Raw genomic sequence first — 72,089 nt, 5'->3', positions numbered from 1 at the left:
AGCTGATTGTTTATAGTTTTAGTAAAGACAGGGTTTCACCATGTTGGCCAGGCTGGTCTCGATCTCCTAACCTCAGGTGATCCACTTTCCTCAGCCTCCCAAAGTACTGGGATTACAGGCATGAGCCACTATGCCTGGATGAGTTAATATTTAAAAAGTGGCCAGGTGCAGTGGCTCACACCTGTAATCCCAGCATTTTTGGAGGCCGGGGTGGACAAATCACAAGGTCAGGATATCAAGACCATCCTGGCCATAGTGAAACCCCATCTCAAAAAGTATATCTTTCAAAAGCATTTAGAACAGTGTCCTGGCTTATATTGGTGCTCTATAAATAATAGCTATTATTACTTGTCCTATGTCCTAGTTTCCTCATCTGTAAAATGGGGATAATAATAGTGCCTCTTTCATATACTTGTAAAGGATTGACTGAGAAGCACTTAGATCAGTTCCTATCACAAAGTAAATACTCTATAAGGGTTGACCATTATTTTTAGGAAGGTCACTATTGTGTCCTCTCTATTGCAAGTTTCCTGGGGACAGTGGCATTATTTTATACAACTTTGTGTCCAACAGTGACTCAAATAATGTATGGTACATAGGAGTAACTCAAAAATTTGTTGTAGGCCACATGGATAACCTGGCACTGGGCTGGTGGTGACAGTGGAGGCTGGAAGAGCTGCAGGTACCTAGGGACATAGAACAGGCATGCAGGAGATTAGAAGCCAGTAGGCACCAGCGTGGCTGCCACCAAGTGAACACCTGTGCCCTGGCATCCTGAGCTCAGAGGACCAGGAGATTCCCCTCCCTCCCTGCCCTTTACACCGAGGCCAGAGAGGGGTATGGGGAAGACAAGTAGACAAGTACAAGGTTTCCTCAGAAAGGTGGAAGGAGCTTGGCCCAGCCTTGTCCAAGATGTTTTTCAGGGGAATCTGGGCATTTTTACCATACTGAGACTCGTTAGAAGATGCAAGCTAGAAAAAGGAAGATTCCAATTTGTGTTTTGAACTCTTGCTAGTACAGCAAATGTAAATCTCTTACAGATGGACCTGGGTACCCACCTGTTCAAATGGCTGCCCGGTGTTCCCTGCTACAGGTTTGCTTGCTCGCTCATTCAGGTAATCCCACCATCCTCTGTGAGACAGCCAGGAGAATCCACCTTACTTCAAAAGAGTCTCCAAATCACTGCCACTTCAGCCTCCTTTCAAATGTATCTTGCGTGAGAGAGGATCTACTGCATTATTTAAAAGTTAAAAAATGTTTGTTGTCAGGTGTGATGGTTCACACCTGTAGTCCCAGCTACTCGGGAGGCTGAGGTGGGAGAATAGTCGATCCCTGGAATTTGAGGCTGCAGTGAGTTATGATCATGCCACTGTACTCTAGCCAAGTAACAAAGCAAGACCCTGTCTCAAAAAAAAATTAAAAAAATTAAAAATTAGTAGCCAGCCTATGAGGCTTGGGAACCTGTGGCTTATAGAATTATATCTAAATGCAGTCCCACTATTATACTTTTTTATTGTTTTGTGAATGTGTCCAGGCTGCTTATGATTTTATTTGCTTTTTTCATTTTAATCTTTTTATTTTTCTCAGAAGGCAAGCTTACTGTTGGAAACAGTTTTATAACAAGAAAAATCCACACTGAGACAATGAATTACTCAGCAAGGCTAATTTACTTCCTCCAGGAAGGGTGCAACTCACCAGCAATCTTGCCACGAGAGCACACTTGAACAAGGGAGACAGGGACATTTATAACTTTCATAACCTGATGCAATTGCCCTACTGCTGTGTCCAGTTTTCATTGGCCAGAATGGGACCTCACATTCTATGCTTAACCTGATTGGCTAAAAATTTGGAAATTTTCTAAAGAAGTAAAGGCAGACGTATCCGAGTCACTGCACCAAAACAAAAAAGTAAAAAAAGAAAAAAGAAAAAAAAGAAGTAAAGGGAGAGGAGAAAAAAGGAAAAGAGGAAGTAACTTGAGGAATGCTTAGAGAAGCGATAATATTTCCAAATAAGGAGGAGGAATAAGCTATGACCTAAGACATTCCTGGGCTTGTCCAGGCATTTCAGGGCAAATATCTAAGTTAAAATATAAGAACTAAGAACAGAGGATGCACTTATTTCTTTATTATGACTAACAGCTACTTTAAGATTATTAGCAAAAGCTTTAAAGTAAATTAACCTTTGAAGAAACTATTAAAGAGGAAAGCTTTAAAGAGGAAACTTTTATTTATTCTTATTTCCTAAACTTACATACTTTTTTTTTAGATGGACTCTTGCTGTGTCACCCAGGCTGGAGTGCAGTGGTACAATCTCAGCTCACTGCAACCTCCACCTCCCATGTTCCAGCTAGTCTTCTGCCTCAACCTCCTGAGTAGCTGGGATTACAGGCCCATGCCACCTCGCCTGACAAATTTTTGTATTTTTAGTAGAGACAGGGTTTCACCATGTTGGCCAGGCTGGCCTTGAACTCCTGAACTCAAGTGATCCACCCACTTCAGCCTCCCGAAATGCTGAGATTACAGGTGTGAGGCACTGTGCCCAGCCCATATTCTTTTAAATTAAAAGACTTCTTTTTATATTTAAGAAAAATTATTGTAAAATCACCTTTCTTCCCCCCAAATATTGAATTGCATTGATTTTAACTTTTACAAGTTCATAAAGAAATGAAATGTATAAGCTGAGCATGGTGACTCACATGGCTTGTAATTACATGGTGGTCTTTAATCCCAGCACTTTGGGAGGCCAAGGCAGGCAGATCACCTGAGGTCGGGAGTTCGAGACCAACCTGACCAACATGGAAAAACCTCATCTCTGCTGAAAATACAAAATTAGCCAGGTGTGGTGGTGCATGCCTGTAATACCAGCTACTTGGGTGGCTGAGGCAGGAGGATCACTTGAACTCAGGAGGTTGGAGGTTGCAGTGAGCCTAGGTCTCACTATTACACTCCAGCTTGGGCAGCAAGAGTTAAACTCTGTCTTGGAAAAGAAAAAGAAAGAAATAAAATGTGTATTCATGAATACCTGAGTGACTTTTCTATCAATTTTTTTTTTTTGAGACAGGATCTCCCTCTGTTGCCCAGGTTGGAGTATAGTGGTGCAATCAGGCCCACTGCAGCCTTGATCTCCCAGGCCCAAGTGATCTTCCCACCTAAGCCTCCTGAGTGGCTGGGACTACAGGTGTATGCTGTTACACCTGGCTAATTTTTTTTTTTTTTTTTTGAGACAGAGTCTCGCTCTGTTGCCAGGCACCAGGCTGGAGTGCAGTGGCATGATCCAGGCTCACTGCAACCTCCACTTCCCAGGTTCAAGCAATTCTCCTGCCTCAGCCTCCCAAGTAGCTGGGACCACAGGTGCGTGCCACCACGCCCAGCTAATTTTTGTATTTTTTAGTAGAGATGGGTTTACCATGGTCTCGATCTCTTGACCTCATGATCTGCCCACCTCAGCCTCCCAAAGTGCTGGGATTACAGGCTTTAGCTACCGTGCCTGGCAATTTTTGTATTTTTTGTAGAAACCACCACTGTACTCCAGCCTGGGCAACAGAAAAAGATCCTGTCACTATGTTGCCCAGGCTGGTCTCAAACTCCTGGGCTCAAGCAATCATCTTACCTTGGCCTTTCAAAGTGCTGAGATTCTAGGGGTGAGCCACCATGACAGGCCCCTTGTATCCTAATGTAAACCAAAAACTGTCTGAGACGGATCTCAATTGATTTTGAGGTGTATTTTGCTGAGATTGAGGATGTGCCTGGGAAGAAGAAATACAAGTTCAGTAGTATTCGTGGCCTGTGCTTTTTCCAGAGGGTTTTGAGAACTTCATTATTTAATGGGGAAAGAGTGAGCAGGAGGGGAAGACGGGGAAAAAAATGGGAAAGGGCAGATAATGAGGTGAATCTTCATTTTTGTAAGGCTTTGAATAGCACTCACTGAATCCATGTTTTACATGTGAAAGAAGGGAATAGAGGAACAGTCAATTATGCATTTGTCTCTGCTCAGTAAATCTGCATTTTACATAACATAAAGCAAACAGTAGAGGAAGAAGTCAAATATGCATTTGTCTCAGGGTAGGCAACAGGGTGATTTCTAGTCTTGTGTTTGTCTTGCACCTGCGAAGATAAGCTGTTAATTTACATTGTCAGGGTAAGACTCAAACAGAACTCTGTTTTTTGTTTTCAGATGGAGTCTTTCTCTGTCATCCAGGCTGGAGTGCAGTGGTGTGGTCTCAGCTCACTGCAACCTCCACCTCCAGGATTCAAGCGGTTCTCCTGTCTCAGCCTCCTAAGTAGCTGGGACTACAGGTGCACATCACCACACTTGGCTAAGTTTTTTGTATTTTTAATTGAGATAGGGTTTCTCTATGTTGGCCAGACTGGTCTTGACCTCCTGACCTAGTGATCTGCCTGCCTCAGCCTCCCAAAGTGCTGGGATTACAGGTGTGAGCCACTGCACCCACAAATTTTTTGTTTTTGTGTGTGTGTTTTTGAGACAGTCTCACTCTGTCACACGGGCTGGAGTGCAGTGGTGCAATCTCAGCTCACTGAAACCTCTGTCTCCAGCTGGGTTCAAGTGATTCTCCTGCCTTGGCCTCCCAAGTAGCTGGGATACAGGCACATGCCACCATGCCTGGCTAGACTAGTCTTAAAGCTTGTTGTCATTTTGAGATGGAGTCTTGCTCTTGTTGCCCAGGCTGGAGTGCAGTGGAATGATCTCGGCTCACTGCAAGCTCCCCCTCACAGGTTCAAGTGATTCTCCTGCCTCAGCCTCCCAAGTAGCTGTGATTACAGGCATGCACCACCATGCCTGGCCAATTTTTCTATTTTTAATAGAGACAGGGTTTCTCTATGTTGATCAGGTTGGTCTTAAACTCTTGACCTCAGGTGATCCACCTGCCTCAGCCTCCCAAAGTGCTGGGATTACAGGTGTGAGCCACTGTGCCCAGCCTAGTCTTAAAGTTTAAAAGGAGATATTACATTCCTCAGACCCACATCCTCACAGTGTCCATGGACCTTGTGTATAGAGTGAGAGTGGATCAATTCTCACCAAAAACAGAAGTGCTATTTCTAGAAAAAAATGAAAATTGGGCCAGGTGCGGTGGCTCACACCTGTAATCCCAGCACTTTGGGAGGCCGAGGTGGGTGGATCACGAGGTCAAGAGATCGAGACCATCCTGGTCAACATGGTGAAACCCTATCTCTACTAAAAATACAAAAAATTAGCTGGGTATGGTGGTGTGTGCCCGTAATCCCAGCTACTCAGGAGGCTGAGGCAAGAGAATTGCCTGAACCCAGGAGGTGGAGGTTGTGGTGAGCTGAGATTGTGCCATTGCACTCCAGCCTGGGTAACAAGAGTGAAACTCTGTCTCAAAAAAAAAAGAAAAGGAAAAAAGGAAAATGTTGAGAGGGGAAAAAAATGTTCGGTAAAGTTTGTTCCTTGGTTGCACACCCCCCTGCCTTCACCCATACTCATAAGCATACCCTTTATCCCATACATGCAGTTTCAAAAATGTCCTTGTCTAGTCACCATGTGGACACCCATATTCTTGTCCCAGCTCCAGAATCTTTATGTCATGTCAATTCATGGTGAGGATGGATGAATTTCCTTACTTCCTTACAACCTACAAAGAAACAATAAATCTGAATATCCTCAATGCACAAACATATACAATGGTGGAGAAAAAAATAAGCATTACTTAAAAAGGCATGTCCAAAAGGGAAAAATGGAAAGCTACACTGAGAGTGTAGACCACTTCTTTCTGGAGAGGGATAGTATGTATTTTGTAGACTCACTCAGAGCATTCAACCTTCGAGAGAATTTTGTAGAGGGTATGATTAAGGTTCTAAATGTCTACAAATATCCCAGTTGAATGGGAAGAATCACAAATTTATAAATAGGTTCCAGCTGCTGCAGTTTCCATGTGGTGACTTTTTGAGCTCCAAATTTTTCAGAGGCTGCTTGGACATTTGAGAGTAACACAGGATGCAGGTCGGCATGTCTTATTATAATGGCTATCCTGAGTTGTGGTCTACCTGGAGCCATCTCCACGTGGCAAGGCTGTAGATTGCCCATCTTGTGAGGCAGTCATTTTTTTTTTTTTCCACCTTCACTCCTCTCCGTGAAGCAGTCTTTAAGTGGGAACAAATTCCGCAGCTGGGCCTCCATGCCAGGTTCATTGAAAAATTTTTTAAATTTCTTAACAAGCATACAGTGAGATAAGTATACACAGTACAAGGGAATGTATGCGGGCAAAGGGAAGGATGTGGAGCTTCAAAGTACACTTTATCTATCTATAAGTCTATGTATCTATTTATCTATCTATCTATATATCTATCTATGTATATGTTTAAACAGAGTCTTGCTCTGTTGCCCAGGTTGAAACGCAGTGGAGTGATCGCTGCTCAATACAACCTCCACCTCCAGGTTCAAGCAATTCTCCTGCCTCAGCCTCCTGAGTAACTGGGATTACAGGAGTGCACCAACATGCCCTGCTAATTTTTGTATTTTTAGTAGAGATGGGGTTTCACCATGTTGGCCATGCTGGTCTCAAACTCCTGACCTCAAATGATCTTCCTGCCTTGGACTCCCAAAGTGCTGGGATTACAGGCATGAGCCACTGTGCCTGGCTTTTTTCTTTTCTTTTCTTTTCTTTTCTTTTTTTTTTTTTTTTTTTTTTTTTGAGATAGAGTCTCACTGTGTCACCCAGGCTGGAGTGCGGTGGCACAATCTTGGCTCACTGCAACCTCAGCCTCCTAGTCTCAAGCAATTCTCATGCCTTAGCCTCCAGAGTAGATGGGATTACAGGCAGGTACTACCATGCCCGGCTAATTTTTGTATTTTTAGTAGAGATGGGGTTTCACCATGTTGGCCATGCTGGTCTCAAACTCCTGACCTCAAATGATCTTCCTGCCTTGGCCTCCCAAAGTGCTGGGATTACAGGCATGAGCCACTGTGCCTGGCTTTTTTCTTTTCTTTTCTTTTCTTTTTTTTTTGAGATAGAGTCTCACTCTGTCACCCAGGCTGGAGTGCAGTGGTGCAATCTTGGCTCACTGCAACCTCAGCCTCCTAGTCTCAAGCAATTCTCGTGCCTCAGCCTCCAGAGTAGCTGGGATTACAGGCAGGTACTACCATGCCTGGCTGATTTTTGTATTTTTAGTAGAGATGGGGTTTCCCCATGTTGGCCAGGCTGGTCTGAAAGTCCTGGCCTCAAATGATCCACCCACCTCAGCCTCCCAAAGTACTGGGATTACAGGCATGAGCTACTGCACCCGGCCTTCATGGCTATATTTTCAGACTAAGGAAACAAAGTTTCCAAAGTTTGCTTCAAGCTTACATCTTGAGACTAAAGAGAAAGGAAAAATAATTTTAAATGGATTTTTGAAGCTATGCTACTAGGTTACTAGAATAGAGAAAATTGTAGCAGATAAAAGAAAATTTGCAGCATTATGTTGATCTTTATGGAGAAATGTGCATTATAGCATTGTCACTATAAAATGTAAGTTCAATATTTATAAAATTAATGTAAATCACTTAGAATTTTTTTCCTGTACTTCTGTTTTTGGTCTATAAAACAACTGCTATTCCTCAGACACCAACCAGCCTCTCAGATTTTTACTCTTAGAGCTTTTGAATATTGTGTCTATTGCAATTCTTAAAGACATTGTACAAATGACTTCCCTGATCCCCAAATATACATATCAAAAGTAGTTTAATGATTTTGTTGAAAATGAAAATAAAATTACTTTCACGTTGAAACTTTCCTTTCTTATTCCTATATTCAAGGGCTGGTAGGGGTGGGGGAATCTGTAAAAATTCAGAGTGGAAAGGATATTCAATAATTTTAGTAACTGTTAAATTATTTTAAAAGTTAACATAAAATTGGGCTTATTTAAATTAGATGGCTGTGCAGCTTAGACATATGATTAAATTTGCCACTTAACTGATTGGTTTCATATTTTTCCATGACCAAAAAATAATACATTCTGGACCTGTGATGTCCACTGGCAACTTAGCCATATGTGGCTTTTGAGCACTTTCAAAGTAGCTTGTTCAAGTTGAGATGTGCTGTAAGAGTAAAATACTCTATATTTCAGACTTAGTACTAAAAAAGAAGGTAAAATAACTTAATAATAACTGTTCATTGATAACTTGATATCAGGTAATTTTTTTTCTTTTGAGGCAGAGTCTCACTCTATCACCTAGGTTAGAGTGCAGTGGTGCAATCTTGGCTCGCTACTATCTCTGCCTTCTGGGTGCAAGGGATTTTCCTGCCTCAGCCTCCCGAGTAGCTGGGACTACAGGTGAACGCCACCACACCCAGCTAATTTTCATATTTTTAGTAGAGACAGGGTTTCACCATGTTGGCCAGGCTGGTCTGGAACTCCTGACCTTGTGATCTGCCCACCTCAGCCTCCCAAAGTGCTGGGATTACAGGCATGAGCCACTGCGCCCGGCCAATAACAGGATATGTCTTGAATTACTGAGTAAAGTAAAATATATTTTAAAAATTAATTTCATCTCTTTCTTTTTACAAATGCAAAAAATGTTTTAAAAAATGTAGGCCAGGTGCAGTGGCTCACGCCTGTAATCTCAACACTTTGGGAAGCCGAGGCAGGCAGATCATGGAGTCAGGAGTTCAAAACCAGCCTGGCCAACATAGTGAAACCCCGTCTCTACTAAAAATACAAGAAATTAGCTGTTCATAGTGGTGCACACCTATAATCCCAGCTACTTGAGAGGCTGAGGCAGCAGAACCACTGGAACCCAGGAGGTGGAGGTTGCAGTTAGCCAAGATCACACCATTGCACTCCAGCCCAGGTGACAGTGCAAGACTCCATCTCAAAAAAATAAAAAATAAAACATGTGATGACTAAAACATTGAAAATTACACACAGAGTTGGCACTCTATTTCTGCTGGAGAGTGCTGCTCTGAGCAGGCTTTCTTATAGCAGGAAGAGCTTAGCCTTTGTTCAAATGTCCTGCAATGGGGAACAGTGTGGGCAGTTCACTCAAAGAAGGAAAATCTCAGGTGTAAAAATAAAATTATTTTTACAAAGGGATATTGAAATATTTGTTTTGAACTGTATGACCCTCAAATTTGTTCCATCATTTTATGAAGTTTTACTTGATAGATTTAACCAGAAAAACTAAATTCCCTGACCCTCCTTCCAATAATTTACCTACAATATTTGAAAAGTAATTTTCCAATGTACAAAAATAAGTAAACTATGATATTTTTCCTTATAGAATTTTATAAAATTTATTGAAAGACTTTCATGTTAAAAAATAATTGGAAAAATTATTTTTTAAAAAATGGAAGGAAGTGTCAGTAAAACCAAAACTATTTGCTTCCTCATAGTCCAGCCTTTTTGTCTATTTATTTAGAAAATGAAACACAGAGCTGGGGGCAGTGGCTCACACCTGTAATCCCAGCACTTTGGGAGGCCGAGGCAGGTGGATCACTTGAGGTCAGGAGTTCGAGACCAGCCTGGCCAACATGGCAAAAACCCATCTCTATTAAAAATACAAAAAAAATTAGCTGGATGTAGTGGCAGGCACCTGTAATCCCAGCTACTTGGGAGACTGAGGCAGGAATTACTTGAACCTGGGAGGTGAAGGCTGCAGTGAGCCGAGATTGTGCCATTGCACTCTGCCTAAGACTCCTTCAAAAAACAAACAAACAAACAAACCACAACAACAAAAAACCCTTCAGAAGACAATGCTTTCACTCAAAAGACTGGCTACACAATTTATAGTCCTAAGGCAAAATGAAATGCAGGGCCCCTTGTGTACCAACTCAAAAATTAAGTATGTTAAGAAGGCAACCGCAGAACACTAAACAAAGTACCGGGCCCTTCTAAGCGTTGGGACATGAGCATCCACACAAGTTGCACATCCATGAGGCCAGTTCTGCTGAGGATCGATGTCAAGTTGGAATGCCATGCAATATGGCAGGTTATTACAAAAGATGGTTTGGATGGGTAGTTCTTTTGCCATCTCTTAAATTATATCACATAGGCAAGTTTCTGTTTAGACAACTTACAAAACTGTTTATCGCCAGGCATGGTGGCTCACACCTGTAATCCCAGCACTTTGGGAGGTTTAGGCAGGCAGATCACATGAGGTCAGGAGTTTGAGAACAGCCTTGCCAACTTGGTGAAACCCTGTCTCTCTCTCTCTCTCTTTTTTTTTAATGGCCCAGCCCTCATGCATGCCACCACCAGGAGAGCAGCACACCAGGAGCCAGCAGCCCGTCTCTACTAAAAATACAAAAATTAGCCGGGTGTGGTGGTGGGCACCTGTAGTTACAGCTACTCGGGAGGCTGAGGCAGGAGAATCCTTTGAACCCAGGAGGTAGAGGTTGCAGTGAGCTGAGACCGTGCTATTCACTGTACTCTGGCCTGTGTGACAGAGTGAGACTCTATCTCATGAAAAAAACAACAACCCTGTGTTTACGAGGGTAGAGAAAAGAGTATAACTCTCTGGAGATGACTACAATGTAGGATGAAAGAAGAATGAAACAATAATAGAACACAGAGAGGTTAACTTGCCCAAAGTTACATATTCAATATGTATTTGAGCTAAGACTACAGAACCCCTGTTCACTTTTCTCCACCTTCTGCCTGCCGCCAGCACTATAGTGTCCACACGGCTTGAAAATACAAGGAAAATAGTACATTTATTTTGGTTTGTTCAGATTAATGTTTGGACCCATTGCTTTAAATGTAGAGGTCTTTTACCTGAAATGCTATCTGGAGGTTGAGAAAAATATATTGAGTCCAGGCGCGGTGGCTAACGCCTGTAATCCCAACACTTTGGGAAGCCGAGGCGGGTGGATCACAAGGTCAGGAGATTGAGATCATCCTGGCCAACATGGTGAAACCCTGTCTCTACTGAAAACACAAAAATTAGCTGGGTGTGGTGGTGCTCATCTCTAATCCCAGCTACTTGGGAGGCTGAGGCAGGAGAATCCTTTGTATCCAGGAAGGGGAGGTTGCAGTGAGCCAAGATCTTGCCACTGCACTCCAGCCTGGTGACAGAGTGACTCCGTCTCAGGGAAAAAAAATGAAAAAAGTATATTGAGAATAGTATTTGAAAATGTAAATTACCTGCTGGTCATTACAAAAGATGGTTTGGATGGGTAGTTCTTTTGCCATCTGTTAAATTGTATCACATAGGCAAGTCTCTGTTAAAACAACTTATAAAACTGTTTACCATCAGGTGTGGTGGCTTATTTAAAAATAAGTTTATCTTAGTGGTGAGGGTTGCACAATGTTATGAATGTACTGAATGAACTGTTTACCTAAAAAGACTAAAATGATAAACTTTATGAAGAACCATATTATTCCAAACTGTGGATAGAATGTATCTTTTTTTTGAGATGGAGTTTTACTCTGTTGCCCAGGCTGGAGTGCAGTTGCAAGATCTTGGCTCACTGCAATCATTGTGCCCCAGGTTCAAGTGATTTGCCTGCCTCAGCCTCCTGAGTAGCTGGGATTACAGGCACCCACCACCACGCCTGGCTAATTTTTGTGTTTTTAGTAGAGAAAAGATTTCACCATGTTGGCTGGGCTGGTCTTGAGCTCCTGACCTCAAGTGATGCACCAGCCTCAGGCTTCCAAAGCTCTGGGATTACAGGCGTGAGCCACTGCACCCAGCCAGAATGTATCATTTTTATGTAAGAATACTAAAACAGAGAGTAGAAAGGAGCAGACCATCTCTTTAGTTCACATACTTTTGCACTATTTTAATTCTTTACAGGGAGCATATATACTACTTTAAAAATCATTTTTGAAAATATATTTCTATTTTGGAGGGGGAAAAAATGAATAAACAAATACATTAGAAACAGGTCTCATAGTTAGGAGACAGCCTGGATCAGCGGGTGTCAGGCTGCCGCACTGGCCACTGTTGGCTACTCTGAGATCCGCTTCATTATTGTGAACAGAGACCAATGCCCTGCATTCAAAGGCATGCTCTATCCAAAAAGTCAGGTTCTGGTGAAGGCTCTCTTCCTGGCTTATAGATGTCTGCCTGCTTGGTGTGTCCTCATATGGCCGTGCCTCTGGGTGCAAGGGAAGAAGCAGAGCTCAGGTTTCTCTTCCTCTTTTCATAAGGACACCAGTCCCATCAGATTAGGGCCCCACCTTCCGACCTCATCTAACCTTATTTACTTCTTTAAAGGCCCTGTTTCCAAATATAGTCACACTGGGGGTTAGGGCTGCAACAAATGAATTTGTGAGGGGTGGTAGGGGGACGCAATTCCGTTCACAGCAATACCTTTTATCAAATTGTCTCTCAGAAAGATTATACAAATTTATACTTCCTTTAACAGTGTTTGAGAGTGGCTATCCTGCACTCTCAACAAAGATTTTAACATTTTAAAATTCAGATTATTTTGAAAATGGATTTTGAGGACCTCCAAAATTGGACAAATGCTCATAGCTGTACAAATAGGAGGCTTGGCTAAGTGACTTGGGTCAGAATAAACATTTCAATATTAAACACTTCAGAGACTCTCAGATTCATTTCCCTGCCTGTGGGTTACACAACACTAAGAACCTTGGTTCATCTTTGAGCCTAGGAGGTACCCATGCCTTATAACTTGGAGAAAGCTTACCTGTGCACCTACATACTTTGCTAAAACCTGTTGGAAGCAGTGCCCTAGTGCAAGGTTTAGAGAAAATGGAAATGAGTTACTGAGAAAGGAACTAAAAGGTATTCTGGTAAATTAATTGGGTGGAATGTTGAAAAAATGTGAAGGGAGAAGTCATCTTGAGTACTGGGATCAAGAGGAATTCTTTGATATTGAGTTCCATAGCCTTTGGGTTATTTATTTGATCACAGCTGCTTTTCTAATCCCTAGTGGTAGCTGAGCCCTAGGGAAACATTATTTTACTCAAATCAACCAGGGAAATGATGACCCCTTTCTCTGTGTATCTCCCTGTCAGGCAGGAATAGGCCACATCTTCCAAGCTTCCAATCAAGAAGAAAACATTCGTTTTTTTTTATGTGTGTGTATACTAAAGTCCTACTACAGACTGCAGAAGCTCAACTGCTTGCAAAGAGGAAGACACAACCATGCTCTGGTCTTGCCTTGCTTGCCAGGTGCGATGATTTCATAAACTTCTTTGCTAATGGAGTCCAGGGGGAAGTAAAGAGAACAAAAAAGAGCTTGATTTTTTTTTAACATTTATGCTGAAGCACAGCTTTAGTTTTGTTTGTTTGGTTGGTTTTTAATGATACATGCCCATTTAAACCAATCTAAATACAGAAACGTATAAAGTGCAAAGCAAAAATCACCTAGAGTATTATTACCCAGAGACAGCCATGGTCATAACCACAGATATAGTAAAATGATTTTACATAAATGAGCTCATATATACATTCTGTAACCAATTTTACTCAACCACAAGCATGACATTTTTCTGTCAATAAATATGAAGGAATACCATTATTCATGATTTCATAGAATAACTCTAAATATATGTATCACAATTCACTTAGCCAGTCCTCAATTAGGTCATTTGCAATTTGTGAAGCTACTATAAGCAATGCTGAGATAAACATCTTTCTGAATATATTTTTTACCACTTTTAGAAATATTTGTATAAGCACGTCTAATGTCTTTGGGACTAACAAGACATTGAAAATCATGAAGTCACACTTAGAAATTGAAAATATCTCAGATGAAAGCATGAAATCTTAAAAAAGGAAATGTGTATAGCTTCTTTATTTGTACCTCTAAAAAGTAGTTATCACTACCCCTCTTGTAGAATATAGGGCCTTGAAATTCACTAATGTGACCCTCCTTCTTCCTCTCTCCTGTCTTATAAGATATTGTGTTCAGAATTTGAGGTTTATATTGTTGTCATTTTTGTTGCTGTTTTACTTTGATTTTATTTGAAAATTTTCAAGCCCACAGGAAAGTGAAAGACTAGTTTAAAGAACACCTGTTTACACCTCGTTTAATTTTAACAATATTGAATTTGTCAAAAATTTTTTTTTGGGACAGGGTTTCGCTCTTGTTACTCAAGCTGGAGTGCAATGGTGCAATCTTGGCTCACCGCAGCCTCCGCCTCCTGGGTTCAAGCCATTCTTCCACCTCAGCCTCCTGAGTAGCTGGGACTACAGGCACACGCCACCATGCCTAGCTAATTTTTGTATTTTTAGTAGAGACGGGGTTTCACCTTGTTGACCAGGATGGTCTCAATCTCTTGACCTCATGATCCACCTGCCTCAGCCTCCCAAAGTGATTTGATTATAGGCTTGAGCCACCTCACCTGGCCGTTTTTTTTTTTTTTTTTCTTTTTTTTGAGACGGAGTTTCACTCTTGCTGCCCAGGCTGGAGTGCAATGGCACAATCTAGGCTCACTGCAACTTCCACCTTCTGGTTTAAGTGATTCTTCTGTGTCAGCCTCTGGAGTAGCTGGGATTACAAGCATGCACTGCCATGCCTGGTTGTTTGTATTTTTTCAGTAGAGACAGGGTTTCTCCATGTTGGTGAGGCTGGTCTCAAACTCAACCTCAGGTGATCCCTCTGCCTTGGCCTCCCAAAGTGCTGGGATTACAGGCATGAGCCACCGCACCTGGCCAATAATAATAATTTTCAATTGTTAATATTCTCTCTTCTTTCTCTTGCACTTCCTTTCCCTTACAGATATTTCTTTCTTTTGCAAAAGTTCAGCTATATATTTCTTAAAAAGTTGGCTGAATGCAGTGGCTCACGTCTGCAGTCCCAACACTTTTGGAGGTTAAGGAGGGAAGAATGCTTGAGCCCAGGAGTTCAAGACCAGCCTGGGCAACATGGCAAAACTCCACCTCTACAACAATTTAAAAATATTAGCCAGGCATGGTGGCACATGTCTGTGGTCCCAGCTACTCAGAAGATTGAGGAAGGAGGATCACTTGAACCCAGTAGATTGAGGCTGCAGTCAGCTGTGTTCATTCACACCACTGCACTCCAGCCTGGATGACAGAGCAAGACCTTGTCTCAAAAAACAAACAAGCAAACAAACAAACAAACAAAAGAAACTCCACCACATGTATTATATTTTCTAGATTTTTTTTTAATTTTAATGTTTTTAATTTTTTGAGACAGTCTCACTCTATCACCCAGGCTGGAGTGCAGTGGCATGATCTTGGCTCACTGCAACTTCTGTTGCCCAGGTTCAAGTGATTCTCCTGTTTCAGCCTCTGGAGTATCTGGGATTACAGGCATCTGCCACCATGCTTGGCTAATTTTTGTATTTGTAGTAGAGACGGGGTTTCACCATCTTGGCCAGGCTGGTCTTGAACTCCTGACCTTGTGATCCACCCACCTCAGCCTCCCAAAGTGCTGGGATTACAGACGTGAGTTACTGCACCCGGCCTCTAGATGTTTTATAGTGAAAAGTTTTTCAGGATATCCAGTCAGCTGTGCTGCCAGAAATTAGAGTCTAATTTTATCAATTTGTATTCTGCTTTTTTTCACAGAATGTTGTGTATTAATGATTTTTTCATGGTTCCTGCTATGAAGTGACTTGTGTCTCCTCCCAAATTCATATGTTGAAGCCTTAATCTTCATGGGACTGTATCAGGAAATAGGATTTTTAAGAGATAATTATGGGTAAATGAGATCATAACTGTAGGTTCCTAATCTGAAAAGACTGGCCTTACACAAAGAGGGAGAGATTTCTCTCTCTCTCACTCTGTGCTATGTGAAGACATAGTAAGAAGGTAGCCAACTGCAGGCTAGAAGGAAGCGCTCACCAGAGCCTGACCGTCATGCTGGCATCTTGGTCTCAGACTTCCAGGCTCTAAAATAGTGAGGAAATAATTTAAAAAAAAAAAAACTTTTCATAAAACCAGCTCAGAAGGTAAATTTCTATTTTATTTTTATTTTATTTTTTTTATTCAAGGCCAGCTTATCCAACACTGTGAAACCCTGTCTCTACCAAAAATACAAAAATTAGCCAGGCCTGGTGGTGGATGCATGTAATCCCAGCTACTCCAGAGGCTGAGGCAGGAGAATCACTTGAACCTGCAGAGATTGCAGTGAACTGAGATTGTGCCAGTCCATCTCAAAAAAGAAAAAAAAAGAACTATAGGGCCAGAATTCACACTTATATATGGCAATGAATTTTTCTCTGAAAGAAAACTATGTTCCCATGGTCACTCAATTTGGAAAGAAGTCAGTTCCAGGACAATAATTGAGGATCTGGAGAGGTGAGCTGTGGCTCAGAGCAGAGAAGGTCTTCTTCCTCTCCATGGCACTCAGCATGGTCTGGCTGGTTGACAGGGTCTAGATTCTGAGGCAGAGATGCTAGAGATTGCAATGGTGAAGTACATTTGCGGGGACAGTGCGAGCTGCCTCAGACCAATTACAATGGTGCTAGAGCCAGGCAGAGAGCTAACTTGGCCAGAGACTCCGAGGGAATAGCTGGGCTTGAGCCATAGTTGGAAGTTATTTTCTGTTTTGCACTCCCTCACTGAGCCTCCAGTGAAACCATGTTTTAAACTGTATTATGGAGAATCAGTTAAAGGTTGTGCCCAAACATGGCCACATCTATGAAAGTACAGTATTCAAACCACATGCCCTTGTGAACCTCATCCATCATGCCCTTGTGAACCTCATCCATCATGTATGCTAGGATTTAGAGGGCCCAGTGAATGATATCCCTGTTTCACATCCATATGTGGAACCAACTGAGAGAGAAGTGAAAGAGTAAGGCAGCAGGAGAGCAAAAAATATCACCTGTACTGCCATGAAAAGCAGTCGAAGAATGTCAATTAGGGTGGTTAGCCAGGTGGGCTACCTATTATTTCATCCATGAATTGAACTTACCTGCCTCATCGCAGGCAGTAGTGGACAACTCCATGGAAAAGCAGAGCAGATTGTGTACCCCGCAGACAGGCAATACTCAAAGAGAAAAGGAGGAAGAACCTGAGCATGCTCAGCTCCTTCTCCCAAACTCTCCATTCAAATCCTTTAGGGACCAGTAAGTGAAGGAGGTGGAGAAAGACCAGGAATATTAGACATGGAGGCAGGGGAAAGGAGATTTCTCTGTTCCCCAAATGGTATGCAACAATCAGTGTCAAGGCTAATAATTGCTACTCAGGATATATGAAAACATCTATTTCCTCAATACAGCCAACCCTGTTTATCTTCTTCACTCTATCATTCCTTTTTTCACAGAACCCGGACAATGCATCCACTTGCAGTATCAGCTTTAGGCCCAGGTAATTGGTGGCCTCTGCCTTGGGCCCTGCACTTTAGACAGCCACATATATCACATAGCACAGACATGTGTATTTGTTAAAGAACCCAATAGTACCTCTGGCACTTGGGATCCAGTGTTCACTGCACTAGAACCCAGGCCCTAACTATCCATTCTTCTGACCAACAACGTTCAGGCCACAGGACTCATTCTGGCCCCATTCTGCATCTCTTGTCCCATGTACTTGAAACAAGACAACTGCCTCTAAATGCTGACAGATTGGCTGGCTGTGGTGGCTCATGCCTGTAATCCCAGCACTTTGGGAGGCTGAGGCAGGAAGATCACAAGGTCAAAAGATCGAGACCATCTTGGCCAACATGGTGAAATCCTGTCTCTATTAAAAATACAAAAATTAGCTGGGAGTGGTGGCGAGCACCTGCAGTGTCAGCTACTCGGGAGGCTGAGGCAGGAGAATCGCTTGAACTTGGGAGTTAGAGGTTGCAGTGAGCTGAGATCATGCCACTACACTCCAGCCTGGTGACAGAGCAAGACTCTATCTCAAAAAAAAAAAAAAAAAAAAAATGCTGACAGATTTATGTGGTTCTGCTGCTGACATTGGAGAGAGATGATGCTCTGAGGTGTGGGGAGGACTTGAGTGACAAAGTTTTTAAGTAGAAGAAAAGAAAAATTATTTTACTTTTCAGATCTTTTTTCTCAACAGCATGAATGCAGTAAATTCTTTCACTAAAAAAGCATTGGTTCACAATAGAATAAAAATGTATTTTTCCTTTTACTCATGTTTCAATGTGTGGCTCTGGAGCTATTCATGAATTGGTGTTTTTTTGCAGTAGTTGCAATGGCAGCTGAGAAACATTTTGCAATGAAAAGAAATTCATTTTACTCTTATATATGAATATGTGTGAGTTATGTTCACTATCTAATGTTGTATGACAAAATCATCCTGCAACCCAGTGTCTTAAAACATCAATAATCATTTATTATCTCTCACTGTTTCTGATCATCAGAAATTCAGGAGTCATTTGGCTGCACTATTCTGGTTTTAAATGTCTCATGAGGTTGTAATCAGATGTCAACTAAGTCTACAGTTATCTGAAAGTTTGACTGAGGCTGGAAAATCTACTTCCAAAATGACTCACTGACATATCTGGCAAGTTGGTGCTGGGCGTTGGCAGGAAGCCTCATTTCCTCTCCATGTGGGCCTCTCTTCCTGAACTATTGGAATGTTTCATGTCATGCTTGCCAGCTTCCTCCAAAGCAGGCAATCTCAGATTAAGAGAGAAGCTTCAATGAATTCTATGATCTTGATCTGGAAGTCATGCAGCATCTTTTCCACCATATTCTTATTGGTCATACAGAACAGCCCTGATTCAATATGGCAGTAGACTACACAATGGTAGGAATACCAGGAGGTAAGGACAATTAGAAGCCATCTTAGAAGCTGGTGTATTAGTCAGAGTTCTCTAGAGGGACAGAACTAATAGGATAGATGTATATATGAAGGGGAGCTTATTAAGGAGTTATTATTGACTCATGATCACAAGATGAAGTCTCACAATAGGCTGCCTGCAAACTGAGCAGAAAGGAAGCCAGTCGGAGTCCCAAAACATCAAAGGTAAGGAAGCCAACAGTGCAGCCTTCAGTCTTTGGCTAAAGGCCCGAGAGCCCCTGGAAAACCACTGTTGTCAGTCCGAGAGTCCAAGAGCTGAAGAACTTGGACTCTGAGGGCAGGAAGCATCCAGCACGGGAGAAAGATGGAGGCCAGAAGGCTCAGCAAGTCAAGTCCTTCCAGCTTCTGCCTGCTTTATCCTAACTGCACTGGCAGCTGATTAGATGGTGCCCACCCAGATTGAGGGTGGGTCTGCCTATCCCAGTCCACTGACTCAATGTTAGTCTCCTTTGGCAACACCCTCACAGACACACCCAGAAACAATACTCTTCATCCTTCAATCCAATCAAGTTGATACGCAGTGTTAACCATCATAGCTGGCTACTGCATAGGTTTAGATACAATGCATATTAACCATGATGATTTTTAAAAAATCTTTTAGAGATGGGGTCTTGCCATATTGCCCAGGCTGGAATGCAGTGGCTATTCACAAGTGCAATCATAATGCACTACAGCCTCAAATTCCTAGCTTTAAGAGATCCTCCATCTTCAGCCTACCAAGTAGCTAAGACTATAGGTGCATGCCACTATGCCTGGCCGGACATCAATTTTTTATATGGGGAAAATAGATATTGAATACAATAATGCAAAATATTAGCTGAGCCTGGTGCATGCACCTGTAGTCTCTGTTACTCTAGAGGCTGAGGTAGGAGGATTGCTTAAGCCCTGGATTTTGAGGCTGCATGAGCTGTGATTGTGCCACTGAACTCCAGCCTGGGTGACAGAGCAAGACTCTGACTCTAAAACAACAACAATAATAATAAATAATTGATGATTTGCTGAAATGAACACCAGAAAATAAATATATAAAATATATGAATTATTATTGTCTTTATTATACCATTCCTGGGTTCAAGTGATCATCCTGCTTCACCCTCCCAAAGTGTTGGGATAAGCACTTTGAGTGCATGAGATTGCCTGTACCTGAAGTTGTATTTGTATATTTAATTTATAACTGTTGATTCAAATATACTCAAATTTTGTATACTTTGAATGCAGTTACATTTTATTTTGAATCCTTTTTTTTTGAGACGGAGTCTTGCTCTGTCTCCCAAGCTGCAATGATGTGATCTCGGCTCATTGCAACTTCCACTTCCTAGGTTCACATGATTCTTCTGCCTCAGCCTCCCAAGTAGCTGGTCCTACAGGTGTGTGCCACCACATCAAGCTCATTTTTTTTTTCCTGTTTTTAGTAGAGACAGGGTTTCACCATGTTAGCTAGGATGATCATTATAAAATGATTTTTTTTTTCTTTTTAGAGGCAGGGTTTCACCATGTTGGCCAGGATGGTCTCAGTCTCTTGACCTCATGATATACCCACCTTGGCCTTCCAAAGTGCTGAGATTACAGGTGGGAGTCACCGTGCCCAGCATTTTTTTTTTTTTTCCTCAAAATAGGATCTTGCTCTGTCACCCAGGGTGGAGTGCAGTGGCACAATCTTGGCTCACTGCAACCTCTGCCTCCTGGGTTCAAGTGATTCTCATGCCTCAGCCTCCATAGTAGCTGGGATTATAGGCACTCACTGCCACACCTGGCTTATTTTTATATTTTTAGTAGAGATGGGTTTTCACCATATTGGCCAGGCAGGTCTTGATCTCCTGACCTCAGGTGATCTGCCCACCTCAGCCTCCTAAAGTGCTCAGATTACAGGCATGTGCCACCATGCCCGGCCTTATTTTTGAATATTTTAGATCATGGTTATCATTAGCACACAAATTTTTAAAAATCTTGATTATAACAACATAATTGGCTGGGCACAGTGACTGATGCCTGTAATCCTAACGCATTGGGAGGCTTAAGCAGCAAGATTGCTTGAGGCCAGGAGTTCAAGACCAGTCTAGGCAACACAGAAAGACCCCATCTCTATAAAAAATACAAAATATTACCTGGGTATGGTAGCATGTGCCTGTAGTCTCTGCTTCTCAGGAAGCTGAGGCAAGAGGATTGCTTAAGCATGGGCGTTTGAGGCTACAGCCAAGTGAGCTATGATTGTGCCACTATGCCCACTATGCCAATGTGCCACTATTCCCAGCTAAATTTTGTATATTTAGTAGAAATGAGGTTTCACCATGTTGATCAGGATGGTTTCGATCTCTTGACCACGTGATCCACCCGCCTCGGCCTCCCAAAGTGCTGGGATTACAGGCTTGAGCCACGGCGCCTGGCAAGTTCCATGTATCTTAAAGTATTTAATGCTCACAACAACCCCATAAAACAGATATTATTATCATCTTCATCTTACAAAAGACACTTACCTGCTGAGTAAGGCCCATAACTAGCAAGTAACAGAATTAAGATTTGAATGTGGGCAATTTGGTATCATATCTTGAGCTCTTAACCACTATTTTAAATCCCTCTATATGGAGCGGCTGGTGGATTCAGCAGCGGGAAGAATCACAGAGAATGATAAATTATGCCTCCCAAGAGATTTACTTTATTAAAGGCTTCCAATAATCAGAAAGGAAATGTTTTTCATGTAAAAACTCCAAGTGTAATGCCTCTCAGTAGCACTTGAAGAATCTGGGATGCCTTCTAACACAATATATGGTACTCTTTTTGTCCTGGCCACTAGGGGGAAGAGTGGAATGTCAAAAAATTTAAATCTCCTCCACAGATTCACAATAGTTGATAACTGGTTTTAGTTCTTTCTCTATACCAGAATATAAGTTATTTTGTAATTTTTGTGAGAGATCATTTCAGATCAATTTGTTAAGTATCAATAAACATTTCCTCTAGTTTCTTTTTAAAAATAAGTGGATTATGCTGAGGGAAAGAAGGCAGACAAGAAATCTCTACTGTATGATTTCACTTATATGAAATGTCCAGAAAAGACAAATCTAAAGAGACAAAAAAAAAGTAGTAATTGTCTAGGGGAGAGGCTTAAGAGAAGAGGGGTTCATAGTAAATGTGTATGAGGGATCTTGCTGAGTGACAAAAATATTTGAAACTGATATGGTGATGGTTGCACATGTAAGATAGAATAAATGTACTAAAAATTGTTGAATTGTACACTTGAAACAGCGAATTACATGATATGTAAAATAAGCCTCAATAAAGTTGTCAAAAAATAAGAAATTTAGTATTTTATTAATCAAACAAAAAATCTATTTATTCAATAAATAGAAAATATGTTTAATAGATATATAAAACTGTCTAGAGGGACATTCTCTATTACCAGTGATTAACTCTCAGAAACGCTACTGTGGGGGAAACTGGGAAACTTTTTACACTATGTATCTTTCTATATGATTATTTTGGTGATAATGAAAAATTAAAAATGTAATCAAAAACTAATTTTTGGCCCAGTGTGGTGGCTCATGCATGTAATCTGAGCACTTTGGGAAGCCAAGGCAGGCAGATCACGAAGTCAGGAGTTTGAGATCACGCCTGACCAATATAGTGAAGCCCTATCTTTACTAAAAATACAAAATTGGCAGGGCATGGTGGTATATGCGTGTAATCTCAGCTACTTGGAAGGCTGAGGCAGGAGAGTCGCTTGAATCCAGGAGGTGGAGGTTGCAGTGAGCCCCGATCACGCCATTGCACTCCAGCCTGGGTAACAAGAGTGAAACTCTATCTCAAAAACAAACAACAACCCACTAATTTTTAACAGATGGGAAGTTAAGATATGTAAAATGCAATGAGATTTATAATGATTACCTTTGGATGATAGAACATGGCTTATATTTTTTGTTTTTCTAGGCTTCTTTTTTTTCCAATTTTATTTTTTTGCTTTAAAAAATTTTAAATTGACACATGATAAACTTATGGGATACATAGTGATGTTGTCACACATGTATGTATAGTGATCAGATCAGGGTAGTTAGCATATCCACCATCTCAAACACTTATCATTTCTTTGTGTTGGAACTTTCAATACCCTCCATCTAGCTGTTTGAAACTGTATTATGTATAACTGTTAACTATAGTCATCCTATAGTGCTGCAAGAAAATATGGAAGACTTCACAAATTGGCATGTCATTCATGCTAATCTTCTCTGTATCATTCCAATTTTAGTGTTTGTGCTGCTGAAGTGAGCACATTTGCCAATTTAAAAATGATTATATGTTACTTTTCCAACAAAAACTGAATGGGTTGAATTTAAAATAGAAGGCCAGGAAACATTTGAAAAGGTTTTTGTTTTTGTTTGAGACAGTCTCTCTCTGTTGCCCAGGCTGGAGTGCAGTGGTGCAATCATGACTCACTGCCACCTCAATTTCCCAGGCTCAAGCAATTCTCCCACCTTAGCCTCCCCAGTAGCTAGTGCCCACCATAAAGCCCAGTTAATTTTTGTATTTTTTTAAGAGACATGTTTTTGTCATGTTGCTCAGGCTGGTCTCGAATTCTTAGGTTCAAGTGATCTGTTTGCCTCAGCCTCCCAAAGTACTGAGATTACAGGAATGAGCTACCGTGCCCGGCCTTGAATCATTTTATTTTTAAGACGAAGTTTTGCCTTGTATCATTTTTAAAAAGTCAACTTTAGCACAATATTTATGGTATTTCACAGATAATAGAACTTTTTTTTTTGAGGAGGAGTCTCTCTCACACCCAGGCTGAGTGCAGTGGTGAGGAGATCTCAGCTCACTGCAACCTCTGCCTCCCAGGTTCAAGCAATTCTCCTGCCTCAGCCTTCCAAGTAGCTGGGACTACAGGCATGCACCACCACAGATGGCTAATTTTTGTATTTTTGGTAGAAACTGGGTTTCACCATGTTACCCAGGTTGGTCTCAAATTCCTAAGCTCAAAGGGATCCACCTGCCTTGGCCCTATAGGTATGAGCCACCAGCCCAGCCAACAACTGGACTTTTTTTTTTGTTTAGCTCAAGAAAGACCTGTGGCTTAGACACTTAGACAAAAAGAAGTAACATCTACTGGCATTTAATCTTAAATGCTGTCTAGTGAAGCTGGAGGGTATTTCTTTTTCTTTCTGAGACAGTCTCACTCTGTTGTCCAGCCTGGAGTACAGTGGTCTGATCACAGCTCACTGTAGCCTCGACCTCCCAGGCTCAAGCGATCCTCCTACCTCAGCCTCTGGAGTAGCTGGGACTACAGGTGCATGCCATCGTGCCCGGTTAAGTTTTTGTATTTCTTGTAGAGATAGGATTTCCCTATATTGCCCAGGATGGTCTTACACTCCTGGGCTCAAGTGATTCACCCACCTGGGCCTCTCAAAGTGCTCAGATTGCAGGCCTGAGCCACTGAACCCAGCCAGGTATTTTTTTTCTCATTTTCATTTGCATCTACAAATTTATATAGGATGGGAGGGAAAAAATTGATGAGATTAGAAACTGGGATCTTTATTTTAAGATTCAAGTTGATTAGCACATGTCTGATGACAATGTGGCCAAAGAGAGCCTGGTAGGAACAAGATAGTTAAAATGATAATGGAGATGGAGTAGGAGTGAAATACCTAACAGGAAATTTACTATAAGGGAGGGATCTGAATGGATGACCCAGACCTTTCTGCAGAAACTGAATCATTGAAGGCAGATGTTACCTTGAGGTGCAACGTGTAGTTGAACTAGAAATTTCTCCCTACTTAGATACTATACAACGTCTTGAAAATGTCTGTATTTGATCAGTTCGAAGTGCTGTACTGAGAAAGCCACTTCTAAGAGTGACATTGGAGCAAGTACCTGAAAGAAATGCTGAGCCCCAGCTGTACTGGCAGAGACCTGTTTCAACTGCCCTAGAAACAGAGAGCAAGGCACCAGTGTTAAGGGTGGAGGGTCTCCAGGTTCTTGCATCTTGAACAAAGAATTGGGCAGAATGCATAAAACAAGGAAGAACTAAAGGATTTATTGAAAATGAAAGTATATTCCACAGTGTGGGAGCAGGCCAGAACATAGGAGCTCAAGGGCCCCATTACAGAATTTTGGGGAGTTGAAATACCTCTACTTGGGTTACACTCTATGTAAATGGAGAGGATGAAGTAAAGCCCTATGGAGAGGATATTTCCTGTCATAGCGGAAGTGTGAATTGGCCTTATGTTCCCTGCCTCCAGACCCTGTTTTCCTGCCTCATCTTCCCACTGAGAGATGCGATCCTCATAAATCTTTATGGGAGGCAGAGGGACCTGTGGTCTTTTCTCTGTAAGTGCTTTATGCTGACTTGGGGCATAGTTTCTATCTATTGGGGGTTATGGAATTCTCACCCTGCTCTGTTTAGTGGAGGCAGGGTGGCTTCTTGATGGCCAGGGGTGGTGTCTTCACGTGGAACTGGCTGAAACCTTTGTTGCATGATCATCTGGAGCTTGATGGTCTCTAGGAGAGAGAAACTGAATTTGGTTAAAAGATTTAATGCGTCAGGCATGGTGACTCACACCTATAATCCCAGCACTTTGGGAGGCTGAGGGGAGTGGATCATGAGGACAAGAGATTGGGACCATCCTGGTCAACATGGTGAAACCCTGACTCTACTAAAAAATACAAAAATTAGCTGGGCATGGTGGCGCATGCCTGTAGTCCCAGCTACACAGGAGGCTGAGGCAGGAGAATTGCTTGAACCTGGAAGGTGGAAGTTGCAGTGAGCTGAGATCGAGCCACTGCACTCCAGCCTGGCAACATAGTGAGACTCTGTCTCAATTAAAAAAAAAAAGATTTAATGAGAATCTGTTATATGTAAATTTTTGATGTTGCAAAAGAAGTAGCACTTGAACATAAATTTTCTCTCAGCAAGGTAACAAGGCAACTTGACTTTCTGCAGAAAGGGTACACTTGCCAGTAGTTTGCCATGAGAGTACAAAGAATAGGTAGACATATTTATCCCTTACAAACCGGCCCCTACTGCTGTGCCCTGCCTCCATTGGCTGGAACTGGGCCTCACAGTCTAAACTATGTTGATTGGCTAATAACTCAAAACTTTTCCTAAAAGGGTAAAGGCAAGAGAGAAAAAAGGAAAAGAGGAAGTCATTTGTGAAAGACTTAAAGAAGAGTAACATTTCCAAATAAGGAAGGAGAATGAACTATGGGCTGAGGTCTTCCTGGGCTTGTCCAGACACGTCAGGGCAGATATCTGGGCTACAGTATAAGAACTAGGAACACAGAATATACCTATTTCTTTATTATAACTAACAGCTACTTAGGATTATTAACAAAAGGCTTTAGAGTAAATCAACCTTTGAAGAAGCTATTATTCATCCTTAATAAGCTAAGAAGAAAGCTTTGAAGAGGAACTTCATTTACTTTTATTTTCTATGAACCTCTCTCAGGGGGTGGATACCTATGCTGTCAAGAATGTTTGTTATAGAGATTTGCAAAAGAAAAAACAAAACCTGATCTGTTCTAGAATTCATGTGTTTCCTTAAAGTCTTAGCACAAATGACTTCATTTTGATTTGGTTTAGTCTGTTGAGGCCTAGTGCATGAGCTTAGTCCAAAATGATGGCCTCCCAGAAGTTTGTTTACCAAAATTCCTCCTTTTTGGTCACGTTCTCACTTAGGTGAGAGTGTCACCAAAAGTTAAGGCCTCAGTGCCACTCTCAGTTACCATCATTTTGGGTTTCCAGTCACAGCACATCATTTATAGGTTATAGTGTCCTCATGGCTGCACATTTCCTTCAGCTCCAGTTATTCCAGTTGAGGAGAGACCATATGACATTCTAGAGATGGCTGCATGCAAGTGTTTAAAACCTTTGAGAGAATACAGTGCACCATGGAGACTATTTTTATAACTGTTGAGTATTGGGAGGGTAATAGCAAGAGTTTGGAGCAAGCTCCTTACCCAAGGTCCCCCATAAACCAAACCTCCTGAAATCAAATAGATCAAAGAATGAGCTACAGAAAGAGTTTACTCACTTAACTAGGCAGTCTCTGGATTTCTGTAATCTTCATTGAATATATTTCTCCATAGGCCATAAGTGCCAGCAGCTGCACAGATACTTCTTTGTTCAGCCAATTCTATCATAACTTTCACAAAAGAGTTTAATGTCTGTTGTGTAACTGTAGCCTTTACAGTAGAGTTTGCTATACAGCCTATCTGAGGGATACATTTTTTTTTTTGAGACAGAGTCTCACTCTATTGCCCAGAGTGGAGTGCAGTGGCACAATCTCGGCTCACCGCAAACTCTACCTCCCAGGTTCAAGTGATTCTCCTGCCTCAGTCTCCAAAGTAGCTGGGATTATAGGCTTCCATCATGACACCAGACTAATTTTTGTATTTTTAGTAGAGATGGGGTTTCACTATGTTGGCCAGGCTGGTCTTGAACTCCTGACCTCAGGTGATCCACCCACCTCAGACTCACAATATGCGGTGATTATAAGCATGACCCACTGTACCCAGCCTGAGGGATACATTTCTAATCATTGCTTCTTTTACTTTTACCCACAGAAAAAGTACCTAACAAATGATACCCTGTTTGAAGAGCAAAGGCCTTCTGGCAGTGTTTTCTTTAATCCACAATGTGGGTTAAGAGGAGTGAAAAAATGTTTTGTTTTTGACTGATTAGGAGGCAATGTATGTACAATTAAAGTTTCTTACCTACATTGGGCGTTCACCTTTTATCTATCAAAGTGTCCCCTTATACTGTATAAGGCTGTCTGCAAACTCCTTCGCAATAAAAGTATATCCCATTAAGGCACATAACAGACCCATTTTCAACATCTATTGTTCATAGAGTCATACAAAAAAATATTCAAAGATGAGAATTTCATGACAGTTGAAGTCTTGTCTGTGAATTTGGGAAAAGCTGTTCATATTATGAATGCCGTCTGCTTCTTGGGAGACATTTCCCTGGTAGCTTTACCTCAAGGGCTCCAATGAGCACACAGTTCCAAAAGTGTGGAGAGATCCAGGACCCTTCTCAGTTGTGTGAGACTGATCCCAAAGCCCTGGGTTCTGAAGTTTTCTTGTAGTGTGGATGACAAGGACAGTCTTTCTCTGATGTTTCCAGAAGATCCAAACCATAAAAAAGCTTGTTTTCACCTGGTGAAAATACACTGTTGCATAATAATCTACTGTTATAACATCCACTCTCTTGCATGGAAAGATTTTATACAACCAGAAAACATACATTGAAAATAACAATTGAATGAATCCCTTTATAAAATGTTTAAATGGCCCACCAGGTGGCCAGATTTAATTGTCTTCCCAAGAATATGGAACCAAGCATCGGTTATAAAATGTTTGTTGTTATTGTTGTAGTTGTTTGTTTTCAAATGGAGTTTTGCTCTTTTTGCCCAGGCTGGAGTGCAGTGGCACAATCTTGGCTCACTGCAACCTCCACTTCCCAGGTTCAAGCTATTCTCCTGCCTCAGCCTCTCCAATAGCTAGGATTATAGCCATGCATTACCACACCCAGTTAATTTTGTATTTTTAGTAGAGATGGGATTTCACCATGTTGGCCAGGCTGGTCTTGAACTCCTAACCTCCAGTAATCCACCCGTCTTGGCCCCCCAAAGTGCTGGGATTATAGGCATGAGCCACCGCACCTGGCCAGTTATAAAATGTTTTAAACAATTTTAGTATCAGCTGATTTAATATGAAAATCTGACAGTATTTTCTTGGTATTTAATTAATTTTTGTTCTACTCAGGTTAGTAGCTTTTTACAAGGAAATTTGGTTATTTCTGTGGTTTACAATAACAATGTAATAACCATAATTATATTTGATAGCATATACTATTTTAGAAATCTCATACAATTTTGGAACATATGTTCATATTATTCACAAAAACATAACTTAAGAAAACTGAACATTATTTTGGCAATCTCATTTACCTAAACATGTCAAATAATCCTGTTTACCTCTTTTCTGAATGTTTTCAGGGCCCTTTTATCCATCCAAAAATCCAGGGATTAGGAAAGACAATTTTGAAACTGAAGTTTGATTTTAGAATTCCAGATTAGCATAAGTTATTTATTTTGCCAAAATCATGACTCAGAAATTTTAAACTAGTAAAAACCTTTCATAACTTTTCCAAACACACACACTCAACACTTTATATGTAAAACTTTCTAGTAGTCTTTTTTTTTTTTGAGACAGAGTCTTGCTCTTGTTGCCCAGGCTGGAGTGCAATGGCATGATCTCGGCTCACTGCAACCTCTGCCTACCTGGTTTGAGCAATTCTCCTGCCTCAGCCTTCTGAGTAGCTGGGATTACAGGTGCCTACTACCATGCCTGGCAAATTTTTGTATTTTTAGTAGAGATGGGGTTTTGCCATGTTGGCCAGGCTGGTCTCAAACTCCTGACCTCATGGTCTGCCCACCTCAGCCTCCCAAAGTACTGGGATTACAGGTATGAGCCACTGTGCCTGGTCTCTAGTAGTCTCAATTGCATGTTACAATGGCGATTCTTAGCAATTTTAACTTTAATGTAAAACCTGGTAAGTTATGTTCTAATAAGGGTTGACTATTTCTAGGATAGTTAGGGCGTGGCTAATTCCACACATCCCCAGGCTTTACCTAGTATAGGGTCCAGCTCTAAAGGGTCCTGTGAGCCCCTCCCTGCTGATGTGGAGATGAGAAACTGTGAAAATAAAGACACAAGACACAGAGATAGAGAAAAGAGAGTTTGGACCCAGGGGTCCACTGCCAACCAAAATGTGGAGTCCAGCAGTGGCCATGAGTGCCTGGACACTCTGACTTTTATTGAGTACAAAGCAGGGGGAAGGGTAGACAGGGTGAGGTAATGGTGGTCAGTAGGGTCAGGTAAATCACGTGTCTTGGTGACAGGGGCTCAGGATTTTCAAGAAGCCAAGGCAAGGAGAAAACTTAAGGCATCAGCACTTTTTTCATACTTGTCAAGAAATAACAAGGTCACTTAGATTTATGTTACTATTACTAATTCTCATCTTTTGAGAAAGAGAGGAACCAGGTGCAGAAGCAGAACATGAAAGTAGACAGGGAACATGACCGCTGAAACACAGCATCACAGAGACAATCAAGCCCCCAGATGTCGGCGGGCCTCCCTGAAAGCTGCCAGGCCTACCACAAGAATTTGGAAGAGTGTTTTATCTTAATTTCCCCAGGGAAGGAGACATCTCGGCCATCTTCTCCTTCCCTAGCTGGCTAAACAGCAGGCACTTTCACAGCGCTGGTGCTACTGCACAACTGAGGTGTCCTCCTGCAGCCCTTATGTGGGCGTGACAGAGGACTTAGAGCATCTTGCCTTAGGGTTACCTCTTTTTCCAATGCCACTTCAGTCCCATACTTCTTGACTTGAGACTTATTAGTAAGATTAAGGATTATATGATTATATATATGTATATATTTATGATTACCTGTGAATAGCTATGTGATTATTTATGATTAGATATAGGAATAACTATGTAACTATATCTCTAATTCTTTTCTAATTCTATATTTATATGAGAGCAGACTGAGGTCTCAGACCCTTGCCTCGGCTCCTGTGGGGTTTCCCCTCCACACCTAGCTGGAAAGCAGGCAAGTTAAAGAATTTTCAAAAACCAAAGAAGCAGTTTATGACCTTAAAGCATTTAGCAAAGCTAATATTTGAACATAACTTAGACCATGTTTGCATTCTGAAAACATTGTATTTTACCAATAATCTTTAAAACCATCTTTATTTCCCAAAGATTGCTAAAGTCATGTGAACTAAAAGGCATTACACTTTCTACTTTTCTGACAAAATACTTGATTTAAGTTCTTATTATTATTGCTGTCATTTTGTTTGAGACAGAGTCTGGCTCTGTAGTTCAGGCTGGAGTGCTATGGCTCAATCTTGGCTCACTGCAACCTCCACCTCAGGGCTCAAGTGATTCTCTTGCCTCAGCTTCCCAAGTGGCTGGGATTACAGGTGCCTGTCACCACACCCAACTAATTTTTGTATTTTTAGTGGAGACAGGGTTTCACCATGCTGGCCAGGCTGGTCTTGAACTCCCAACCTCAGGCTATCTGCCCACCTCAGCCTCCCAAAGTTCTGGGATTATAGAGGTGAGCCACTTCATCTGGTCTAATCTCTTATTATTATTAAACCAATTAATTAAAAACTCTACATGGGAGATAAACAGTGACTTTTGCTTTATACTCTTTCTCTCAGTTTGCACAGAGAGAAAGAAACTGGAGACTGACTGGTAAGGAATTCTTGCCCTTTTGCCAGCATGCCAGGTTTCTGGGTTCCTGAGAGGCCCTAGCCACCCTGTTTGACTGTATGCAAACAGACACATTGCTATGAATTAAGAATATTCATAGGTAGTTTACCTATTTTGGAGAAACTAGGAAGAGAGAGAAATATGACTCAAATTCTATTTGGGAGAGTATACACAACAAATTTAAAATATTAGGCAGCCTAAAACACAAAAAGTTAATACAAAAGGATAGAGCACTGGTGTTCTCCATTACATTAATTCCTGCAGACCCAACAAAGGTAGCTTAGGAATTCCAGATAAATGGAACCAATGATGACTTGTTAAAAATGCACAGGAAACAAAATGACTATTCACAGAACCGAATAAAAGCCTTCCACTAAAAACTAAAAAGCATCACTGTTTTATATATATGGATACACAGCAAAGTCAGAGGTGCATTAACAGCAAATGAATTAAAAACTAGAAGTAAAAACACACAAACAGGAAACCAACTCGAAATTTTTCCACTCGATTTACCTCGGAAGCTGCAGTGTTACCTAGGGCCCCCAAAAACCCACATAATGAATATTTTGTTTCTGATACACAATTCAATATCCCTACATTCACCAATATTATTTTACACTCTGTGCAGTCAAGAAATCCACTTCAGGCATATGACCAATAAGTACTCTAGCACTATCCACACAAAACAGTAAGTGTACAGTGAAGCAATGCAAGCATGTATGTGAAATTTGGCTTTACATTAAATGCAGCTTCATGCTTAACTATATTAAAACAGAGTGGCCAGGTGCAGTGGCTCACACCTGTAATCTGAGCACTTTGGGAGGCTGAGGCGGGCAGATCACAAGGTCGGGAGATCGAAAACATCCTGGCTAACATGGTGAAACTCTGTTTCTACTAAAAATACAAAAATTGGCTGGGCGTGGTGGCACACACCTGTAGTCCCAGTGACTTGGGAGGCTGAGGCAGGAGAACTGCTTGAATCTGGGAGGCAGAGGTTGCAGTGAGCTGAGATCACACCACTGCACCCTAGTGTGGTGACAGAGGGAGACTCCATCTCAAAAAAAAAAAAAAAGAATTGCCCAACTGCCAATGAATGTTTTACAATACTTCTAATTTTACTTTAATCCAGACTGAGAGCTTTAACTATAAAAATGCTAAAGAGCCAAATATCTCTAATTATTTATCAAGTTTTAAACAATATTATTTAAACTTTTTCCACATCTTTCTCCTCTACTTAATGGTTCCTTACTACATTGTTTCATAAATAACTTTTTCAAATCTGTAATTTGAACTAACTTTTAGATAACTTCTGAATTAGACAAAATTATTCTTTTTTCCACTAATAACTATTTCTGGCACATTTTGTATACAGAATTACGTGTTACCTAGAATTTTTATCTTTAGTAACCTAAAACTTAGTGAAACCCTAAAAAGCAAGAAATCGTGAGCTATCAGATATGGACACTTATAGATAAGAACAGTTCCACAATTTCAGAAACATATTTTCCTATATTACAATGCTTTCTTACTTGGAATGTTAGAAACAAGTGCCCAGTGCTGCAAAGAAAACCAGCAGGTAGGCAGAAAATTCTTCAGCATGGCAAATTTTCTTCTGCAGAAGGGTGCAGCTTGCACCAGTCACAATCACAAGAGAACACTGAGAGGAATAGGGCAGCGGTTTTTATCCCTAATGCAGTTACTAGCACTTCTGTGTCCTTTCCCCATTGGCTGGGGTTAGGCCTCACAATCTAAGCTAACTCAATTGGCTAAGGTTTAAAATTGAATAGGGTCTATTAGGCAGGAAGGAAGAGGGACTGTCTGTTACTAGGTGGGGAGGCACATTTGGACTTGTCTGGGTGTGGCAATGGCAGGAACGTTGTTTACAGAACAGGTATCTAGAAGACAAGGAAGCACAAGGAAGTTGGTCTTAAGAAACAAGGAGCAGGAACTAAGGCTTTTTGAAGAGGAATTTATCAACTCTGACAGAAATGACTCAGATATTAAATGGGCATTAAAAAGAACTTTAAGATTTTAATTTACTGGTAGAGTGTGGTGGCTCATGGCTGTAATATGCATTTATCTCAGTGATACTTTGAATAGAATGGGAGGCAGTCTTCACCCCAAGCAGCTCCCAGCTTGAATTAACACTGACATTTAAAAATATCTAGCAAAGACAAACATAACCTCAGCCCTTCAGGAGGCCGAGGCAGGCAAATCATGAGGTCAGGAGATTGAGACCATCCTGGCCAACATGGTGAAACCTCATGTCTACTAAACATACAAAAATTAGCTGGGCATGGTGATGCATGCCTGTAATCTCATCTACTTGGGAGGTTGAGGCAGGATAATCACCTGGACCAGGTAGTCGAAGGTTTTGGTGAGCTGAGTTCATGCCACTGCACTCCAGCCTGGCGACAGAGCGGGACTCCGTCTAAAAAACAATTAATTTACACAAAAATTATTGGTTTGGTCCAGAAAGGTAAGACAACTTGAGGTGAGGAGGGAGCTTGGGGGGTTTCAGATCACAGGCCAACAGTTGGATTCTTCTGAGTTTCTGATTAACCATTCCGGAGGAAGCAATCAGATATGCATTTATCTCAGTGACACTTTGAATAGAATGGGAGGCAGGCTCTCCCCAAGCAGCTCCGGCTTGAATTAACACTGACATTTTAAAATATCTAGCAAAGGCAAACATATAATTCAGACAAAATGTATGCTGACAATTGTAAAGGCATTTTTATTTTTATTCCACCAATAATTTTGAAGCTAGCTTGTTTAGTAAAGTTATACTTCAAATCATGTGAACTTGAAGACTGCTTAGACATATTAATTTATGAGTGGTTTTTTACTTACAAGCCAATTTTGGTAGACACAACATATAACAACAAGTGTACATACAAATGAACACATCTAGACATGACTACACACACGTAGATGAAGATCCAGTAGCTTGGAACCTTAGCCATGAGACAGCAGCAATACAAGCTTGCCCCAATAGATAATTCAGTTAAGGCTGTGACCAATATTTCAGTTAAAGCAGTTTCCATGGCAGTTTGATTTTTAAAGGCCAAATCTTCCCAGACTCCAAAGAGCACTGGGGCAAAACTGTACCAAAGGAGGGTGTCACACATTAACCAGGTGTGCTTAGAACCACAGCACAAAAGCCCGGATTCATGCAGTGTCATTTCCCTTTCCCATTAGACAGTAGACTGCAGATTCTGAACAATGTTGGGGCCAAACAGCATTGCAGCTGCCAGAGGAAATTCTAAGAAGGGTTTAGTTCTAGACCTCAGAGCCTTTGCCAAGAGCATCCCCTTTTGAGGAAAGAGACCCAAGCATCTAGGATCACCACCCCCTTGACTTCCATGCTGCATTTCAATAGAAGTAAAGGCTGGCCAACCAGCACCTCCTTAATCACCTTCCTATAGATCGCAGACATAGGATGGGGGAATCTTTCCAGAAGGCACTGTTTTTACTTAAACAAGATCAAACCCCCACCCCATAGCAGAATCAGCCTCGAGAAACAGAGCTCCCAAACACCGAATGGGAAAGGAAAGGGTTTATTATCACAGCCGGGAGCTGAGGAAATGACCTGTCCAAATTCAGCTCATCTAACAAAGGAAGGTTCTGTCTTTATATAGGCTTATACTTTAGATATTACATGTTGAAGAATCTTAGGTTTATAGCTTTAGAAATCACATATGAAAAGGGCCTAGGTTTACAGCTTCAGGAATCACATATGAAAGGGTTCCAGTTCACAGTTTTAGGACTCACACACAAAAAGGTTTCTGGTTTGATCTTGTTTTAAGTGAAAATAATGCCTTCTGGAGAGTCCCAAGACCAAGCCTGCCACGTACAGGAAGGTGAAACCGGAGGCGCCAGTGGGTCAGCCTTTTCTTCTATTGAAATGCAGTGTGATAGTCAAAGGGGAAGTTGATCTCAGATGCCTGTGTCTCCCTCTTCAAACCCACACCTACTCCATGGATCAAGACCCTTTCACATGTAATATCTAAAACTATAAACCCAAGACCCTTTCACATGTAATTTCTAAGGTTATAAACCCAAGACCTTTTCACGTGTAATATCTAGAGTTGTAAGTGTATGTAAAGGCAGAACTTCTCTTTGTTAGAGGAGCTTGGCTGTTAGACAACTATGTCACCTTGCTCCCAGCTGAATAAATCACCTCTCCCTTCCTAGTTCAGTGTCCAAGAGGTCTGTTTCTCATGGCCACTCCTGCTTCACTTTGGGCAGGTTGAGGTCCACAGGTGTTGGAAACAGGTTTATAATGTCAGGAAAAATCCACTCTGAGACAATGGATGACTCAGCAAGGCTAGAGGATGCAACTCGCCGGTAATCTTGACACCAGAGCACACCTGAACAAGGGAGACAGGGACATTTATAACTTTCATAACCTGATGCAATCGCCTTACTGCTGAGTCCAGTTTCATTGGCTAGAACAGGACCTCACATTCTATGCTTGACCAGATTTGCTAAAAGCTTGGAAATTTCCTGAAAAGATAAGGAGAAAGAAGACAAGGAAGAAGAGGAAGCTAGTCAGGAGAAGGTCAGGAGGGTTTCCAAATAAGGAATGGCATGCACCAGGGTTTGGAGCTTGCTCAGTTCTGTTCAGACATGCCAGAGCAAGTCAAGGTAGCTGATTGAAGATGTAACAGATTTAGAGAATATATATACATGGGTATATGTTTATCCTAATAGGGGATAATGGCCAGAGAGCAAAAGATTGTAACTCCTTATAATATAGTCTGATATAAACTTTGAAGAAGAACTTTCCCACCTCTAACAATAGGACCCACAGAGCATCCTCCTGTGGGGTCCAATCTTAGACTGTCAGACGTCTCTGACCTTAGATGGGCACCAGTACCATGCACAGGTTTTCCCCTCCAAAGCCTACTATGACCCTTATAAGAATAGTCACTTTGGGAGGCCGAGGCAGGTGGATCACGAGGTCAAGAGATCGAGACCATCCTGGTCAACATGGTGAAACCCCGTCTCTACTAATACAAAAAATTAGCTGGGCACGGTGGTGCGTGCCTGTAATCCCAGCTACTCAGGAGGCTGAGGCAGGAGAATTGCCTGAACCCAGGAGGCGGAGGATGCGGTGAGCCGAGATCGCGCCATTGCACTCCAGCCTGGGTAACGAGAGCGAAACTCCGTCTCAAAAAAAAAAAAAAAAAAAGAATAGTCATGAGCTCTAATGAGAAGGGGATGCTGGGTGGGCGCTTTTTGTCCTTAGTCAGTTGAGTCGATAAGGGAAGAATTTAGCCTAAGAAAAGAAAGTTTATGTCCCCTGAAACACATACAAGTTTGCTCTGCGCTGCAGGGATCAGGGGCTGCCTGGAAAAAAGATTGCCTTCTGGGCTGGGCAATTATAAACAGCCGCTGAAAGACTGAAAAAAGAAGAAAGGGAAAAAAAGAAATAAAAAGACCCAGGTCCCTTAAGAGAACTGTAAAAAGACCCAGGTCCCTTAAGAGAACTGTAAAAAGACCCAGGTCCCTTAAGTGAACCGTGCGATGGCAGTTAGGCGCCTCCCTTATTTCACCGGCCAAGGCCAGAAACCTGCAGCTGTCTCCAGGTTTAGGCGCTGCCCAGCAAGGGTCCCAGTTGGAAAGGAAAAGAGAGCACGCCCTTGTACGGAGCAGAAAGGAAAGAGAGAAAAATGAATCCCAAACTTTCTGCTTACCTCTTCCTCCTGCCCTTCTTACCAAAATGTTAATGGTGGAGGGTGTCCTGGTTCTTGACTTCTTGAACAAAGAATTGGACAAAATGCACAAACAAAGAAAGGAAGGAATGAAGGGCTTTATTGAAAATGAAAGTACACTCCACAGTGTGGGAGCAGGCCTGAGTACAGGGGCTCAAAGGCCCCGTTGCAGAGTCTTTGGGAGTTTAAATGCCCCCTACTTGGGGTATGCCCTATGTAAATAGAGAGGATGAAGTAAAGTTACAAGTCATTTGCTTGTCCTGTGCCCTATGGAGAGGGTATTTCCTGCCATAGCTGAAGCGTGATTCAGCCTTATGTTCCCTGCCTCCAGACCCTATTTTCCTGCCTCACAAGGGCTAATGGAAATGTACCTTAGAATAAAAGACTGTTGAAAACTAAGATTGTCTATTTTGGTGTCTGCTTAGAATAGTGCCTGGCTGGGAGGATCACGAGGTCAGGTGATGGAGACCATTCTGGCAACACAGTGAAACACCATCTCTACTAAAAATACAAAACACCAGGCATAGTGGCAGGCACCTGTAATCCCAGCTACTCCAGAGGCTGAGGAAGGAGTATTGCTTGAACCCAGGAGGCGGAGGTTGCAGTGAGCTGAGATCGCACCACTGCACTCCAGCCTGAGAGTGAGACTCCAGCTCAAAAAAAAAAAAAAAAAGAATAGTGCCTGACATGTACAAGGCACTCAATAAATACTTGTGGAGAGGATGAATGTGTGAGTGAGAACCCAGCCAAGCCCTTGGTCTGTGGTTTTCTCTGGGTTTCAGCACCACAGAAGCTCTCCTGGCAGGGAGGCAGAGCCCCTGGGGCCACAGGGCAGGGCAGGGCAGGCAAGATCTGGAAGTCAGTGATCAATGAGACTAGAATGATTTATTTACCCACAAAAGGAAAACTTTTCACCAAGTCACCTAGGAAGTGAAGAGTGAGGGTGTTCTGTCAGCCTACTGATGACTGAGAGTGATTTAACTGAGCCTCCTGCTCCATGCGTGCCAATCTGGAGCTGTGACTCCTGCCCAAGAGCGTGACCTTTCCACACACAAATACAGAGTGTTCTAGACAGACCATATGCTGGGTTTCAGAAACAGAAATAATCACTTTGTGTGGTCCTGAAACGCAGCTGTAGTCTTGCTTAGAGCCTTTTTTTTTTCTTTGTTTGCTTATTTTGTTTTTCAGGGGGACAGGTGTCAGGAATTCGACTTTACAATAATGACATTAAAATTTTTTTCTCTTAAATGGGTCATATTTAGAATCTAATGATTAGGCTGTAGATGTGTGGGTTATTCTTCCTGATAAATGAAGCTTCAAACTCAGAAAACCTAACACAATTCCATATATATTTTTCTCTTATGAACCAAGAAAATGCCCAAGAATGTCATAATTGTCAGAATGTTTTATTACCTTAGAAAAAAAGCAATTGACTGGGAGTGGTGGCTCACGCCTGTAATCCCAGCACTTTGAGAGGATGAGGCGGGCAGATTACCTGAGGTCAGGAGTTCCAGACCAGCCTGACCAACATAGAGAAACCCCATCTCTACTAAAGATACAAAACTAGCCATATGTGGTGGCACAGGCCTGTAATCCCAGCTACTCTGGAGGCTGAGGCAGGAGAATTGCTTGAACCCAGGATGCAGAGGTTGCAGTGAACTGAGATCATGCCATTGCACTCCAGCCTGGGCAACAAGAGTGAAACTTCATCTCCAACAAAAGGGATTGGGGGGGCAACTTGGCTGGGCCTGGTGACTCACTCCTGTAATCCCAGCACTTTGGGAGGCTGAGGCAGGCAGATAACAAGGTCAAGACATCAAGACCATCCTGGCCAACATGGTGAAATCCCATCTCTCTACTAAAAATACAAAAATTAGCTGGGTGTGGTGGTGCACGCCTGTAGTCACAGCTACTTGGGAGGCTGAGGCAGGAGAATCACTTGAATCCAGGAGGTGGAGGTTGCAGTGAGCTGAGATTGTGCCATTGCACTCCAGCCTGGCAACAGAGCGAGACTCCGTCTCACACACACACACACAAAAAGTAAAAGAAAAAGAAAAAACAAAAAGGACAACTTTCCATGTTTGCAAAGTAATACAATGCAATCCAGATGGGTTCACTGAGACTAACAGTAGTCAATAAAATACTTGATTAATAGCATAAGAGTTGCCTCTGGGTACTGGTGCTCTGATTACATAATATCTACATTTTAGAAAAAATCTAGTTCATGTGAAAGCATGGAAATGCTTTAGGCACTAAGGCAGCAGTGCCTGTAATAGGACCAGTAAGGCAATTGCCATGTCCGAACATGTCCATACTCTGTGATTCATTATGGTTATGTTCCAAAGGGTTAGAGCTCTAGGTAGCACTGAAACTCAATCAGCAGAAACTCTCCAATAACCAGAAACTCTAACTTTTTGTCTGTTTGATTTTTTAGATGTGGGTCTCACTGTCACCCAGGCTAGAGTGCAGTGACTCACTGCAGCCTCAAATTCCAGGCAATCCTCCAGGCTCCAGGCAATCCTCCTGCCTTGGCCTCTCAAACTGCTAGGATTACAGCCTTGAGCCACTGCATCCAGCCATGAAACTCGGATTAAAATAGTAGGCCAGGCACAGTGTCTCATGCTTGTAATCCTAACACCTAGGGAGACCAAGGCAGGAGGATTGCTTGGGCCTAGGAGTTCAAGACCAACCTGGGCAACATCACAGGACCCTGTCTCTACAAAAAATTAAAATTAGCTGGGCGTGGTGGCACTCACCTTCAGTCTTAGCTACTCATGAGGCTAAGGTAGGAGGATGGTTTGAGCACAGGAGAGCGAGACTGCAGTGAGCTGTGAAATTTAAGACGTAGCTGATTTAGAGAATACATGGGTATTCTGGGTGACAGAGTGAGGCCTTGTCTTAAATAAAATAATTGTAGTAGTGTCCACAAGAATCACCTGCAGAACCCAAAGATCTTAGATTTTGAATGTTCACCCTGACTGTTCCCTTTACCTAGAATGCCCACTGATCTTAGATCAGTCTAACTCCCACCTCTCCATTTGACTACCCCTGTTCATCCTTGAAAACCCAGGTAAGATTTTCTCCTCAGCCAGGAGCCCTCTTTGAGGATAATTCATGTCCTCACTTCTCCTATAAGCTCCCATAGCATCTTTCAAATTTCTGTGTAGTTGACACATTACATGGCATATTTGGTTTGCCTTTCCCTCTGCCCAGAATGTAAGCTTCTCGGTCTATTCATGCACCTAGTAAAGTGCAATTACCATAGTAGGCAGCTCAACAAATGTACATTTGGAAAAACATTTCATCTCTCTCTGCTGCATGCCTCCAAGATGACAAAGAAAAGAAGGAACAAGGGTCATGTCAAAAAGGGCCGAGGTCATGTTCAGCCTATTCACTGCATGAACTGTGCCCTATGCATGCCCAAAGACAAGGCCATTAAGACATTCAAACATAGTGGAGGCCACAGCAGTCAGGGACATTTCTGAAGCGAGCATCCTTGATGCTTATGTACTTCCCAAGCTCTTTGTGAAGCTACATTACTGTATGAGTTGTGCGATTCACAGCAACATAGTCAGGAATTGATCTCGTGAAGCCCGCAGGGACCGAACACCCCCACCCCGATTTAGACTTGCAGGTGCTGCCCCATGACTCCCAACAAAACCCATGTAAGGAGCTGAGTCCTTAAAAGACTGAAGGCAACTATTCTCTGGAGAAAAATAAAATGGAAATTGTACTTAAAAAAAAAAAAGAAATGTTATTCAGTCTTGAAAAGTAGTGAATTGGCCAGGCACAGTGGCTCACACCTGTAATCCCAGCAATTTGGGAGGCTGAGGCAGGTGGATCACCTGAGGTCAGGAGTTCAAAACCAGCCTGATCAACATGGTGAAACCCCATCTCTACTAAAAATATAAAAAATTAGCTGGGTGCAGTGGTGCCCACCTGTAATCCCAGCTCCTCAAGGAGGCTGAGGCAGGAGAATTGCTTGAACCAGGGAGGCGGATGTTGCTGTGAGCCGAGATCATGCCACTGCACTCTGGCCTGGGCAACAGAGCAAGACTTCATCTCAAATAATAATAATTTAAAAAAGAATGAATGATGCCTTTGTTTTTATGCTCAGAAAAATTTCCGAATGAAAACAATCACCTTTATTTTCATTTTCAGCACGGGTTCTTGCTGTGTGACTGTGAAAATGACTGACAGAGATTACAACCAGGCACTGACTACTCTTTACTTGTCTTTCTCTTCCAGGTTCCGGATGGCACATTCCTAATTCCCTCTTGACCACAAAAAGTGAGAATCCAGCCTCAAATCTGCAACTCTTGTGTCTAAGAAAACAATTGTTTTAAAATTTCCATTTAACAGAAATACAGATGCAGAGCCATATAATCATTGGTCTTTGATCACTCAGCAAATCACAGAACAAGAAACAAATCCTAGAGGGGATGACAGGGAAGTTCTTGACACTATAGCCCAGCAACCTCACCACGAAGCTGGAACCCTTTCCTACACTAATCGCAGGGCAACAAGTGACAGATTTTTACTTTTTTTTCTTTCTTCTTTTTTTTTTTTTTTTTTGAGACAAAGTTTCACTCCTGTTGCCCAGGCTTGAGTGCAATGACACGATCTTGGTTCACTGCAACCTCCACCTCCCATGATCAAACGATTCTCCTGCCTCAGCCTCCCCAGTAGCTAGGATTACAGGCATTTGTCACCATACCTGGCTAATTTTATATTTTTAGTAGAGATGGGGTTTCTCCATGTTGGTCAGGCTGGTCTCAAACTCCTGACCTCAGGTGATCCGTCCACCTCAGACTCCCAAAGTTCTGGGATTACAGACACAAGCCACCATGCCTGGCCTAGATTTTTACTTTTTAGTTCAATCTTTTTTATTTATTTGTTTGTTTGTTTGTTTGTTTTGAGATGGAGTTTTGCTCTTGTTACCCAGTCTGGAGTGCAATGGCATGATCTCGGCTCACCGCAACTTCCGCCTCCTGGGTTCACGCAATTCTCCTGCCTCAGCCTCCTGAGTAGCTGGGATTACAGGCACATGCCACCATGCCCAGCTAATTTTTTGAATTAGTAGAGACGGGGTTTCACCATGTTGACCAGGATGGTCTCGATCTCTTGACCTCGTGATCCACCCACCTCGGCCTCCCAAAGTGTAATATTTAAATTTTATGGTCATGTCAGTGTTTGGAAAATGTGTTACATTTTCTATTTTAGGCTTCCATTATATCTCTTGTCTACATCAAAGAGAAGTAGCTGAACTACTTGGTTCTGTGTCAATTTTTATCTTTTGCAATAATTTCATATTCTATACCTCACACTCTATCTCACTTTGACTTTTTCAATATATAATACATTTTTATTATGTTAAGATCAATCAGGCCATGCACTGTGGCTCATGCCTGTAATCCCAGCACTTTGGGAGGCCAAGGTGGGTAGATCACCTGAGGTCAAGCTGGAGTTTGAGACCAGCCTGGCCAATATGGCGAAACCACGTCTCTACTGAAAATAAAAATGTTAGCCGGGCATGCTGGTGAGTGCCTGTAGTTCCAGCTACTCGGGAGGATAAGGCAAGAGAATCACTTAAGTCCAGGAGGTGGAGGTTGCAGTGAGCCAAGATCACGCCACTGCACTCTAATCTGGGCAACAGAACCAGACTGCATCTCAAAAAAAAAAAAAAAAAAAAAGCAGTCAATGATATAACACTAAAAATGCTTTTTATGGAATACTGTTCCTAAACCTTCATTATACTGGTTGTTAAACTCGAAAAAGATCAATAAAACACAGGTTGTTTTTGGACTTGATAGCTGCTGTTTTAAAGGGTCATTTTATTTTATCTTATTTTATTTTAAGACAGAGTCTTGCTCTGTTGCCCAGGCTAGAGTGCAGTGGCACTATCATAGGTCACTGCAGCCTCGAACTCCTGGGCTCAAGTGATCCTCCCACCTCAGCCTCCTGAGTAGCTGGAACTACAGCACATGCCACCATGCCTAGTTAATTTTTAATTTTTTTGTAGAGATGAGGTCTTGCTATGTTGCTCAGGCTGGTCTTGAACTCTTTGCCTTGAGTGATCCTCCTGCCTCCATGTTTTAAATAATACTGAATTTTAAAATGGAAAAAATAATTTTTCCATATGTGGTCACATTTCAGCATTTAGCAGCTCTGAAAAGAATTTAAGAAAAAGTACCAGTTGGCTGGAAGGCTAAGCCAGACACATTCTGTTTCTGCTAGGCACAGCTAGTGCTTTCTTCAGTCCCATTAAGGAATGTGAAAAGTCATAATACTAAATCTAAAAAAAGAAAAAAAGGTGTCAAATTCAAATTGTTTTATTTCCTAGTATTTTTTTCTTTTTCTTTTTTTTTTGAGATGGAGTTTTACTCTTGTCACCCAGGTTGGAATGCAATGACATGATCTGGGTTCACTGCAACCTCTGCCTCCTAGGTTCAAGTGAGTCTCCTGCCTCAGTCTCCCTAGTAGCTGAGATTACAGGTGTCCGCCACCATGCCCAACTAATTTTTGCATTTTCAGTAGAGACAAGGTTTTGCCATGTTGGCAGGCTGGTCTCAAACTCTTGACCTCAGGTAATCCACCTGCCTTGGCCTCCCAAACTGCTGGGATTACAGGAGTGAGCCACCACTCCTAGTCTATTTCCTAAGTATTTTAATTACATATTGCTACTTAACAAAGTACCCCAACTTCATGGCTTAGAACATAACCATCTTATTTGCTCACAATTTAGCAGGTCAGCAATTTGGTCTGTGTTCAGCTGGGTGGTTCTTTTCTGGTCTCCCCTGTGGTCATTCATATAACTACTGGAGTCATCTGGCATGGTGCTGGAGCTGGATGGTTTTGGATAGCCTCACGCATCTGGAATTAGTGTTATCTGTAGTTGGGGCATCTCTTCCCATACAATCTCTCATTCTCCTGGAGCATAGCTCAGGCTTCTCACATGGTAGTCTCAGGATTTCAAAAGGGTGAGAACTCAGAAAGTCACTTCCATACCATTCTGTTGGCCAAAACAAAGTACAAGGGCAGCCCAAATTCAAGAGAATGAAGAAACAGTCTCTACCTATTTCTTTTTTTTTTTTTTTTGAGACAGAGTCTTGCTCTGTTGCCAGGTGCCAGACTGGGGTGCAGTGACCGATCTCAGCTCACTGCAACCTCCACCTCCCAGGTTCAAGCAATTCTCCTGCCTCAGTCTCCAGAGTAGCTGGGACTACAGGTGTGTGCCACCATGCCCAGCTAATTTTTGTATATTTTAGTAGAGATGGGGTTTCACCATGTTGGCCAAGATGATCTTGATACCTTGACCTCATGATCTGCCTGCCTTGGCCTCCCAAAGTGCTGGGATTACAGGCATGAGCCACCACACCCAGCCCAGTCTCTATCTTTTGATAGGAAGAGATGTAAAGCCAGACTTCTTAAAAAATTTTCTTTTAAATAAGAAAAAATCATTTTTGAAGTAGAGACAGGGTCTTGCTATATTGCCCAGGCTGGTCTCAAGTTCCTGGGCTCAAGTGATCCTCCCACCTTGGCCTCCCAAAGTGTTGTAACTACAGGCCTGAGCCACCATGCCCAGCCTAAAGTTACATTTAACAGGTGTGTATACAAAAGGGTGGGAAGAATATATGATTATTTATTTTCAATCTACTACATTAACAATGGCTCAAAATTCAGAAACAATACATAAAATGATTGATCAATTTGATTACACTGACATTTAAAAAAATCTTATACTACAAAAATACCGTAAGTAAAAAGTAAAATGATAAATCACAAACTTGGAAGAATATTTGTAATTTATATCAGAGATAAAAGTTTAATGTCCTTAGCATATAAACAGCTTCTAAAAAATGGAAGGAAGGACAGACACAATACAGGAAAATGCACTAGAGATATAAAAAGACAGTTTGCAGAAAAAGAAATGCATATGGTCCTTAACATTAAAAAAAAAAAAAAAAAAGTTCAGGCCAGGCATGGTAGCTCATACCTGTAATCCCAGTGCTGTGGGAGGCTGAGGTGGGAGGATCTCTTGAGGCCAGGAGTTCGAGACCAGCCTAGGGAACATAGTGACACCCTGTAGCTACAAAAGAGTATATTAAAAAAAATTTTAAATCACACCTGTAATCCCAGCACTTTGAGAGGCCAAGGCAGGTAGATCATGAAGTCGAAAGATTGAGACCATCCTGGCCATCATAGTGAAACCCTGTCTTCACTAAAATTTCAAATAAATTAGCTGGCTGTAGTGGTACACACTTGTAGTCCCACCTACTTGGGAGACTGAGCCAGGAGAATCACTTGAACCCAGGAGGTTACAGTGAGCCGAGATCATACCACTGCACTCTAGCCTGGCAACAGAGTCAGACTCCATCTCAAAAAAAAAAAAAAAAAAAAATTAATGTCCAACCTCTCTATTTTTTTCTGTTTTTTTTTGAAACAAGGACTCACTCTGTCACTCACGCTGGAATGCAGTGATATCATCATGACTCACTGCAGCCTTGAACTCCCAGGCTTAAGCAACCCTCCCATCTCAGCCTCCTGAGTAGCTGGGACTACAGGTGCACACCATCGTGCCCTGTTAATATTTCATATTTTTTGTAGAGACATGGTTTCATCACATTTCCCAGGCTGGGCTCCAACTCCTGGGCTCAAGTGATCTGCCAACCTCAGCCATCTCAGAGTTCTGGGATTATAGCCATGAGCCACTGGGCCCAGCCCAAGCTCACTCTTAATAAGGGAAATACAAATTTAAACTCCACTGAGATATTTTTTCATCTATCACTTGAGCAAAAACCCAAATGTTAGGGAACTCACATACATTGCTGTTTCTGCATGTAAAACAGGAAGCAGGCACTCAAACGTTGTTGTTTTGGGGATGTTAAGTGGTAGCCCTCCTATGAAAGGACTTTTGTAATAGCAGCAAAATTACATATGTATTTGACCTAGTAATCCCTCTTTCAGAAATCTATCCCAATGATACAGTAGCAAAAATATATATGCATGAAATTATTCATTGCAGCACTATTTGTAATAGCAAATACTAGAAACCAGCCAAATGTCCATCAACAGGGGACCAGTTGAATAAACTATCCATGGTACCTAGACAATGTAGTTCTATGCAACCATGAAAAGCAATGAGAAATATTACTATCTACAATTTAATCTCCAGGCATATAGTTGAATGAAAAAAGGAAGGTAGAAAAATGTATGTGTATAGTATACTACTGCTTATCTAAGAAAAAAAATAACAATATATATGTAATATATATAGGTTATGTATATATAGGTTACATATTATACATATAAAGGGTGGGAAGAATTTGTGACTAAATTCTTATATATATATATAAATAAATAAGCTCTGTCTATATGTATAGCTAAGAAAGAAGGATTTAGGCTTATCTCTCTTTTCATTTTTTATTTGTATAAGCCACATATATATATATGCTATATATAACATACATATAGCATATATAAAGAAACAGTGGAAAGAATGATAAGCCAGAATGAATCCATATTGGGAAGTGGAAGAAATAGATGGAAGGAATATAGAGAAAGGGTATCACCATGTAACAACTCCTAATAAAATAATGAATCAATGGCTTCTATCATCACGAAGAGAAAAGCACCAAATATTATACACCTCCTGATGGATGTATGAACATGTCCTATGAATAATTCCTACCAAGGCCAGGCACAGTGGCTCACCCCTGTAATCCCAGCACTTTGAGAGTCTGAGGTGGGAGGATCACTTGAGACCAGGAGTTCAAGATCAGCCTGGGCAACATAGACAGACTTTTTCCCTACAAAAAAATTTTAAAAATTAGTGTGTGCCTGTGGTCCCAGCCACCTGGGAGGCTGAGGTTGGAGGATTGCTTCAGCCCAGGAGTCGGAGGCTGCAGTGAGCTTTGATAGTGCCACTGCACTCTGGCCTGGGCAACAGAGCAAGACCGTGTTCCTACAACAAATAAATAAATAGCAATTTGATCAAACCTCTAGATCTAAATACCAATTTGTAGGCAGTATCGGGGAGAGGAACATGTTAAACAGAACAAACACATGTGGTTGCAATAAGCAAAGTCCAGACTGAAAAATTCTACAAATCAAATGAGTCAGTTTATTAAAACCATCAATTGCAAAGAAAAGTAGAAGAGAGATGGAGGAGCAACCTATAGAAAAAGAGACTTAAAGATGGATTTACCATTTGTGGACTTTTTTTTTTTTTGGAGTCTGTCTCTGTTGCCCAGGCTGGAGTGCAATGGCATGATTTCAGCTTACTGCAATTACCACCTCCTGGATTCAAGCAATTCTCCCTCCTCAGGCTCTCAAGTAGCTGGGATTATAGGCACCCACCATCATGCCAGGCTAATTTTTGTATTTTTGTAGAGACGAGGTTTCTCTATGTTGGCCAGGCTGGTCTTGAACTCCTGACCTCAGGTGATCTGCCTGCCTCAGCTTCCCAAAGGGCTGAGATTACAGGCATGAGCCACAGCACCCGGCTGCCCACTTGTGGACTTTAATTGGATTCTGACTTAAGAAACAAACTGAAGGGAGAGAGAAATCCTTTATGAAGCAGTTGAGGAAAATTTGATCATTGACTAGATAATTAATAATGGTAAACAATTGTTATTAATATTTTACAGACATATATCCAGTATCATAGATTTGACTTCATAACCTTACTCATATGTCCTGGATTAGTGTTAGCTGTAGGTGGGCCCTCAGTTGTGGTGATTGAAGGTAATGGATAGGAATATGAATACAAGATTTGCCATTAGTTGATAATTGGTAAATCTGGATGTAGTGCACATGAGGATTCATTATACTATTCTCTCTACTTGTGTTTGAAACTTTCTATAATAAAACATTAAAATAAAACAGTAGAAGATTTTTTTAAGATAAGGAAACTTTTTTTTTAACACTCCTAGTAAACTCTATAAAATACCTAGAGTTGTGGTGATTCATCCTGTAATTACAAGAGGAACAAAGCCAAAACATTCTTTTTTTTATTGAGACAGGGTCTTGCTCTGTCTCCTAGGCTGGAGTGCAGTGGCATGAACATGACTCACTGCAGCCTCAACTTCCTGGGCTCAAGTGATCTTCCTGCCTCAGCCTTCCATGTGGCTGGGACCACAGGCATTCACCACACTTGGCTAATTTTTTAAAATTTTTTTGTAGAGACGGGGTTCTCACTTTGTTGTCCAGGCTGGTCTCAAACTCCTGGCTTCAAGTGATCCTCCCGCCTTGACCTCTCAAAGTGCAGCAAATACAGGTGTGGGCCGCTGTGCCTGGCCCAAAACATTCTTGATAGAGCATGACAACAGGTACTACCAGGGTCTGGACGACTGAGCCACGGAATAAGCCAACCTTGGATATCTAGCTATATAATAACTATCCATCCAGTTATATAATTAACAATCTCTGTTGTTTAATCCCTTTTGAGTATATTTCTGTTATTTATAGTAGAAAACGGAGGAAAATGCATTTGTATGCATGTGCAAGGTCTCATTGCCCTCTAGCTGAAGAGTGATACAACTCCAGAATCCTATTCTTAGAACCTGCTTCCTAGGATCACATGCAGTACCAATGATCTAAAGTGACGTTCCCTAGAAACAGGGATTCTTCTGCAAGTCATTTATGAGAGGAGTGCTCCCAGGAGAATGGAGGCAGGAAAGCAGAAAAGAACAAGGGGAAGAGCTAAGCAGGGAAGTCATCTCAGCTGCAGACCAGCTTCGATCTGTCCCTTGGGGTGGGCTGGAGCATGAGCTGTTCAGTTGTACTGCAGCGTCGGCGCCCCTTTTCTATGGCAGTCAGTTCTCGGTTGTGAACTGCCTATGGTGAGGGTGGGGTGTGGAGTGTAACGTTTACAGCAGCTGGGGATAAATTTACCCAGTTAAGGGGCCCAATTAATGGGATCTAGGCAGAGCATCAGCAGTGTCCGCTACAATTTCCCAACTTACTCTGTAGCCGAAACCTTACATGACCGTGCATGATCTAGCCCACCCCGCCTGCCTACTCCCTTTCTCTCTGAGACCATCTCTGGGTACTCTCCCTCTTTTTCACTCCACTTTAGCCACACTGGCCACCTCACAATTCCTCAAATTCCCGGCATATTCCTGTTTCAGATCCTTTGCCCTTTTCTGTTCCCTTACCTGGCCGATCCCCAATAACTCCGACCATGAGATGGTCCCTTATATATCTTTCAGGTCTCTATGCAAAAGACACCTTCCTAGTAAGGTCTCTTTTGGCCATCCTATCTAAAATTACAACTTCCACCTCGAACTAACACTTACAATCCTTTTATTTTCATTACTTTTATCCTTAGCACTTGTCAGTATCTAACATACTACATCATTTTCTCATTTGTCTTATTACCCGGTTCCACTCTAGAATATAAACTGGGGAGCACTTAAAACAATACCTATTATGTTGTAAGTGCTCAGCTAATACTTGCTGAACACGTGAATGAATGAATGAATGAATGATTCCTGGCACAAAGGGTTAATCTTCAATAAATATTGAACTGAACTGAACCAAAAGGATCTCCATGTCCCCTATGTAAGTACTATAGATAGGAGAGGGTACACATGTTGTTATATGCAGGCTTCTCCATAGATTATATGCTCTTTCTTCAATACTATTATGAAAGCTTAAATTTCTTGATGTGATGTTATGTAAGTGTATGTTAATATATATTATTTGTACATGTAAATATTAGTGAAAAAAGTAGAAACACCAAAGCTTTTCTAATTTTATTTGACTCAAACTGTATTTTAGATCTACATAGTATACAATAAAGTAAGCTGAAGGCACAGCAAAATTAAAGTGAATACAGGTTGTGTGGATAGCTGAATTTCTCTAATAAAAAATATAAATTCAAAGATGACTGTGATAAAAGAAAGATGTCTAGGAAAAAAAACCCAAAGGTGAAACTATTGAAGCTCTTTACTGCAATGCCATATTCTGAGCTCAGACAGTAGACTAGTAATAAGAAATGTACAATCTCAAGTCTCTGAATCCTAAAATCTATCAGGGGATGCCAAAAATCTTCAAGACAAATAAACGTTTTCTAGAAAATATCTTTTTTTTTTTTTAAACTAAGTGTACTAAAAACGCAAAAGCACTTATCAGGCACTCTATGGCATTTGTTGCTGAAATGTCTACTAGCAGATCAGCCTTGAGCTGAAGCAGCCTCAGAGCCAACACTGGCTTCCTCCTGTAAATCGTCTGCAGCAGAGGACTCTGACTCAGCTGGAGAATTTTCTTCTTCTAGTTCAGCATATTCATCAGAGCTTCGGTTCTCTGTTGTATCTTTATCATCATCGATGGTGACGGCTTCATCCAGAGCTGCATTTGTAACCTCGGGGGTTGTTTCAGGGTTGACTTCTGCGGTTTCCCCTGCCGCCGCTCCATCTGTGACTTCTGGCCCTGTTTCAGCGCTGACTGCTGTGGTCTCCGGAGCAGCCTCCACGTGACCTGGACAGGCAGATGTTTCTTTTATGACTACAGCTGTAGCACTTGGACTTTCTTCAGCATCCACCACCTCAGCTTCCACTACAAGTACTTCTGGGGCTTCTGAACTTGCTTTCTCAGTTTCTGCAACATTCTCCTTTTCACCTTTAAGAATTAGTCATTAAGCAAGGTATTAATTAAAGATAATGGGAAGGCAATGAAACACGGCAGTCATTTAAACACATAAGACAGATATACATGCACTGATGTGTAATAGTCTTCAAGGTAGACTCTCAAGTGAAACAGCAAAGAAGAACAACATATATAGTATGCTACTATTGTGCTAGGACAAAGTGGTGGAGGAGCGGAAAGGGGTAAGTTGTGTGCCTAGATAATTGCATTTGCAAAAACTCTCCAGGAGGATTCAAAGAAACTGGTTTTATTGGTTGCCTCTTGGAGGGAAAATGGGGGATCTGCTTTTCTGTAAACACTTTGAACTTAAAAACAAAACCTGAATATATTACTTAGCCAAATATGAAGAATACCAAAATAAGAAGCGACCCTATTCATTTTCCATGAGATAGCATGGAAGAGTAGCCAAGTTCCTAGCTGATAACTCAGAAATCACTAATCCTCTCTCAACCTCATTTTTGTCACCTGTAAAATAGGGATATTGATAATATCTACTGCACAGGGCTATTTTAAAGATTAATTAAAATATTGTATATGAAAAGGGGATTAATATAAAAAGTTCTATGCAAATGCTTATTTTATTAGTATTATAAACAACTACATGATTATATTCAACGATATGTATTGATGACATTCTGTTTTTTATTATTGTCATGACAGGTTAAAACTGGTTCATAAGCAGCTAATATCTCTGAGTAGTGATCATAGTAATTGATAATAATAGCATGGAAAAAAAGGATGGTTTAAAGCAAGAAGTGGCTAGGCGTAGTGGCTTATGCCTGTAATCCCAGCACTTTGGGCGGTTGAGGCAGGAGGGGATCATATGAGGCCAGGAGTTCAAGACCAGCATGGGCAACATAGTGAGACCCTGTCTCTGCAAAAATTAAAAAATAAACTTGCTGGGTGTAGTGGTGCATGCTTGCAGTTTAGCTGCTGAAATGGGAGGATTCCTGGAGTCCAGGATTTCAAGGCTGCAGTAGGCTATGATTGCACAACTGCACTCCAGCCTGGTTGACAGAGAGAGAGCCCATAGAGGGAAAGGGGAAGGGAAGGGGGAAGGGAAGGAAGGACAAGAGAAAGGGAGGAAGGGAGAGGGGGAGGAAGGGAGAAAGGGAGGAAGAAAGGGAGGGAGGGAGGAAGGGAGGAGGGAAGGTAGAGAAGGAAGGAAAGAAGAAAAAGAAATGTAGGAAGGAAAGAAAGGCTGAAAAGATAAAGTTTCTGTTCCCATGGTCACTATTTGATCAACTGAAGGACTCGATATATACACACCTGATTCTATTATGTCATATGCGCCTTATTTGCACAAAGGCACACAAGTGGTCTTAGCCCAAACTGAAAGAGAAATTAGTTTTATTATTATTTTTAAATAATGAGGAAAATGAAAGATCAACCTGCTGAGAGAGACAGATACTAAAATTATGCCTGCATGAGTGAATGTCTGAGTAGGGGAAAAATAATATTACCACACAAAGGAGTCAAAAGTCACTGGTCAGCAATATGAATGTAAAATGTTCATTTGTCAAATGCACTCAACCAAAAGGTATAGGAATATTCTTTAGGTTTCAGTTGAGCTTTTCCTTTCTAAATGAACTTATACCCAGAGTCATTTTGGATGAAGCTAGAAAAGAGGCCAAAAGCAAATAGTGTTCATTGCTAGACTAAGTAGATGGAAATTAGTGCCTCAAAAAATAAATAAAAATAAAAAATTAATAAATTCATTTACCTTGAAATGGACATATCTCCGCTTTTGTTTTTTCTTTCAAATTTGTTATCTGTTCCGTGTGTTTAGCTTGGTCCGATGTGATTGTCTTGTAAGCCTGAAAGTAAATGTATGCTTAGGTTTATTTCTTGAGCTTTAAGATTCATCATGCCACATCCAAAGGTACACTCAATTCTCTGTGTAATCATCATTAGAAGTTTAAACCATAATCCCAATGTAGCAAAGAAGAGAAATCAATGCATACCACTTACTCTTTTACTTCCCTTTTGGAAACATTGTTATTAAATAGAATGCTTTAAAAAGGAAGAAGTGTGAGAGAAGCCTAAGAAGAGAAAAGCTCCCTATTGAGTACCATACTTACTACCTGGGTGACAAAACGATCTCTACATCAAACCCCCATGACACACAATTTACTTATTAACAAACCTGCACATGTACCCCTTAACCTAAAATAATTTTTTTTAAAAAGAGAAGGAAATAGATGCTCTGTCTTAGCTAAAGATAACTAACAACAAGGAAGAAAAAAATAAATTATGCTACAACCAGAATATCCTGACAGGCATTTACAAATATCCTCTAGCATTTATCCTAGAGAAATGGAAATCTAGGTTCACATAAACACCTGTACACAAATGTTCATGGTACCTTTATTCGTAATAGTCAAAAACAGAAATCAGTCCAGGTGTGGTGGATCATGCCTGTAATCCCAGCACTTTGGGAGGCCGAGGCAGGCAGATCACCTGAGGTCAGGAGTTTGAGACCAGCCTGGCCAACATGATGAAACCCTGTCTCTACTAAAAATACAAAAGAATCCAGGTGAGATGGCTCATGACTGTAATCCCAGCACTTTGGGAGGCCGAGGCTGGCAGATCACCTGAAGTCGAGACCAGCCTGACCAACATGGAGAAATCCCATCTCTGCTGAAAATACAAAATCAGCCATGTGTGCTGAGGCATGCCTGTAATCCCAGCTACTCGGGAGGCTGGGGCAGGAGAATCAGTTAAACCCAGAAGGCAGAAGTTGTGTTGAGATTGTGCCATTGCACTCCAGCCTGGGCAACAACAGTGAAACTCCATCTCAAAAAAAAAAAAAAGAAAAGAAAAAGAAAGAAAATCTGTAATGTCAGGGTAGAAGTGATGCAAAGTAACCCTTTTATAACAAACTTCTCCTAGTGAACTCAGACCTGAATCATTTGGCTTTGAAACATACAGAGCAACTATGATATCATATCAGCAGGAATGATAATCAACATTTTCTTTATAAAAGCAAGGAATATTTTCCATGTTGGGTGTATGCTCCTGACACCTTACAGGACCAATATGACAAATCAGTATCCTCAGTTCTCAGTACACTAAAATAAAACCGGTAAACATGTTCACATCCCTGAAATGATCATCCCAGAAGCAACATTCCAAGGGGCGTTAGTCTTATTGCTCAAGGGGCTGAAACACAAGGCAAGAAAAGAAGACTAACTTTAGGCACAACTGAAGAGATACAATACTAGAATAATTCACCCTAATATGTGGCCCAAAGACTCTAGGTTTTCCAAATCCAGCACAGCTAAGCAAAAAGTAGAATAAAGGCCTATTAGAAGAGAGGGTCTCAAATTTAGACGTTGGTAGTTATTTACAAATGATATTAATTATTTATTAAATATAAGCATTTAAATATAGTCTAATTTTAATAAGCCAGTCTTGTAGTACTTTTTAATTTTTTTTTTCCGTGGTCCAAGCATGTGGTGATTTTTATTAAGAATAACTTTGGTTCTAAGAATTCCACCCTCAATTCTTTAATACTTTCCATTAAAAACAATTATACAAGAGCAAATACAAAAAATATTAAATTATGAAAAGCAATCCATTAAGGCTCCCTTTATATATATTATATACACTCAAACAAGTCAAGATTTTTCAGAGTAGAAGAATAAAGTCGACTGTTATAGCTTAGAAAGCAACACTACTACTATGAGACTATAAAACACTGAACTATTTTAAGAAAACCGCATTGTGGGAAAATGGAGCCATTTTTGTCAAAAAGTGGCTCAAAGCACAAAGCTCGGATGTTCAAGAGTCCTAGGGGTTTGCGCTGCACAGTATTAAGGGGTGAGAGGAGGCTGACAGCCTGTGTCAATCAGGCTTGTGAGCGCAGCTGATCTGACACCTTCAAAGAGCTCCCCTGCCTATACATTCCACCATTCAGCATAAGACACCACTTTACGCTATTTACAAGTCTCCTTTTGGCCAGATTCTATATTATGAATTACAAATAATTCTGCAGATTTGAGTGCTATTCGGAAAAAAAAAACTTTTTTAATTAATTTTTTTTTTCAGTGAAGAATGAATTCTAGTTAAGTTGTGAATTTGATCACGTGGCAGAATTGCTTCAAGAATACAGATCTCAAGATCTGACATCTAGTTAGATAAAAAGATATGAGCCAGTCCCGAATCTGCATTTCACAAACAGTGTCACTAGTCCAGAGGAAGAACTCTAGTCAATGTGCAATCAGAAGTGGACTTCTCAACACGATCTGTCATCACTTTCTTCTCTCAAAAGGAAGAACGATAGAAAAAAAGAGTTATCATTCCATTCTTCAAAACCAAATTACTATAGAGCAACAATTTTTCTTAAGCATCTTATTTTATTCAAATAATACTTGCTGATGAGATAAATAATCCATTTCAGGTGTAATCAGCTAACACGGTTCTCTAACTAGCAGTATATTATCACTGTGTTTGCTTTTGTTCCCATTCGGATTGAATATGGGCCTAATCGTCAACTGCTAACATTAAAGCATTGCCATAGAAAGCTAATTTCTACTATGCTAATGAAGGATTCCAAAGCTCTGGATCCAGCTTTCTGTGAGTTTTCAAAAGAAGTGAGAAGAGTCTCCAATGCAGAAATGACCGGCTGAATTGTCTCTACAGAGAGAATACGAAATCCCCCAAAATCCTTCTGTATCGTCAGGCAGAAGGTACCGGTGCCCACACCGGCAGTTGAAAGCTAATTTTGCATGAGAATGCTGCTGCTGTCTGTAACTCGGCCCCCCCTGTGAGGAGTGTGCTGCTAGCTAGAACGAGGGAACTCAGCAGCCCCTCCCTTCCTGTCGGCTGTTCCTGAGAGATGCAATGCAGTAGTCATCGACATCATCTGTGTCAACAGCGCCATCGCTGAGACAGGGGCAAAACAGTCTTTCTTCACAAGGAAAAAAACCAAGAAATAATGAGCATTAGTCAGAAACCTTCAAAGCCTGGATTCTAATGATATTATCATTAGACATCCAAATGCTATAAATCTTCTGATGAAGCCTCCTTGAGACCAATCTACACTTATTTCACATTCAAATACCTAGAGAAATCCTCACTGCCCAGCTGGTCATGGGAACCTTCCCCACACTCCTCTGGGAAGAATGAAAAGATGTGGGGCCTTCTACTTTTGATACTGAAGCTGGGTTTTAGGGACTAGTTCCACTCTCTAAAGGACAGGAAGATTATTCCATCTAAAAGAGCTAGCTCAGCAAGAGATTTCAAAATAAAACTGAACAAAAACCGTCCTAGTAATCAAAGCAATAAATGAACGGACAGGATGTACCTTCTGGGAACTGGAATGTCACTATATAGCCTACTGTTATCACACAGAGAACCAAAAGGAATCAAAGTAAAATCAAGATGGGTGTTTACAGGCTTTGAAACCTTCTCACCCTGTTTCTAAATTTAGTGCCAATGACGGTAGCGGCTGTGCTCAACATTAACAATCCTGCTCTGGTGTTAACTGTAGCATGGCTGAAAGTATTAATTAAACAAGAAGATTCTAGATGCTCAAAATAAAATTACAAACAGTGGATGCACAGATTAAACGCATTTCTAGGTGATCTAAATTACCTAAGAGATAACAAAAAGAGGAATTAAACACTTTTTTAGCTTTTAAAAGAAAAAAGGCTCTGGGTCCCACTGAACTTGGACTAGAAGAAAAACCAAGTGTGCGACTCTCAAGAACTGATTCCAGTGTCCGCTTCCTTCTCTCACTTGTTTGCTTTGCTGGTTCTGGTACGTCTCTGAACACAGGTCCATCATTCCAACTTATGTGCAAGGGCGCTGCCCTTCATTTGGCGAATAGGAACAGCAACTGTCACAGCAAGGCATCCATCCAGGGAGTGGGAAAATCAAACCAAATCCTTCTGAAAGTCAAGATTCTCTGCTGGCTGGAATGTTCTCCAGGGGCTTGTGCCCTGAGATTGAGGAGGCACCCACAGACAGCTCTGTGGGGTGACAAGCAGGGACATGCGGGGTCTTGGTGTAGCGTCGGCCTAGGACTCCTGGGCTTGGGCGACTTATTGGCCTGTTCTCCTGAGATTGCCTTTCACCTTCACAAACTCGGGGGCATTTTCTTGCTCTTCTTGCAGCTTCTGCTTCTCAAGTTCGAGCTGCTCCAACTTCTGCTGCCGTTTTAATAGCTCTATTTCCAAGTCTGATTTCTTCTTCTGTGCTTCTTCTTCCTTCTGCTTTATTACTTGGTCTCGTTTTCTTTTTTCCATCACCTTTTGCAATTCTGGTTTGTTCTGAGGAGCAAGACCCCTTTTTTGATTCATAAGAAGTTCTCTGTGAAGATCTTGATGGTTCCGGGAGGTTTTGACAGGATTGATCAGTTTCTGAGGCCTAATGAGTTCAGGATTGTCATCTTCAATGTAGTCTGGCTCGGCCATGATGTTTCTGGGAATGAGATAGGAGTCCTTAGGGTCTGAATTCTCAGGTGGGCCGTCTCGGCACGCACAAAGGCGCGCAGCTCCCTCCCGGCTCGCTCCGGGCGCCCGCGGCGGCGCCCAGAGACCCGAATGCTCGGCGGCGGCCCGAAGCGGCGCGACGGCGGCTCAAGCGGCGGCGACGGCCCAGCCCGCAAGCCCGTCCGGCTCTGGGAGGCTCTTCTAATTTTTTTTTTTTAAGACGGAGTCTCATTCTGTTGCCCAGGCTGGAGCGCAGTGGAGCAATCTTGGCTCAATGCGACCTCCACCTCCTGGGTTCAAGCAATTCTCCTGCCTCAGCCCCCGAGTAGCTGGGATTACAGGCATGTGCCACCACGCCCAACTAATTCTTGTATTTTTAGTGGAGACGGGGTTTCACCATATTGGTCAGGCTCGTCTTGAACTCCTGACCTCGTGATCCACCTGCCTGGGTCTCCTAGAGTGCTGGGATTACAGGCATGAGCCACCACCACCTGGCCGGTACTACTTTTTAAAGTATACCCAGACCCTCAAAAAACCTGAAGTGATCTGAGCCTCTTTCAGATTCCAATGACCCATAATAGAAGAGGATTTTGCTTGGAAATGGAAAACTGCTTTTGGCTACTAAGCATCTGTGGGGTCAATTCATAAAAATCTAATATAGAGATTATCTTAGTACAGGACATGGAAGGGAGGGAAGAACTAGTATACAGGTTTTGGAGTGCCTCACATTCAGCATTTCCTCCTGAAAGTAGCCTAAGATTCTTGGGAATTAAGACTTCCAACATTTGAGATAAAAATCACATAATCTTAGAAATGGAAGGGAACAACTTTCATCCTTATTGTGAGAGAATAAGGCCAAAAGGGTTCTCAGGGATAGCTGCTTTATAAGTTTATAAGGTTTGTTTGTTTGTTTTTGTTTTTTTCTTTTTGAGATGGAGTCTCATTCTGTTGCTAGACTGCAGTGCAGTGGTGCAATCTCAGCTCACTGCAACCTCCACCTCCCAGGTTCAAATGATTCTCCTGCCTAAGCCTCCCAAGTAGCTGAGACTACAGGCGTGTGCTACCAAGCCCAGCTTTTTTGTATTTTTAGTAGAGATGGCATATCACCATGTTGGCTAGGATGAACACAATCTCTTGATCTTGTGATCCACCAGCCTCAGCCTCCCAAAGTGCTAGAATTACAGGCATGAGCCACCATGCCTGGCCTAACCTTTCAGTTTAAGATTCCTTTTTGCAAAAATGAGTTAGCAGTCTGGAAAGGTTTGTGCTTAGCACTGGTAAATATTAATATAATTAGGGATACAGTGATGTCCAAATGCACTTCAGTCTTCCAGCTTCCCAGCCCATCACATGGCCTAGTCTCAATCTGTGTTTTTTTTTGTTTTTTTTTTGGTGGCCTACATACAACTAGAGTGGCTCTGAGCAATGAATTCATCATTAAGCAGTAGAAAGATGACAGAAACAAAGGAATCTGGGCATAAGTGAGAGCTGGCAGATTAGTAGAGGACAATATAAGTGACAGGTTTGCAGTTTCCTGACTACTTAAGGCTCTCAAAATTCTGAAGATTATGACTAGCCTTAAAAAAATTTCTGAGGATTAGAATACATATTTTGGTTTGGCCATCTTACATAGTCCTTTGAAACTGCTTCTAGTTATGACTAAAACATCCCTTTATTCATATTTCTTTTCTTTTCTTTCTTTTTTTTTTTTTTTTGACATGGAGGCTAGCTCTGTTGCCCAGGCTGGAGTGCAATGGCACTATATCGGCTCACTGCAACCTTCACCTACCAGGTTCAAGCGATTCTCCTGCCTCAGCCTCCCGAGTAGCTGGGATTACAGGCATGTGACACCACGCCTGGCTAATTTTGCTTTTTTTTGTTTTGTTTTTTGAGGTGGAATTTTGCTCTTATTGCCCAGGCTGAAGTGCAGTGGCACAATCTCAGCTCACTGCAACATCCGCCTCTTGGGTTCAAGCGATTCTCCTGCCTCAGCATCCCAGGTAGCTGGGATTATAGGTGCTTGCCACCACATCCAGCTAATTTTTGTATTTTTAGAGGAGACAGGGTTTCACCATCTTGGCCAGGCTGGTTTTGAACTCCTGACCTCATGATCCACCAGCTGCAGCCTTCCAAAATGCTGGGATTACAGGTGTGAGCCACCGTTCCTGGCCCCCTTTATTCATATTTCTGTAGAGCCAAACCAAAATATAGTGACTGTGTACTCTTATGGTTTACAAAGAACTTCTGCTTATTCTACTTTTATTTTTTCTTAAAATTTTTTGTAGAGATGGGGTCTCCCTATGTTGGCCAGGCTAGTCTCAAACTCCTGACCTCAAGCAATTCTCCTGCCTTGGCCTCCAAAGTGCTGCGATTACAGGTGTGAGCCACCACTCTAGGCTTTATATATATATATTTTTTTGGTACAGGGTCTTATTCTGTTGCCCAGACTGGAGTGCAGTGGTGCAGTCTTGGCTCACTGCAGCTTTAACCTCCCAGGCTAAAGTGATCCTCCCATCTCAGCCTCCCAAGTATATAGAACCACAGGCACACACCACCGCACCAGGCTAATTTTTAAATTTTTTGGTAGAAATTAGGTCTCACTATGTTGCCCAGGCTGGTCTCAAGCTCCTGGACTCAAGCATCCCAAAGTGTGGGGATTACAGGCATGAGTCACTGCTCTACTTTGATTCTTTCTTTGAGATGGAGCCTGGGTCTGTTGCCCAGGCTGGACTGCAGTGGCACAATCTCGACTCACTGTGACCTTCATCTCCTGGGTTCAAGAGATTCTCTTGCCTCAGTCTCCCAAGTAGTTGGGATTATTGGTGCCTGTCACCACACCTGCCTAATTTTTGTATTTTAGTACAGATGAGGTTTTGCCATGTTGACCAGGCTGGTCTTGAACTCCTGACCTCAGGCAATCCACCCATCTTGGCCTCCCAAAGTGCTGGGATTACAGGCATGAGCCACTGTGCCCGGTCTACTTTTATTTTTAATAAAGATTAGATTTTGATTCAGAAACTTTATGACAAAATAATGAATGACTCAACAGGCTTATATTACTCAACTCAAAAATATCTGTTATTTTAGTCCCAAAATCAAACTATTAAAACTGTCTTACGGTGGTTACCTGCAGGGAATGGACATGGGGACTGGGAAGGAAAATACACTTTTCATCTTATATATGTCTATGTTGAATTTTTTACAAACTTATGAACAAATATGACTTTTTCAAATAATAAAACTGTGAAAATGTAAAACTAATTATGGACACAGTAAAAAGATTGAGAGAAGAGAGGGAGAAATGAGTAGGTAGAGTAGAGGGATTTTTAGGGTGATGCAACTACTTTGCATGATATTGTAATTTATTATGTATGATACCGTAATTTACTCTGTATGATACTGTATTTTATTCTGTATGATACTATAAGTTATTCTGTATAATATTATAATCTATTTATAAAAACAGATAGAACATACAGCACAAAGAATGAATCCTAATGTAAACCCTGGACTTTAGTTAATAATAATATATTAATATTGGCTTGTCAATTTTAATTTTCCAGATCAATGCAATATGTTAATAGGGGAAAGGAAGAGGGTGTGCAAGGGGGGGTACATGGAATTTTCTGTACTTTCTGCTCATTATTCTGTAAACCTAAAACTGCTCCCAAAAAAGCAGTTTTAATTTTAAAAATTAAAAGTTTTTTAATTTAAAAAATTAAAAACTATTGATTTTTTAAACAGTTATATTATTATTATTATTTGAGACAGAGTCTCACTCTGTCGCTCAGGCCTGGAGTGCCATGGCACGATCTCAGTTTGCTGCAATCTCAGCCTCTCGGGTTCAAGCGATTCTCCTGCCTCAGCCTCCCAAGTAGCTGGGATTACAGGCTCGTGCAACAATGCCCAGCTAATGTTTGTATTTTTAGTAGAGATGGGGTTGCCCCATGTTGGCTAGGCTGGTTTCAAATGCCTTACCTCAGGTGATCCACCTGCCCCAGCCTCCCAAAATGCTGGGATTACAGGTGTGAGCCACTGAGCCCAACACCTATATTAATTTTTAAGTTAATCTTTCAAAATAGTTCTTTTAAAATGTTAATAATAATGCCTATCTGATAGAATTGTTGTAATTATTAAATGATCCAGGAGTCTGGCATATGGTAAACACTCAAGTATCAGCTCTCATTATTAGCATTTATAATAAAATTATTTTACTAAAAGTCATCCATATTAATGGTATGAAGAAATGTTGAGTTTACACATACAAAATTCTTCATAATTTAGAAAGCTGAGATTCAGATGAAATGAAATTAAAAAATAAAGAAGAAAAATCTTCATAATAGTCTAGTTAATATATTCTTATGAAAACCCTGAATTTCCAATGATTGCAAGGTATTTTTCGGATGTGTATGCTTAATGACACAAATCTATTGCTGTTTTATATTTAATTAATCCCATGTCTTGATATTGACATTGCTTTGAGCTTTATCACGAGTTGTGAAATACATGAATTGTTAAGCACTGCGGTTATATAATCACTTACGTAATACCCACCAGCACTGACTGTGAGCCTACAACCAGATAATAGATCATATTTGATCCAGGGAATCTGATAGATGACATCTGGCGCGGAGACGCCGGGAAAGAAACAAACACAGTAGCTTCACTACTCAAGCAAAACTATTTTAAATAATTACACCTTTTAAATTTTTTCTCTTCAGTGAACCTAGAATCTATGAATATCAAGTGATTTTAGCTTAAGGGAATGCAGTAGTAGCAGGCTGGGTAATAATTCCACTTGACATTCTCCCAGTCTAATTTGATAAACACTCACGAAACCTGTCATCTTGATGCCGAGCATCATGCCTTCTTGCGAGGGGTGCAGGTGTGAGTAAGGAGGAATGACAAAAGCACTAAACAATTTGAACAGCCAAATGAAGTGCACATTAGCAAGAAAAAGCCATATACTCCACTACAGAATTCAAAGAAAATGATTACTTTTTAAGAAAGGATTATTTTTTAAAAATTATTTTTTAAAAAATGAATTCAGTATGTTTATACCTAAAATGTAATAAAATTAGTATTTATATGTTAAATCAAGCACTTATGTTGAAATCAACATATTTCTATAACTCTATAATACAAATGTAGATATAGGAAGAAATCTCAATTTTTCTCTTATAAAGCAAAAATGGGCAGATAAAAGGTTTTTAAGCCAAGTGTTGCAATCAGGTTGTATCTGAAATAGAAGTACAATTCTGTATAAACTAATAGAAACATATAAAAGTACTATATTATTATGTTAAAATATATTTGTTTTGTAGTACGAAAATTTGTATATCCCATAATGCCCTGGAATTGAAATTTTTAAAATAAACTCAAAGTTGGAAGGAGCTTAAAGTATATACAACTCAAATTCTTTATTTTAAAGATGTAGAGACATTTATGTATTCTTTCCACTAACACAGCTCAGCATCTACTATGTATTTGGAATTGTTAGAAGCATTAAGAATACAACTGTGAACAAGACAGACAAGGTTCCTCGCCTCGAACCATTCAGTCTAGAAGGAGGGTATGAACATACAGACAAATAATTGTGATGCAGTATGACAAATGCAGTAAGTGTTAAGCCAGGCCATATGCAGAGAAAAAACTCAGCTGGTTGGCCACGGTAGCTGCCCTAATAGAAGAGACCTGAGTTTTGAGGGAAAATAAGTTTGTCAGATAAGTAAGGGAAGGAGGAATGGCACTGGAGGCAGAAGGTGTAATGTGTAAAAGCATGAGAGTTTCGTGACCTCGAAGGTACAAAGTATAGGTTGAATATCCCTTATCTAAAATGCTAGGGGTGGGTGTGGTGGTTCACGCCTGTAATCCCAACATTTTGGGAGGTAGAGATGGGAGGATCACTTGAGTCCAGGATTTCAAGAGCAGCCTGGGCAATGTAGTGACCCCCATCTCTACAGAAATTTTTTATAATATTAGCTGGGAGTGGTGGTATGTGCCTGTAGTCACAGCTACCTTGGGAGGCCGAGGCAGGAGGATCACTTGAGCCCTGCAGTGAGCTGTGATTGTACCACTGCACTCCAGCCTGGGTGACAGAATAAGATTCTGTCTCAAAAAAGTAATTAAAATAAAACAAAATGCTTGGGACCAGAAGTGTTTTGGGTTTGGGATATTTTTTATTTTGGAATATATGGATACACATAATGAGGTATCTTGAGAATGGGACCCAAGTCTAAACAAAATATTAATTTATGTTTCATATACACTTTACATGCATAGACTGAAGGTAATTTTATACAATATTTTGAATAATTTTGTGCATGAAACAAAGTTTGTGTTAAGTTCTTATGTGTGGAATTTTTTACTTGGGGCATCATGTCAGTGCTCAAATTGTTCTAATTTTGGAGCATTTTGGATTTCAGTTTTTCAGATTATGCATGTCCAACCTGTAGTTTGATGGGCCTAACATAAAGTGTAGGGGTGCAGGGGCTAGCGGAAGATTATGATTTGCACAGGGAAAATCTTAAGTCATTTGTGCTGCTTACAAACTTCACAGTAGCAAAATCACAATGATCTCTGTTGATGTTCTTAGTTTGGCTATAAATGACGATTTCTTGTAAAAACTTGTTTTCCTTCAAATGTGCCCAAAAGGTTATGAGAAGAGTTTACGGTCTTGACTTGTGGTGGGACTTCTGTTAGCTTAAAAATACCTCTGTGATCAAACAGGGAATACATAGCCTTCATATTTCTCAAACAGACAAAAATATCAGAAATATTTTTTAAATGAAAGAACTAAAATTATCAGAGATTTAAGTAGACTTGAATACAAATACAGTGATGGACAAGTTACTTAAAAAGACAATGAAATGAGAAATTTTCAGTAAGGATTAATTAGACCAATTTTGGCAGATTCATACAATGTGAAACAAATAGACATAACTTTTGCAGAACAATATTTACTTACAATGAGAAAATATTTACAATGTATTAGGTGAAAAGTCATAGCAAAATACTCTATGCGACTATCCCAAATTTGTGAAAATAATGTGCATAAAGAAGGAATGAGAAACAAAAGGTCTGGAAAACTAAACATACTGAAAAGCAGTTAGTTGTGTTCATTGAGTGGTAGAATTACAGGTGAATTCTATTTTCTATTTTACCTGTTTTTCCCCAATTATCTGTCATACACCTAAATTATTTATTCATTAAAAAGTTACCCTTTTAAGGACGGGCATGGTGGCTCACTGCCTGTCGTCTTAGCACTGTAGGAGGCAGAGGCGGGTAGATCACCTGAGGTTGGCAGTTGGAGACCAGCCTGACCAATATGGAGAGTCCCTGTCTCTACCAAAAATACAAAATTAGCCGGGCGTGGTGGTGCATGCCTGTAATCCCAGCAACTCTGGAGGCTGAAGCAGGAGAATCGCTTGAACCGGGGAGGCAGAGGTTGCGGTGAGCTGAGATCACGCCATCGCACTCCAGCCTGGGCAACGAGAGAGAGAGAAAACAAAAAGAGTTGCCCTTTTAAAAGCAAAAAAGAAGAGAACAAAATGTGATGAGACAGTTAAAAAATTTTCCTTCAACGAAACTGAAAAAATTTTATTTTTCATCAAAGTAGAAAATATTGACAAAAGGTTAATGTCCACGACTGAAGACAAATTTGTTTCCAGTCAATAATAGTTCTTAAATACATTTTAAGTGCTGGAAAAATAGTAGTTAGATGAAAATTAGAGAAAGACCAGTACTTCTACAAGCAGCATTGCTAGATACGTATTTAAAAATTTTAAACTACTTCTATTTTGCCTCAAACTGGGAAGAAAAGTATTTGAAATTTGTTCAGCTACAAAAAGAGGTGCGTGTGTGTGCGCACGTGCACGCGCGCGTGATGTCGGTGGGGGATGCAGGCAAACAGATAAAGCGAAAGGTCACGGTCAGAGAACTAATTTTTCTCCCCATTCCCATCAGAACAGCCCGTTATCTTCAGAAGTTTAAAATAAATGGCTTCTCCCTATTTCATCAATATATATATATATATTTTTTTTTTTTTTTTTTTTTTTTTTTTTTTTTTTTTTTTTTTTTTTGAGATGGAGTTTCGCTCTCGTTACCCAGGCTGGAGTGCAATGGCGCGATCTCGGCTCACCGCAACCTCCGCCTCCTGGGTTCAGGCAATTCTCCTGCCTCAGCTTCCTGAGTAGCTGGGATTACAGGCACGCGCCACCATATTTTAAAGTTCTACGTTATTTGGTAAAGAGAATAAAGATCTAGGAAAACGAAGAAGTCTTATTGCTGATACTTGAGGGACAACTTCCTCCCACCAGCATTTTAGAAGAAAAATAAAACGAGTTGATTAGACCTCCCTCCTTCCCTCCCGCCACCACCAACAGAGGCCTAATCAATGTGAAAAAAAATCGGCCCATGGAATTTTCCGCGCGTCTTTCTCTCCCGCTGGAATCCACCCTCTGGGCTCGAAAGCCTCAGAAAGTGAGGCGAAGTGAAGAGAGCATTAAGAACGCTTCAAGATGTGTCTAAGAGCCGTCCCCCAATCCGGAGGGAAAGATGGGGACTAGGGAAGAGCGGCTGGGGCATAACCGCTCGGAAGCGCAAGCCTGGTCCTAGAGCCGCAGGCTGCTGGGAAGAAAAACAATCTTCCTTGCTCACACCTATTAAGCACCTACTGTATTCCAGGCACTATACGAGGCGCTTTCCCATACGTCCCTTTTTATTTAATCAGCTTCCAGTTCACACTGGAACTCCCCCTTTAGTTAATTTCTGAGTACGCTGCTTTTCCCGCGCACCGCCAGATCCAAAGGTGTCGATATTTGGACAGAGCCAAGCAGCTGCAGGACGACCTGCAACCTCAAAGGAAAGTGCCCCGAAGGCCGCTTCTTTTTTGGAGGGTGTGGATCTCGGAGTCAGGCGCTCGCGGGGTTCAGGCTGCTGAGACCCGGCCAAGGGTTAGGTTTATTCACCCCACGAGCATTTGTCCAGCGTCCACTGAGCGGGCACTGCCTCTGCCTCCCATCGCTTGCCGGGGCCAGCTCGCTGATCGGCTCCCACCTTCCCACCCTTCCTCTGCTTCCTCAGGAGGTTGGAGAGCGAATGGTGCCTCTAACAATCAAAGTGGTAAGCTACGACTATGTCAGCCGGGTAAGTTTTAAGTGCTTTTAACCATACATAACTCATTTAAACGCAAAAGCATTATCTCCCTCATTTTACAGAGGAGAAAACAGGTTAAGCCATTTGTCCAAGATCAGGATGCGAACCCAGATAGTCTGGACTCAGCGGCACATTGGAAAAGTTCCCTACTTTGGGACGTCTTCCGGGGACTCTCGCCCATTATCTTCGACCTCCAACCCAGATGTCTGCTGCTCCGGGTCGGGTTTGGCCAACTGGGTGCCGGCCAGTACCCGGGCGCAGGCGAAATCTGCACCCGAGACGCCCGTCCTCCCCTTCGGGCTAGACGTCCTTACTCACCGTCCTTCCAGAGCGGCGCGGGGTTGGGGGGGCGCCCTCAGCGGCAGCGCCAGGGTCTTGGAGACCGCCCTGCGGAGATACATCTCGCCCGCTGTCTGCGGCGCAGCAGCCTCGGTACCCAGGCGCAGGCCGCCCTTCCACAGAGAGGCTGAGAGCCTGGCAGCGCCCCGCCCGGAGGAGGCACTTCGACCTTCATCCAGCCCCGCCCCCGGGGTCCCCAGGAGGTGGGGAGACCTTTGTACTCCTCGCCATCCTCCCCAAATCCATCTCCAACTCTCTTGCTTTCCCTGGGGTCTCTCAGAAAAGGGATGGGGGACCTAGGAGTCGCCGTCGCCTGCCTGACTCATTGCGTACCACTGAATGTAACTCCTTGCAGTAGGCTGGAAATGTTTTGGGAATCACACGAGATTAAGTCAAGGACACAGTTTATCATGCTGGATGTAATCTGAACTACTTTATCTCATGCACTCTGCTCTCTTTCCGAGGAGAGGGAAGGATAGTGGGAAGTTTTTTACAAATGTAAAGAGCGGTCTGGATAACGACTGCAGCTTCCACCGTCGGTGCTGGCCTTCTTGGTGTAAGGGGATCTGCCGGACCCTTGCAAATTCAATTTCTTTCCCATTCTGGGCCCTCTCTATCATCGCCTCCTTCACCTTGGATCATATTCAAGAAATTTGATTAAAAAGAAAAGAATTTGATTAAAAAGAAAACGTGTCCAACTGCATCCAGTTGAAAACCTCAGTTATTAAGGGTATTAAGTGTCAAATGACAGAGCAATTTCCAGGTATTGAACCATGGCTTAATCAGACCATGCCTAAGAAAGATCCTGTCAAAATAGTCTGATGCCATGAACATACAGTAATTCTTACAGTAAATGGAGAATTACTTTTTTTTTTGAGAATTACTATTTTTTAGACAAAGAGAAGGGCCTTTTTTATCCAACCCTAAGGTTAATTCACAAATATCCTTTTGTCCTGCCACACCAGCAGGTTGATAAAGGAGCCATCAAATTTGTACTCAATGGCTTAACTTCTCCTGGAGCTAAGCTTTACCCTGCTGCAGTAGATGCCATTGTTCCTACCATGGCAGAAGGAAAACAGCATGCTCTATGTGTTGGAGTCATGAAGATATCTGCAGAAGATACTGAGAAAGTCAACGAAGGAATTGGCATTGAAAGTATCGCCTATAATCCCAACACTTTGATCACGAGGTCAGGAGTTCAAGACCAGCCTGGCCAACACGGTGAAACCCCGTCTCTACTAAAAACACAAAAACTAGCTGGGTGTGGTGGCTGCCGCCTGTAATCCAAGCGACTCGGGAGGCTGAGGCAGGAGAATCGCTTAAACCCAGGAGGCAGAAGTTGCAGTGAGCCAAGATTGCGTCACTGCACTCCAGCCTGGGCAACAGAGCCAGACTCTGTCTCAAAAAAAAAAAAAAAAACCATCATTATTTAAATGATGGGCTATGGCATATGAAGACATATAAATGAACTTCAAAAGGAATGCACTTGGGCTAAATATGGATATTGTGCTGTGTCTGTGTTTATGTCTGTGTGTGAAAGCATAAAGATAATGCCTGTGGTTATGCTGAATAAATTCACCAGATGCTAAAAAAAAAAAAAAAAAAAAAGTAAAGAGCAAAGGGGTAGCCTCAGCCATCCATTAATGCACTGGGAGAAGCTCAGAATCATAAGAAAATCTCCAGACAATGGTTGAATTTCTAGACATTCACTGTTACAATAACTTTAAAATATAAACTCCAAAAACACTGTATATTCCTCTATGGGAGGTGAAATTAACATTTCCACATAACAGCTGGGCACAGCGGCTCACATCTATAATCCCAGCACTCTGGGAGGCTGAGGCAGGTGAATCACTTCAGGTCAAGAGTCGAAGACCAGCCTGAGCAACATGGTGATACCCCTTCTCTACTAAAAATACAAAAATTAGCCGGGCATGATAATGTGTGCCTGTAGGCCCAGCTACTAGGGAGGCTAGGGCAGGAGAATCACTTCAACCGGGGAGATGGAAGTTGCAGCAAGCCAAAATGGCTTGTCACTCAAGCCTGGGTGACAGAGCGAGACCCTGTCTCAAAACAAACAAACAAACAAACAAAACCACATCAACTGAAAATTCCAAATTATTAGTTTCTTCTGCCTCATCCTGGCTACAAAAACTTGTCACGGGTTGAATATGGAAATCAATAATTTATCAGGTTTATAACATTGTCTGAATGATTGCTCTTTGGAAGACACCATTTCCTACTATAATAATCCTGTATGTGTGTTTGGCACTTGACAGATTATAAAGCACTTTCACATTTACTATCTCTTTTAATTTTCACTGCAACCCTCTGAGGGAGGTGGCAATTACTCCCTTTAGCAAATAACATGACCAGGTGGTAGGTGAGAATGTCCAAGGATTTACTGGTGGTCAAGAATTAAAAAAACTAAAAGGATATGAACATAATACTTCTAGCTTAAAGTTCTGTTGACATGTAACGGGCACAATATTTGTTCATTCGCTATGTAAATAAACATTTCTCAGAAGTTATAGTCCTGAACCCAATTATAATTATATTTTACATATTCTCATATGAAGAATGCAATCCATCTGATTGATTTTGATACTCAGAGTTAGCTATCTCTAGTGATTAAACACTTAACAAGGGCAATGAAGTGATCTGTAGTTAATGAAGGGTCAAGTTTAGACTTCCAAGCAGTACAAGAAGGGACTAGATACCCAGACCCTTCACCAAGAAGTCAGTAGTCCTGGAAATAGCAAAACACAGATGATTTGAATGTTTGCTACATTAGACCAGGATCAAGTACACATCCTCTGGCAACTAACGATTAGCTATCCCACTGCTGATGTAGAATGTTTAATGAACTACTAGCAGCTAGGACAACTTGACAATCAAACTACATCTGTCTACCTACTATGGCTCATTCTTTTTTTTTTTTTTTTTGAGACAGAGTTTCACTCTTGTTACCCAGGCTGGAGTGCAATGGCGCGATCTCGGCTCACCGCAACCTCTGCCTCCTGGATTCAGGCAATTCTCCTGCCTCAGCCTCCCGAGTAGCTGGGATTACAGGCACGCACCACCATGCCCAGCTAATTTTTTGTATTAGTAGAGATGGGGTTTCACCATGTTGACCAGGATGGTTTCGATCTCTTCACCTCGTGATCCACCCACCTCGGCCTCCCAAAGTGCTGGGATTACAGGCTTGAGCCACCATGCCCGGCTGGCTCATTCTTTTTTTGGTGCACTTAGGACTTTTACTTGGTTGCCATGGACAGAAAATAGCCAAAGGCAGTACATGTACTTAAATGAATGAATGGATGCATCATATTGTTATTTAATACGTTATAAGCATTACATTCTAAAGCAGGGTTAAAAAAGTATTCTTTCTGAGTAAACACTTGTAAATGGTGATGGCTCCCAAAACACTGTTTTAGACATTCCTTCAGAATTCAGTTGTAGACTCAGGGACTGGTATAGTTTGAGATCTCTGGATCACCCTCAGGTTCCATAGCAGCCACCCGACCTCAGTCAAACTGTATAAGAATCTTAAAATGTTTACAAAGAGGCTGGGCAAAACACAGCTGTAATCCCAGCACTTTGGGGGGCTGAGGTGGGCAAACCACCTGAGGTCAGGAGTTTGAGACCAGCCTGGCCAACATAGTGAAACCCCATTTCTACTAAAAATACCAAAAAAAATTATCCAGGCGTGCTGGTGGGCACCCATAATTCCAGGTACTGGGGAGGCTGAGGCAGGAGAATCACTTCAACCTGGGAGGTGGAGGTTGCAGTGAGCCGAGATTATGCCACTGCACTCCAACCTGGGCAACAGAGTGAGACCCTGTCTCAAAAAAAAAAAAAAATGCCACACACAGTGGCTCACACCTGTAATCCCAGCACTTTGGGGGGTGGAGGCAGGAGGATTGCTTGAGCCCAGGAATTTGAGACCACCCTGGCCAACATGGCAAAATCCTGTCTCTACAAAAAAATAACAAAAATTAGCCAGGCATGGAGGTGCACACCTGTAGTCCCAGTACTTGGGAGGCTGAGGGGGAAAGACCACTCGAGCCTCGGAAGTCTAGACTGCAGTAAGTGGAGATTGTGCCATCGCACTCCAGCCTGAGAGACACAGCAAGATCCAGTCTCAAACAAAAAGGATAGAAACTGTGATAGATGATGGAGATTCATTATAATTTATCTCACAAATATATATCAATATCTGTTATGTGCTAGGCACTGTTTTGGAGGTTCTACAATGAGCAAAATCAGATTTCTGCTATCACAGAAGTTATAGTTTCAGGTTAAAGAGACATGGAACCAGTATCTTTCCTCAGGTCTAGCTGGCAAGCCTATCATCGAGGTTAATGATCACAAATACATCTCTCATCAGATATAAATAATAAATGTAACCAGAGCTTTGGCCAAAATCAAATTGGTTTAATGTAAAAATAACACACATGTATACAGGGCTTTTAAAACTTTTCCCAAAGCATTGTCACATTTCTTTACCATTTCTTTTCTTTTTTTTTTTTTTTTGAGACAGTGTCTCACTCTGTCACCTAGGCTGGAGTGCAGTGGTACAACCTCGGCTCACTGCAACCTATGCCTCCTGGGCTCAAGTGATTCTCCTGCCTCAGCCTCCCAAGTAGCTGGGACTACAGACACCATGCCACCACACCTGGCTAATTTTTTGTATTTTTAGTAGAGATGGGGTTTCACTGTGTTATCCAGGATGGTCTCCATCTCCTGACCTCATGATGTGCCAGCCTTGTCCTCTCAAAAGTGCTGAGATTACAGGTGTGAGCCACTGCACCCGGCTACCAGTTCTTAAGAGTAGGTGAACGGAATGCTGATTATCCCTATATTATATATGAAAAAAAATGACGTAGTATAATACTGTGGTTAAGGGTGTGCATCTGGAAATCATATACCTGATCTATTTTGCTGGACTGACTAAAATGTGAGTAATTCATTTATTCATAGGGGAGATGAAACCTTTAAAGCACATTAGGAGCTGCGCATGGTGTCTCATGCCTGTAATCCCAACACTTTGGAAGGCTGAGGCGGGAAGATGGCTTGAGCCCAGGAGTTCAAGACCAGCATGGACAACATAGTGAAATCCCATCTCTACAAAAAAAGAAAAAAAAGTTTAATTATCCAGGTATGGTGGCACGCACCTGTAGTCTCTGCGACTCCAGAGGCTGAGGTGGGAAGATTGCTTGAGCCCAGGATTTCAAGGTTGCAGTGAGCTATGATAGAGCCACTGAATTCCAGCTTAGATGACAGAGTAAGACCCTGTCTCTCAAAAAGAAAAGAAAAGAAAAGAAGAAAAAAGGCTGGGTGTGGTGGCTCACACCTGTAATCCCAGCACTTTGGGAGGTGGAGGCGGGTGGATCACTTGAGATCAGGAGTTTGAGACCATCCTGGACAACATGGTGAAATCCTGTCTCTACTAAAAACACAAAAATTAGTCAGTTTTCATGGTGCATGCCTGTAGTCCCAGCTATTCCAGAGGTTGAGGCATGAGAATTGCTTGAACCCAGGAGGTGAGGGTTGCAGTGAGCCAAGATCGCACCACTGCACTCCAGCCAGGGCAACAGAGCAAGACTCTGTCTCAAAAACAATAATAAAACCTGTTTCTTTTTTGAAAAAAAAAAAAAAAAAAGGCACATTAGATATGAAATGTAAAAAATAAAGTAAAACAATAAAAAGGATATGAAATGTGCCCAGTAAGTTGGAGGAGGCAGTGCTAGATTCTGACTTCCAGCCTAAGGTGAAGCTCAAGCCTCTCCTGATACACTCTGCTGCCTTTCAGCACATGGTGAGATTCATTGTATCCTGCCATCTCTTATCAGATGGTAA

At 41.6% G+C, this 72,089-nt stretch overlaps 1 protein-coding gene and 3 pseudogenes across 1 annotated transcript; 1 reads left to right on the top strand and 3 right to left on the bottom strand.

Annotated features, from left to right (window-relative positions):
• Positions 1–22,824: 22,824 nt before the first annotated feature.
• LOC135272638 (U6 spliceosomal RNA) lies at positions 22,825–22,918 on the bottom strand (annotated as a pseudogene).
• Positions 22,919–49,747: 26,829 nt separating this feature from the next.
• LOC135272628 (protein MGARP-like) lies at positions 49,748–66,289 on the bottom strand (annotated as a pseudogene).
• On the bottom strand, positions 55,540–56,773 carry LOC135272636 (protein FAM107B-like). The gene has a single exon (XM_064371111.1). The coding sequence runs from the start codon at positions 56,712–56,714 to the stop codon at positions 56,343–56,345; it is 372 nt and encodes a 123-aa protein (XP_064227181.1). The 5' UTR covers positions 56,715–56,773; the 3' UTR covers positions 55,540–56,342.
• A 601-nt stretch (positions 66,290–66,890) lies between the features above and the next one.
• LOC105710713 (malignant T-cell-amplified sequence 1-like) lies at positions 66,891–67,695 on the top strand (annotated as a pseudogene).
• Positions 67,696–72,089: the final 4,394 nt, after the last annotated feature.

This window comes from Aotus nancymaae, unplaced genomic scaffold, assembly GCF_030222135.1.
Source record: "Aotus nancymaae isolate 86718 unplaced genomic scaffold, 86718_ANA_hifiasm-v0.15.2.pri h1tg000119l, whole genome shotgun sequence".
NCBI classification, from domain to species: domain Eukaryota; kingdom Metazoa; phylum Chordata; class Mammalia; order Primates; family Aotidae; genus Aotus; species Aotus nancymaae.
This window is presented reverse-complemented; position numbering and strand designations above follow the sequence as displayed.

Excerpts from the sequence above, each read along its gene's own strand:
- LOC135272636 (XM_064371111.1), bottom strand. The coding sequence starts at position 56,714 with ATGGCCGAGCCAGACTACATTGAAGATGACAATCCTGAACTCATTAGG.